Source organism: Lipophrys pholis (genome assembly GCF_963383615.2).
Source record: "Lipophrys pholis genome assembly, chromosome: 19".
NCBI lineage: Eukaryota > Metazoa > Chordata > Actinopteri > Blenniiformes > Blenniidae > Lipophrys > Lipophrys pholis.
The window spans coordinates 13,510,789-13,582,877 of NC_137647.1; the positions used below are offsets into that span (position 1 = coordinate 13,510,789).

Genomic DNA, 72,089 nt, shown 5'->3' on the forward strand with positions numbered 1-72,089 from the left:
GTTTCTCGCTTTTCATCATGCTATAGGACCGGGGATTACATTATGGTGCCTCACACAAATAGTAGATCTGGTGAAGATGCATGTGCTGGTGGGGTGAAGCTCCTGAATCAGAAGCGTGTGTTGGTACCGAGGGCCTCTCTGGCTGTGTAAACAGAAGCTCACTGCCCTCTGAGCTGATGGCTATCGACCGGGCCAGACACCGGAGTGACAGGTCTTATCTGGCACAGCGATTGGCAGTTTGAGATACACGTCTTTACCTCCAGTGTGTCCTGGCAACGCTTAGTTCAGAGAAACAGATTCATGCCCAACACAGAGAAGCACATGAGAATCACTGCTGCTACTACATGAGTGACACCCCGCCACCATTTTGCCGTGCCATCGTTGTGATAGATGGCCGTGCGAGTTCTTGTTGTTCGTCACCGAGCTGCCAGCTTTACACATCAGCAAACGAAATTCAAGCGCTGCATGTAAAAAGGAACTTTGGTGTTTGTGTGTGTCAAGGGGTCACTCTTTTCCCTGAGCAAAGGGTTCCCGCAGCATGGGAGGCAGCAAACTGTCCTTCCAGCTATTGTACGGCGCCGCAGGTGAGATTTCTTGGAATACGCACAATGAGTTTGAACTACAGTTTTAATGTTAGGCAATGTGCATCACCTGGTAGAGTGAGATTTAAAATTCAGGCTGGGTTTTTCTTCATGATGTGGTAACTAACATGAGTAAGAGAGTGAGCTTTGTGACGCATAAACAAGGCTTAGACACAGACGTGAAATTTAGACACTTTTGGTTTTTCCCTCAAGACAGTACTTCAGTGTTTTTCTAAATGTCTTAAAAATAACTAGTTAAGTTTTTAGATTTGACCTTATATCTAGAAATGCAAATGCAATAAAGATTCTCACCCTAATTCATTCACCTTGGTAAGGCTCTATGTAATCGTAAATAAGATCTATTTATCACATGTTAAACTGACAATATTCACTGATCAACTCAATACAGCAACTTAATCATAGGTTTTGCCAGCTAATTTATTTGCTGTGTCAGGGTTTAAAAACTGAACTATTGTCAAATATATAATTTGGCTAAGTGAGAATGAAGACATATCTTTCAGAGTGCTTCACATTAAGACATCATTTATCTTTGCGGGTGACGGTTTGACACTTTCTGCCTCAATCCAGCCGAGGCGTAATGAGACATCTCTATCTCAGTGTTTCCCTAGGTAAACTCCACAATGTCCTCAGACTTTTTTAGCGAAGAGGACAAGTGTTGACACGACCTTTGACTTGACCTTTCCTTCACAGAGAACTGAAATGAGACACACTTTCAGGGAAAATGCACCTCTACACATTTCAGAGTGTCCCATTTGAGTTCGACTCTTCCTCTCAACTAAACAGTAAAAGGTCAGACTGTTAAAGTTGCAGCAGTGAATCTACTGCTGGGATTTTTGATTTTTTTTTTTTTTAAGTTTTAACTGAAAGAGAGAGAGAGAAAAAAAAAATATTTTGTCATAATTTCCCCTTTTGGACAGATTTGACTCAGTCGGTTGGCAAAGGTTCAAACGCAGCATTTAGTGGGCCCGGGAATGACGTTCTCACCAAGCGAGGGCAACCCGGAGCGTTTGAGGTGGTCACTCAGGCTGAACTCTGTATCCAGGAGTGAACCGGACTGTCAGAGTGATGTATGATGTCGGGGGACAGAGGGTTGACATCCTGGACTCAAGCGTTTACAAGCTCCTTTCATTTCACACAAGCACTTACTTTCTCATATTTCTAAAAAGAATAATAATATTAATGATGAAACAACTGTATCCTTTCATGTGTATATAACCTGTCTCAAGGACTCTTACAAATACTTGGACACTTGGAGTGTTACTGACAGATATTAATAAAAACTTTTAAGAATCAAGCATTATCATATGCTACATGTTCAATCTATACACATTTGTTGGAAAGTGCAAAACTGAGAAAAATCTTATATGTTCATAACCTGAAAATGGTTTATATGTAATTTACTGAGTGGTATTGATCCAAAATATTGCGGCTTATTAGAACCAGAAATATGAGTTATGAAACACACTGCCTGTCTGTTTAACGCAGGGCTAAGAAGTTAAACATTGAAGCTGTCAATTCTTTTTTTAATTCTCAAGTACATAAAAAAAGAAAAAAATCAACACGAATTGACAAAAAAGCAATGAAAAATTTACTTTAATTGGTGAGATTATAAGAATAACAATGATTTATGATTTAATGACAAAATCATTAAATCATAAATGTTCATCATCACTGTTTCCACAATTAATCATGCATCTTATTATTTGTCAATCTATAAATAATTATTTTCTTGGAACCACTTCTCCCGAGACCAGACATGAAGTAAAAGGGAAGTGATGCTCTGAATCAAAATGTGCTTGTTCATAAGGTCAAGCTCACATAATAATTGAAAGTGAACCCGTGTTTCTCTCCGCATCAGCGGCTCGCTCCCTCTCCCTCTCACTACAACCCCTTTTGGTTGTTCTGGGATGCCATTATTTCCATCTTGGACCCCCCCCCCCCCCCCCCCCACTCCACCCCCCACTCCACCACACACACACCCTCCCCATTCATTCTACCCAACCGCACCCCCAAAACGCTCCCACACCCCCTTGCCCCCACCCCTCGCCTTGCCACTGCCTCTCTGCATTGATGCTGATAATTACCACTGAATGGATCTGCAGATTCCCATGGATGTCAGTGAAGCCTTTGGCCTGTTTTGTTGCTCCCCCCCTCCCTCACCCTCTCCTGCTTCCCGAGTCTCCCCGTCTCCCTCTCAATGAGGATTAGAAGAGAGGCGAGGGATGGAGAGGGTGAGAGAGGGTGCTTGCCCAGACTAGGAGATGGTTTGCCATGCAATTGCCCCCTCAATGTCACCTAGGGCTATGACCATGAATAAACCGAAAATACTGATGTGTGCTTTATGTTTCTGGAAACACATAATCCTAATGTCACTATCAATATGAAGCTGAGGCATTGATTGTGTTCCCCTGTAGGAAAATAAAGGCAAAATACACTGACACAAGGTAGATTCCATGACACATTAGTAGGTTTATGAAAAGAAAAAAAAAAAAAAACCTGTTGGAAAAAGGTTGAACAATGGTGGAAAATACGGAGCGCAGGCAAAGCAGTGGATTCCCACCATTTCTACTGTGCAAGCGGAGTGGATCGACGTCATGGTCATTGGGAGCCCACGCAACCTAAGCATGCCAGAGGTAACCAATACCCAGTCAGCGCTCATCCAAACTCAGAAACCCACTATAGCCATGCTTTCTTCCAAGTAAGTCCAAGGAGGGGCCTACCAAATACACCACAGTTAATCACATCACACCACAGGCAAAGAAAGGGAAAGCATGAAAACGGAGGAAAGGGGGCACTCTAAAAGTGGGTAACAGACTTGGCATGAGAAATGAGATAAAGACAGAAAGAAGTTCAAGATAGTGAGTTACAGCACAACTGCTGCCACACACCACACATGACTCTTTAATGCAGTATGCAACGTTCAACATGAATCATGGGCTTTCTCCAAGACCAAGTGGTAATTGTGTCATTTTTCCTTAGGATACAGCTCCAATTTGAGGAAATGGTTTGGAGTCTGCTCAAAGGCATCTATGCAACGAGTGTTTGGAACCAACAAGGTTTGGCTCTGAGCTACATGTCAACCCCACTTCAAATTATCCTCATTAATGACAATTCAAGAGGGAAATGGCCATTTGTAACCGTGCGATACTTGGTCTGTAATCATCCTGGACACACATCAGCATGAAAAGTGACATTTCGTAGCCAGGGCCACAGGTTGTATTGCGCAGCTCTTCTGGCTCTGATGCTGCAGGAGGATGTGCTGCTTGATGTCATAGACCAATGCAATTAAAATTACCCTTCTGCTCTTTTATTCAAATTGTAATGCACAGAAAAGGGTTTTTTTTCTGCACGCATAGTCTTTTTTTTGTCATACTCTAACATGAAACGTTTCATTTAAAAACCTCTTTAAAATTGTACGTTCAACTTTGAAATCGAAACAGCCTCCTGGTTTGAAGCATAAGCTCTAAATCAGCTTTTCTCAACTGCGACAATGTCTTTATTTAATATATTGGAGCATTTTAAAATATTTTAACTTTGTTAAAATGGCTCATCTGTCATCCAAATTTCAATCGGATGATAGATGATTCTCGTCACAGTAATGTTTGTATGTATATAACTGAGAGCCTCTTGCACGAGTTTGCACTAAACATTAAAGATTTTAGACTCGACACCTCGAGCTGGAATAACTTTTCTTCTGAATAAAACCAGTCCATGTGAAGTAGATGTGGAATGAAAAGGGAACCCATCATTATATCCAAGACTGCGTGTAATATCCCCTCTTCTCAGCATCTGCCCGTATCATTTCCCAAGACTGTTTACCACAAACACAAGAGCAACGTTGCCCGAGCTCATTATGGACCGCCAAGCTACAGAATCCTGCCAAGTCCTGCCCCACTGCCTGGGACTCGTCCCGTTGTCTTGGCAACCCAGCATCCAAGAAGTAGGAGGAGAGGGGGGGGTTGTGACGGTGCTGGTAGTGGTAATGTGTCGTGGTGGAGGTGGTGGGGGTGGATGCATGATGTCATCTTGTGGCATGGAGGGGGCCAATCAAACCCTGAGAAAATTATGTCACCCTTTGTTGAGCCGGTCCATTCAGTGCTATAGAAGTGCAGTGAATTGAGAGCCGCGGAGAGGTCATTTTTCCCCCCGGAGTCGTGTATATGTGTATGCGTGTGAGAAAAAGGTGGGGAGGAGGAGAAAAAGGGGGGCACACAAGCAGAGAAGTGTATTGTGGACATGCTAATGTTGTTGACCATAAGCAGAGCCATAAAGATGTCATGAAACTCAACTTCCAAAACATCAGCGCAGCGGCCTTCACACACCCCCTTTTTTTTTTCTTCTTTTTTTTTTTTCCAGATGGCATTGACCTCGTCCTCCTCAAATCTGATTCTTAATATAATCCCCATGATGCTTTAAACAACTTGTCAGAACATTGTCAAGCACCAGAATAAAAGCCTGAACAAACTGCAATGGAACTGAGCCCGGTCGGCTTTGTTTTATCACCCGGAGAAAGACAACAATAAGCAACCCCTTGAGGAATAATTACACCCTTAGCAACTTCACTGCTCCGCACTCTTACACCCCCCACACAAGGCCAATAGCGCCCACCCACCCCTCGCCAAACCTTATTGAAACACAGCTGAAATTGACAATGAAAGACAGTTGAATGGGAAGTCACTGCTGAAATGCTAAAATCACTCCGACTAATTGAAAGCAATATGCACGGTCGCAGTGTACGCTGGAATGTCTTTCTCTAGAAGAGGCGGGAGCGCGAAGGGAGTTTTGTCATGCTCAAAATTGTTGAAAACTTCCTGCAGTTTGTCATATGTTGACCTAGACTGTGACATTAGGCACTTCCCTTTTCCATAGAAAGTTTACAGAAACTAAACTCAAGTAAATCCAATTTCCATCACTTTTTCCACCATTCTTCCTTTTAGTTAGGAAAGGCATACAATTTATTTGAGAAATGTTTGAGCAATTTATTATTATTTCAACTAAAAACTGACCTGTCATTTATTTACAGTGATAAAACAGGTAAGAATTAACTCATTCTTTACTTTTACTCATGCTCATCAACAAGTAGAAAGACAAGAGCAGTAGCATTCCAGCATGTAGTCGATCCAAACCAGGAACATAACCAACAAGAAAAACAAAACACACACATATAAACAGAAGTAAAACATGAGCATGAAAGCCTCTTATCATTATTGATCTGACAAGTTCCGCTGCTGCAATAAATAGACAAACATGTAGCGGCTTTGGAGACACAGTTTTTATTCCTGCCAACACAGTTATGCAGATACAACCAAAATCATAGTACCGACAATAAATAGGCTGACCTGACTAATAACCGGTACAAGGCTGCCGATGCGTTACAATGAGGTGCATTTCTTTGTGGGAGGATCTTGAGCGTATCTTCATCTGCACCGTGATGACAGACAAACAGCGGGCATATTTTTATTCTGTTTACTCCATGACAGCTTAATATGTTAGTGGAGATGTGGAAGCAATAGCTCTGTTAAACTGACATAAAAACCAGAATAAAATGTGATCAACAACACCCCAATCTGAGCTTCTCTGCTATTTCTAATAATATCAATAATGTTTAAAGCTTGCCGGGGCCGAGCTCCCACTGATAAGTGGCCCCATAAACTTAGATCCTCAGACATGAGTCTTTCTGGCTGTCCAAAAGTCGAGCTTGATAAAACAACAGTAACATGCTTTTTCCATCACAGTCCTCTGACTTAAGACTGGCAGAACCTGAATCTTAGGCTACTGAAATCCCAGATGGACTTGTTTTTACATGATGGCATCTCTTAAGTACATACTTTAAAATTCCGTCCAGACCATTCTGATAATACCAAGATAAATGTAATTGCCTTTCTGTTAAAGCACTTTCTTTTTAAAGGTTTTCTGAATGAATAAAAGTTGATTTTCTAGTTAAAGAAGCTAAAAATACATATTCACAAAGACAAATACTTACATAATAAGAACAATTTAAAACAATTTGCAGGTCAGCTGAGGTAACTGCAGTAAACGTACACGTTAGCATTTCTACTGACTGTCCAGACTGGGTCGACTGGGCTGGTCCATAATATCTGAGAGATTATTTTACTCCACTGTCCTGCTGAGCTTGTGTCGCAGTCTCTCCGAGTTCAGGCTGCTGAGTGGATCCCGAGGCCTTTGATTGTCACAGACGGAGCTCGCGCTGTCAGTAGCCGTGCCAGGAGCAAACATCTGCTGCAGGCGGACGCTGGTTCACAGGCCAAACTGGGATTTCATATGATCCTAGAAACATAATACAGAAAGTAATGACTGACTGGAGCCAAAAAAAAAAAAAAAACCCTCTCGGTTGAGTGGAAATACATTTCTGATACACATACCAAAGACAAATGCAGCTTTTATGACACTATTGTTCTTTAAAAAAACAAAAATAAACAGGTGTATATGATTCTACATAACTGGACATAGATGAAAAGTAATAATACTACATTAAATGACAGAAATTTCGAATATTTTTGGCAGGATTTTTAATTTCTTTCACCGATTTCCAGAGGCATAAAGAAGCTAAGAAACAACCAAAAAACACTAAGACTGGATCACATTTAATTGATGGAAAACTCCAGATTTGAAAGTATCCCATTTATCATAAATATACTGTAACTACATTTGATTAAATTGTGTTATATCCACATGAACTGCTTGGTGTCTTGCAAGTCTAATAAGTTTACATCTGCTTGTAAAGGTTCAAACATCCCCAGATGAGGTAATGCAAGTGGGTGGCTTCTTGACAACCGTGTTGTCGCGTTACCTGCGCTTACTCACACAGCCAAATGACAATAGTTGGTCCACCCCCACAAAAAAACATCCACTTAACCCTGCAGTCGGGATGGCAGCAAAAGTTGTTGTTCTTGTTCTTGGCCCGGGGACGGAGCAACATGTCAGAGGATAAGTAGTCATCCATCAGTGTTTCACATCTACTTTCTGCCTGTCTGCACCTATGAGCTGGTTTACCTGTGAGAAGTCACGTTCCACCGGCTTAAAGGATGTGGCCTCACTCTTACACTCCTTCTTCATATCTCCTCCTCTGTCTCTCCTCGAGGCTTCAGACATGTCCTTCCAGCTTTGCGAACTCCAACATAATTTACCATCACTCATTTGCTTTTCGTTAGCACATGCCATCAGACATATTTTCTGGCCCCTTCATGGCGTTACCTCTGAACAATCTTCATTTGCCAAAATTTTCTTTACCTCTCTTTGTGGCCTCCATTCTGGTTTTTCCCTTCCCACGTTTCTCTCCTATGCCTCACCTTGGAGCGGAGCCAGTGGGGCAGCATCAGCATAGAGAACCAGGTTCCAACCTGCCTCTGAGTCTCAGCCTGCCTGTGTATGTCTTTCTGTGCCTGGGGCTGCAACCGAGGCCAGCCCCCATCGTCCTCCTTCATCAGCACATCTACTGTACCTGTCTGCTGGCACCCTGCCATTCATACACAAGTTCCCCTTCATTTAGAGAGAGAACCGAGTAAAAGGGAGGAGGAAAAAAGAAAGAAAGAAGATAACGCTAGCCTAGAATTTATAGAAAATGACTACTCATGTCGGGGTCAAGCATGTTTGACCTCCTCTGAGAACACCCACGACTGCTATGAGAGGTGCGCTGATACAGTACCACTCATTCAGCCCGCTGGCCGCCCCGCACGATCCCATCAACGGGTTTCTTTGAAGGCCTCTGACTCTGTGGTGGGCCATCAAAGCATATCTTCATTCAGCCCTACTGAAAGGATCTGAGAGAAGTTGTTTGAAGTGATATCTCTGTGCCACTGCATTCTTTACTGTGCTGTCATGACTTAGGTTACACGAAAAAAAGGTATGGGCATAAATCCAGTGCCACCACCCTGATCATATTGTCTATATGTGAACTAGTGATCTACCTGCACTACCTGTTAGATCTGTGATTGTGCTCAGTTGTTTATAGCGACTGTCAGCATTCGTAATGCGACTGCACCGTGTGTGATCACGTATTCCACTGAATGGAGATCAAACGAAAACCAGAGCCATCCCTACCTGTTAAAAATCTCTTGAGATCGGGTTTCCATTACTCAGCCGCTTCTCGGTGTTCACCAAAGATCATCTGAAAAAGATAAAGGACGGGGAAATAAAATGATTCAGAGAGAGGTTCATTTAAGGATGAACATTAAAGACAACCAAAACCCGGGAATCAAATTTAATCCAGTCCAGCGCTGCCCAAACTTGCTAAAACACACACTTTCTTTCAAATGAAGGAGCACATACTTTCTTGCTTGCAGGGGTATGATAAGGTTAACAGGTTGTGGTTTTGAGTTTCTGAGTTTGGGTGGATCTTCAAGTATTAAAAGAGAATCATTCATTCTTAATCAACCCATCACCTTTTTCTGCTTTATTCTGCTTCGGGTCACATGGGGGTAAAGCTGGAGCTGACTATGGGTGAAGGCTGTATACACTCTGGGCCGGTAAACGTTTATGTCCAAAGCATGATTTTGGAATGTAGGAGAAAACCAGCAGTAAACTCATGCACAAGGAGAACATGCAAAATATACACAGCAATGTTTGTAGGCCTGGACTCATGGGACCGTCTGACTGTGATGCGTCAATGCTAACCAGCCAACCTCTGTTTGGCCCTGCTTCATTCATTATACTGCATGTTAAAGACATTAAACTTAGACACTTGTTGGCTCTCATTCTGCCTTTCACACACTTTGCTCAGATTTCATTTAGCCTAGTCTCGTTGCACTGAAGTGGAAAGCTGTATTGCTCAAATCTCAAAGGCCTTCTCAGCTAAGAAATGGGCTCAAACATACATACGAGAGACTTCCACCCTTTTTTGCACAAATGTTAATAAATACTAAAAATATTATGATTAAAAACACAATGGGCACACATTTCTTTTTTATTCTGTTGTTACAGTGGATCAGAGTAGAGTCATGTGGACGATGTGACTGATCAGAGCGTATCCAAACACAACGCAGTAAACCATTAGTTTACAGGTGCACATGCCTCAAAGAGCTGTAATTAAAGGACCTTTTCCTCAGTCTTATGCTAATACTTTTATAGCGAAATAACCAACAGTGGGTGTCTTTTCATCTGATTCCTTATTTTTACAGTGGTCGCAATAGCGAGTTATTACAACCTGTGTTGGCTAGATTTGACACGAGATGCCTTTACCACAACCCTGATGGGAACATACTGTGGGTCCCCAACTTTGAGGGTCAAGATTAATCAGTAGTAATTATCTTAAATAAGGACACAAGAATGTATAGTTAAAATAAACAATGGTGTGCACTGTATGCAGATCATAGTATCTTCAAGGTTGAAATGTAGTTTCAGACTTTTTTGACTGTTTTCCTAGAACTTCAAAAAAGTCAAACCTGGATTGGGAACTCACCTCAACCAACTCCATTTTTAATTTTTTTTATTTTACATAAATCTAAGGTTTCAGGGGAGCTCTGTAAAATCTGGCAGTTCAGGAGAATGGGGGTAGTTAAAATGGCCTTTTCGTTGTACCGCTTAAAATTTATTTGGTGTGCTCGTTTTACTTGTTAAGGTTAATAGGTTCACGAGGTTTTGGATGAAAAACTTGCAAGTCTTTTGAAATGCAAACACGTTGCGGACTAGAGCAACACTGTCCAGAGCAGCAGCAGGTCAGATATCTCTTCAGAGGTGCTCTCCACTGCTGAGTTTCACTGTTCCGGACCTGTTACCTTGACAACAAATGCACTGTTTCCGAGTGACACAAAGCCCAAACTAAAAACCTCCTTTCAGGTTGAAGGCTCCAAGAGTTGAGGGGAAAACAGCAATAACAGGACGGTGGGGAGAGAAACTGAATACTGGCAAATTGCTTCCCAGAGTTCCTGGAGGACATGGTAAAATGATTCTTTCTTTCCTCTCCCTTTTAAAATACCTTTCCCTGGCACCAGGCACCATAGGTAGTTTTGTGCTGGTCTCATTTCTTTTATGTCCTTTCTTATATTACTGTTTTTTCTAGCTATCATACTGTGCTAAGTGAGTTATCATGTACACCAGCAGGCTGGAGTTGCATGTGGCTAGGCTAAGCCTCCAGATGAGGTAATGTTTAGAAAGTTGGCGAGCCAGGAGAAGGGTTGGTCAGGTCTTGATTAGCTCAGGGGTAGGGGCTCTCTCTAATATTGGACACCCCTTTGTGTGGTGAGATTACTACCTTATGAAAAACTGCCCCCGCTGACATGCCTGTTGGGATCAGAGCTTCCTGCTCACCGCATCAACTGCTTTTGAGCTCTCCACACAGAGGAGAGAAAACATGCAAACACCAAACACACACTCTTCAACTTCTCAGAGACGACAAGCATGAACTGAGATAAGCCATCATGGGTCACTCACAAGGTTTCTTCGTGCCTACATAAACAAGCTTGTACGCTGACACCCAATAGCACACACCGTGGCTACAAACATCACCTCATGAAACGTACCATCATCCGCTTGTGCTTGCCATGACCACAACTGATGACCCCAAAATGGAAGAAAGAAACCTGCTTTTTTTTTTTTTTTTTTTTTACCAATACCAGATGACACACACACACACACTTGTGGATGCTCAGTTGCTTTAACTGAGGTCGTCTCCTCCAGCCAGTCTCCAATAAAAATCACATGATGGATCAGATCCAGCTCTAAATGGGGAAAAAAACAACCGAGCATCTCAACCACAAAAAACATCAACAAACAATGTTTAAAAGGACAAAAAAAAAAGGAAAAAGAAGAGGGGCTTCAGCGGCATGGCTTTAAGGGGATTTGAATCCAGCAGTCCCGTAAAGAGAGCAAGGCTATAGGATGATTTCAATTATTTGACATAATTTCTGATGGTCCATTAGTTCAAAATAAAGCTCTGATTATAGGTAATGTGTAAACACAAAGTTGCAAACAAAAACCTGCATCAGAGTGTGTAGCAAAGCTTGACCTTTTCCAGATGTGTAATAGACTGTTAATTAGCAGGGGCCTTACTTCATGTAACCTTTCCCAAATAAATGGCATTGAAAAGCAAGGACAGCTAAGTAAGAACAGACGGCTGGTTTGCTCTTCAACACCTCTCTCTTTCTACTGTATAAGAGTCTGCGCAAACAAACACTCATATTTCTGCAGTGTGAAAACAGAAACTTGTAGGTGTATACAGTATATGCAGCCGTTCAAGCACACATGCATATATCCACACACATGCCCAGACCAGTCAGGGACACTGGCACAACCTTGCGCCAGCAGTCCTTTAAACCAGTCATGTGAAACGACCCGCTTCTTTCTGCAAATCAGATTACTTCTCCGAGCTGAGCTGAGGTCTGCAAGTACACACACACACACACACACACACACACACACACACACACACACACACACACACACACACACACACACACACACACACACACACACACACACACACACACACACACACACACACACACACACACACACACACACACACACACACACACACACACACACACACACACACACACACACACACACACACACACACACACACACACACACACACACACGTCTTTGTGAGCGTGTGCTAACTGCTACATATTAACTTTACTTCCGGAAGTATAATGCATATATTGACAATATCTTATGCATCGAGTATTTCTATAAGGCCATGGATTTCTTAAAATACAAAAAAAACTAAACAATTTATCTGTCAAGTCAAATCATAGACTTTCATGATAAGCCTCCTTTCAGCAGTGCTCAACTGCTGTTTGGCAGCTCAGCCTTGGAATGAGCGCATGTGGAAACATGTTTATAGTGAGTTTGGCAGGAATGCAAATGATAGATGATTCACAAATGATTCAAATCCTATTCAGGTTACCAAGCGCCAGTGTATTAAAAACAGGAAAGTCACAGTAGTTACATCTGTTTAAATTACAGTCAAATATCCAAGGGTCAATGATTTTATTAAAAACAACCCTAATTATTCAATTGAGTGATTGAGTTAAATGTGAATGCGAGAGTAAGTAGCACAGCAATTAAACACATTGAGGAATAAAAATACTTGCGGACTACTGCAGTGTGAAGCACTTTGGATTCATGCACACATTTTTAACTTCAATGAGCAGACTTGCAGAGAACTGTTTGCCACAAAGCTTTTTGCTCCAGCTCTTTCAAGTCACAGTGTGAAAGAAGTTAGCTGGCTGGCTGCTGCAGGACTGTTTGGCCTAATGAAACCCAGACAGCTGGAGGAAGTACAATCTGCCCCGAAAGGATCTATGTTAAGTCGCCACTCTGCTAATCAAAACCCCCTCAAACTACATCAGCAGGTCTCACTGGCCTAACTCGACAACCAAATCTCATTGTCGTTACAAAATTTAACGAGCTACAGGAATTACTTCACTATCGAGTCTGGAAAAACAATCAATGTGTTCATTGCAATAACAAGAATCCTTAATAGATGGGCTCTGAGACTCATTGTTAGTGGTCGCTCTGCCCTTGCAGCCATAGAGGTCAGAGGGTGGGAAGTTGTGGGTGGCAGGAAGCTGAGACGGTTGTGCCTACAATGGGGTGTCAGGACTCTGTCAGTCTGTCCAACTCAAGTTCAGCTCAAACGGGTCATTCTCTCTTCACAGTGACATCTGAGAAGAGCGGCAATGGAAGCAGGCAGCATAGAGAATGGAGGAGCAGAGGTACCGCGCCCTGGGTTAGATTGCACCGCGTGCTCAGATAAGACGACAGGAAAGGGCAGATTGGGGCAGGGGGAACTTGGGAAGCTGGCTGGGGCTACTGTTACTCCAGGAAGACCTCACTCATCCCCGAGATCACCTGCCACACCTGCAGAGAGGCCAACATCTGATTCATTCACAGTGTCACCAGCCGGGCTGGGAAATGGCCACTACTTTTACTTTTTACTCAACATAAAGTTGTGTAGTAAGATGTTGCTGCCAATCGATGTCAATAAGGGACGGCGAATCAAATGGCAACTTTTGAAAACAATATATCTGCTTTACTTGTCCCAGAGAACACATTTACCCACGTTGAAGGGCAGAGTTCTTCATTAAAATGTTGGCTCATATAAAAAGCAGAATGAATGGTGTTGACAAGACGTAGATCTCTAACCGTCCATGTACTGAATTCAAAACAGATGTGTGCCCAGTTGGCAAACCGGTAGTTTCAAGGATTACAATTGGAATTGCCATTACCAGACCAAACATGCACGAGTGTTGATGCTGAGCATGTGACATATTGCTTTTAATGAGTTTGTGCTGATGCCAATACCAGGGTACTGGGTCCGATGCTGCTTGCAGGAACTTGTAAAAGTATTCGATTTATCACAGTCACGACCCAAAGCTCGACATCGACCAACATCGAGCTCTCCGCAGAGCAGCTAATCAGCCAAGCTCCTGGCGGTTCTCGCTAATGTGGACAGTTTGTAAGATAAACGGCAGTGACACAAGGAAAGTGGAGGGTGGAATTGTACATAAGGATTGTGCTGGTGCTGATTGGACACTAAGTTCAAGCGAAGTGGTATATATATATATATATATATGCCAAGGCAAAAGTTGTACCAAATGTGCAGCTGATCCTTAAGTCACACCAGGAACAGCTGCACTGCTGCACTCGATGCGATTCTACACGATACTCATATTTCCACAAGAAGCAGCTCGGTGCAGATATCAAACTATCAAGTTCCCACAGAAAAAGAATAGCACTTTTTAAAATTTTAATTGTCATGTGGACAGATCATACGTCACTTTGTTCATTAAACATCACATCATATGTGGTGGGAATAGACCCAAAGCAAAAGGCACAATAACAGTTTGACAGGGTAGAAATTAGTGGAGCATGTGGTGATGTTTGAGGAAAACAATGTAAATGTTTGTCAGCCCACAAACATTTATTAGAGTCAGTAAATTAAAAGAATCTAATGGACATAAAATATTTTTAAAGTAATGCAAAGTAGAGGGATTTTATCACTTGGTCTTGCAGAGAATCACCAGACAACTCAAGAATTTATTATTCAGTTTTATTTTTCTTTGAACTTTTAATAGCAGAGCTGGATATGTACTGCTGGTGTCTGGTTATCTTAACTGGCAATACACACATTTGTCATCCACATGATTAAGACTGCAAATTGCATATATTTGCAATGTCATCATGCCTAGTTGTAATTCTAGTTCAACATTTGATTTTATGAGTCCTCGCTGTCATCAGATCACTCTCGAATCTGACATACTTTGACTCTTCCTAGTGAATAATTTTAATTACAGGTCTCCTTAATTAGACGTGACGAGGTGAAATAAATACTAACCCAGTACACAGGAAGGTCATCCACTCCAGACAGTCTCCTGTCACTGCACAATGCAAATTCTCTCAATTTGCCCTTTTTCTACTCTTGCAACAGGCAGAAAAAAGAGCAAGCATATAAGAAAGCAATGAAGTCTAAAATTCTTGCATGTTAGTTTTTTAGGCAAACCCCATTAGAGGGAGTTCTCTGTTGTATCTTCTTTGTGTTGCTATGTGGGGTCTGGTGACTTAGTAATCTGCCTCGTGACATTTACTGTATATGAGCTAAATATTTGGTCAAGTCATGGAAATCCAAACAACATTTGGCAAATCAAAGTGCTGCAAACTACCTTAAAAGGCCTAGAACACACACACACACACACACACACACACACACACACACACACACACGCACACGCACACGCACACGCACACGCACACGCACACGCACACAGCAGTAAAATTAAACCACAATGTACTATCTTCATCTGCAGTACACTTCCTGCCCTAAAGGTTGACATATGGCTACTCGTTCTTCTTTTAGAGACACAAGTTTAGTGGTAAGAGGCAGACTTTGATTTGAGGTGTTGCAAATCGGCAGAAATATATTACATATACTCTGGAAATGTCCCACATGGTAGCTTGTGTTAGATTTTGTCATTCATTTTATCTTACCAATCCTCTAAATGTGTAATTGATGGTGACACATGCTGTGCCACTTTTGCAATTTTCACATTTTAGAACAACATGCTAAGCTCAATCAAATTGCTCTTTAAAATTAGATGACCCAGCTTCCTCCTCCAGGGGACCTACTGTGAGAGAAAAAAAAAAAAGCTACTTTCGGTGTCAGCTTTTACAACGTGTGAAGTGAGGACAGGATTTTATCCAGAAGTAACAATGGTGATGAATTGTCTTAAGTCAAATTAAAATGTCACCAAATGATCTTCTGTCACCTCTTTTGTGTTGTGGATGTAGAGACCAGGATTGGTCACAGGAGCTGTGAAATGTTGGTTTTAGAGTGAAAGTAAACAGCCTCTTCCATGGTGGGCCTGTGCCTTACACAGAGTAAGCACATGTTTCCCATTGTGGTTAAAAGGGAAGGGGATTAAAGTGTTGTGCGGCCGGAGCCACAGCTATACACCCCATGGTGGGATCACAGTGCTCTCAGGTCTTTGAGTACTGCTGATGCAGCCCGGCTGGAAGCGGCTGGTGTGTGGAGAGAAGCTCTGGACTGGTCAGGGTTCTCTAGAGCCCAAATTTGAGGCGACCATGTTGAAAGACCTGCCTGGAGGAGGCAGCCGGACGCTCGCACAAACACACACTAGGTACAGATTATTCAAAGGTGTTGAAATGGAGCGGATTTTGCTTTCAGAGGCCCAATCCAGTTCCAATGACAAAGAGATCACCTTTAAAACTCACAAAAACAGAAACAGGAGCGCAGAAAAGAAAATGACGGAGGTTAAGTAGAAAAAGATGGTCTTGGCTGGAAGCTGTGATATGCAAGGATTTCACCCCTGGGCTTCAGGGTCAAATAGGCCACATTCAGGTACCACAGGGGAGAGTTAAAGCAGGAGACTGTGACTGTGCAGCCAATTAAAGGACACTTTAAAAGGCCAACAGTGCAAGGGACATTAAAGAAGATATGCATAGTGGAGCATATCTGCACTTACCAAAAACTGCCAATTAACCAACGCCCCATGAAGCTCAGCTGTGACTGTTTCAGCTGAAGGGCTCACGTGTGCACCAGGCAAAACCGACTTTCTGTGCTCAGTTAGAAAAGGAATGGAAGGGGAGGGTTGGACGTTCATTTGTCAGTCCCACTAAACATCCGTTTCTTTACTCAGTGGTTTGACGGAAGTAATGTTGAAGGTTTACTGAACTTTAATTGAGACAATTTTGAAAGGATTAAACTTAAGACTTGAGACTTTTGACTTAATAGAATATATCTTTCAAGCCTTCCTTATTCATAACGGACGAGAATAACTACATGTTTGAATGCTAAATCAAGACTTGCATGTATTGTTTCGACTTGATTCGGGTGTTTTAAATACCATGAAACGTGACCTGGCTTTGACAAAAATGCTGGTTCACTTTTTCCATCCAGCAAAATGGGACAAGTTCAAGTTGTGAATTCCAGAAAATTATGAACCATCATCCTTAACCTTTTGGCCTCCGAATCCACACACATAAACATAGATAATTGCATGCTACACATCTGTCAGTCTTTCAGTGCTGGTGTATCTGCTCCTGTGTATGTTTATGGGAGAAGCCGGGGTGGGGGGGGGGGGGGGGGGGGGGGGGGGGATCGTATGCGGGGTCTTTGTGCAGATTTGGAGAACTTTCTCTGCCGCAAAAACATAGTGCGGGTGAAAGGGTTCGGCATGTTAATGAGCATGAGAATGGTCGTGTTTTGAAACTGGAAACAGATTTATGTAGTGTTCGGGATCAGCTTTATAAAGGTCACACCGAACAAGTCAGCTCCACTCAGAAAACCTTGCTCCGTCCATGGTCCAGGTGACTCCGGGCCAATAGTTTCACGACACCGAGTCGACACTTAACCGCTGACCACTTTCCCTTCTTTCATGACATCAGTAATTTCCGATTCCAGTGACGCCATAGTGACATTCAGTTACTTTGATTAATCGGTTCCTACAGGGCTTTTGGAGCATTTCCTAAAAAACAAAATGACAAAAAAACAACCTGTTTCGGGAGCCTTGAACGACGGGATCCAAACCGTACTTCAGATTCCTCATGGCCACAAAGCAAGATGACTTGGTGTGGGATAAAATATCCGCCACAGTAAAGTTTTCCTGTTGACCCTGATCACAGCATTAAATGGGATTGAGTTGGAGGGGATAAATCTCCGTTGATTACAAATATCCTTCAGCAACACACGGGAAACACTTAAACACATACTCAGGAACTGGTGCGCAGGCTGAAAAATACTGCCCAGCATACACATGTGTTCCCATATTGTCCATGCACTCCTTAATCAATCATGCTGAACTCCTCATGTAAATGTCAGGGACTTCAACGATGGAAAAAGGTAGGATGAGGAACACATGTAATCCATCTAATCCGGCCAAGGATTAGGAGCAGGCAAATATCACCAATAATAAACAAATGACTAACATTCTCGGTCTGTGTGGTTACAAGCTGCAGGGTTCCAGCCTGAACCCAGCAGGGTCTGGATCCAATCCCTACTGTTTATCAGTGCAAGTAAAAGTGGCCACTTGTCAAACCTCCATGGTAAACACTTGGGGGACAAACTGAGAATGGCTAACAGAGCAGCCCAACAAAGTCACTCCTCCCACTGTGACTTGCATCGTCGACCTCAAAGACCATAGTCGGATTATCTGGCCTGGTTGTTACCACTCCATTATCCACCACGTCTTTACTTTCATTTCAGCTACAATATGTGTGTGGTCTCAATTTGAGTTCATCTGAACCATTGAAAGACATATGCATCATAGCTTCCCAGACGACACTGAGACAGGCACAGGAAATACAAGAAAACAGTAAAATGAACTAATATAGGCCGTGTGGCTATTTCCTCTGTGTGGCCGTTTTCCTCTCATAGTCCCCCCCCCCCCCCCGCAAAACAACATGCATATGAGGGTAATTGGTGACCCCAAATTGCCTCTAGGTGTGAATGTGAGTGTGTGTGGTGGCCTGTCTGTGAGTGTTTGTCCTGTGATGGACTGGTGACCTGTCCAGGTTGTTCAGCTTGGGCACCCGGTGAACCTGCACTGGATTAAGTGGTATAGAAGATGGGCGGATGGCAGTGTGAATATTGCTTAAAACAACCATCAAAAAAGTATTGGTCAGTTTGTTCAGTGAGTTCATTAAAAAAAGAAAGCAGCTGTGGCTGCAAGTAGAGTTTTATGACCGAAGTAAATGGGAGAGAAGCAGCAAAGCAGCACACCTGCTGAGCTTTATTGACAAAATATTGATTTCTTGTCTTGGCGTCACCATGGAGGTTAGTGCAAAGGAATGTTTGACAGATAATGTAATGGACCATAAATTCCTTTAAGTAATAACAGGGTTGGTTGATAGTACCGTGTGATGAAACTGAGATCAAAGGTAAAGCAGTGACAGCAGGTTGTAATACAGTCGGGTCACTTTAAAACAATACAAGCGAGAAGAGAGGGAAAAATCACCTGCTGGAAATGTGGCTCAAGAAACTCATCTCTTGTTTTACCAGTTCTTTACTTGGGTGAACATTCAGAAGCCCTAATCTCCCTCTAAGGGTGTGTATCTTTGCGATTGTGCAAAGACGTTTTTTCCTTCACTCTAATCCACCTATTTTGTTTCGGTCCACTGTTCAAATTTGAGGCGGAAAAGTGCAGAAAAGGCGACGATTTGTCTTCTCAGCCCGTTTCGACCACAGTGCTTTAACCTGCTGAGCTCAGAGACTCACCAGACGTGAGGGACTCTGTTGCTTTAACCCTGTCCCCAAAGCATGTCCCTGGCCAGTACAAAAGCCATCTGGGGTGCAGTTGAGGGCTTAAGCAACAAAATAACTCTTTCAAGCTGCACTCTGCATGGTTCTGACTGCAGGGCGTTGAGGTCGCCAAAACCCAGGGTCTGACTGGACCTCCTCCTCCTCCACCCATCTAATCCTGGCCTACATGACTGACTCCGACTGAAAGCCCCACACGCCAGAGGTGGGAGCTGAAGCACTGTCACATTCAAAAAAGACCACCTGCTCATCAAACTAAATTGCAACTACTGAAAGCAATGGGAAATGGAGAGAATGAAAAAGAGGGAAGTGAGTGAAAAACAGGGATAAAATAAAAGGAGAAAACAAGTCACTAGGCTCCCTCTGTGATCTGGCAGACAAAAGAACAAATTGCATTTCTGAGTCATGCCACCGAGGGTCAAAATTGGCATAGGGTCCCACTCAACACTGTTTGTATGTGAGCATGCTGATATAGGTTCCATCAGTTCCCACAAGAGAGCCGGAGAGGTGCACGGACCTGCCTTTCAGCCTTTCATCTTGGTCCCTTTTGTATTCCGCTGTGTCTGTTGTCTCTCTCCTCTATTGGGTAGAATTGACTGTTATTATTCCAAACAGCATTATCTTTATTAATGCCACAGGTCTTTGGACTGTGCACTCCCCTGGAGCCGAGTCTGGACATAGCTGCAACCAATCTCCCTAGATAAAAGCTCAGTGGAGAGCTGTATGTAAGCCAGACAGCTCGGACAGGCCTTCATCCTCATTCACAGAGAGAGGAACAATCCCGGCAAAGATGAAGATATGACTTTAATCTTCGCACTCTGAGTCAGATGGAAACATTTGAACTGAGAGCAGGTCTCGAGAAGGCTACAAGAGTCACTTTGGGCTCGCAGCTAGTCAGAACAAACAAATTGTTTTTTGGAATACATTTTTATTTTATTTTTTAAAACACAGGAACCAAAATGCAAAATGAAAAAAAAAAGGGTTTGGACTTACATTCAGAATTAACTATCTGTAGAACACAGTTTTGTAACGTTAGTGGCTCATATGTGTTTGGAGCTGAGGCCATTTCCCAAGGGCAGCCATGCATGACGAGTTATTTTAAAGGTGGTGTGGAGAGCTGACGTGTGGCCAGGGCAGGGCAGCGGCTGGGGTCTCGGCTTAGTGCCTCAAGCCCCTCGCTCCACTGAGGCACACAGCATCAGCTCCCGGCCAGAGCCCGGACACTGATTTATGGGATAGGGGGATTACCATCAAACCAGCCATGAGGACCACCCAGATGGTGGCACAGGACGACAGCCGCAAAAACACACACACACACAAACAGGGCAGAAATGCACAAAAATGCAAATACATAGCACTAATATGCACATTTTAACAATGATTCAATCAAAAATCCACCAATTGATAATTAATGAAACCCGCAAATGCTAATGCCTTAATGTAATACGATAGAGTACAATTATGTAAAAATAAACAAACATGAAAATTGGCTCATGTAACAGCTTTGATAAGCACTCAAGTGCAGTAGGATGCATTACTGTAGTTTGCTTAGTGCACGAGCTGGCTTTGCTCATCAGTGTTTATTTCCATGTGCAGGATGTCCATTTCCAAAAGTGATTCTGCTCCAACGTACCATTCATCACAGTTTTTTTTCTTCTTCTCACAAAGTTTAAGAAAGTAAGTATAATCTTATCTCAGCTCACTCCAAAACAAAACATATAGTTACAAATGAAACGCAGAAGTGTCATTTCTCTCAAATGGGTGACGTTCAACTGGATCAGATCTCATATGTGATTCCGATAATGCTTTCGCACTCAGTGTTTCCTCTGAGCCTGATGATTGACAGTCCAGAGTAAAACAAAAAAGACAGAAAAAAATGGAGAAAAGCACATATTTCTCACTTGCCAAGGCAAAACACAACTCAAGCTCAAGGCACCAGCTGAACAATAAGAGTCAATGACAAATCGGACATGGTGCATTCCTTGGGCAAACACTGATCTCATAAAGGCAGACAGGTAGGCAAACACTCACCTGCCCTAAGCTAATAACACATGTGGAGGCAAACAGGCAAACATACACACACGAGCAAACACATGCGCTTGTCCGTTGATTTGCTGCGACTATGTTAAGAATTTGACTGAAGAAAATGATGTCAGTGTAACAGTTGCTTTAGATTGCTGCAGGAATCAGACCAATTAATTTAAGCTAAAATGGTATCATTCCAAACATGAATGTAAAATGCAAAAAAAAATTGTCTGCCCTGCAGTATTGCAGAGCTGTGTGATGGGTGAAATTGTATACAGTATGTATACAGACCTGCTTTGTTTAGTATTTCTCCATGCTATGATTAAAACAATCTGTAAACAGAAAAGATGCCAACCCCAACCATAACAATGGCTCCAGGAAAAGGATTTAAGTGGCTCACAGGGGATATATATCATAATATATTGCACATTTCAAATGGCGTTTCTAATCTGATATCATAAAATATTTAGCCTTGTCAAAAAATTTCTCTTATATGTGTAAAATGTCTGCATGAATATGTACGAATTCCTACCAAACAAATGAGATACATTTTGATCTGGACCGAAAATCAGAACTCCAAAGACAGTACCAGTACTCCACTCAGTGGGACGCACTCTCAAAACTTCCTGACCATGTGACTCCCCCCAGCTGCTTTGTGATTGGACGCTCACAAGTGGAGAGGATGAAGAGGAGAGGAAGCGGAGGAGCTGACTGGCAGCGGACACATGAGGAAAAAAAAAAAAATTCCTGCCCGATCACCATGGAGATGAGTCAACAGCAGGTCGAGGGAGAGCGGGGGGGGGGATTCGGGGCAATGGTTGACCTTCTGTAGTTAACAATTCATCCCCGTATCCGGCTCCCAAATGATTGGGAAAACATGGAGTGCTGCGGAGGCAAAAGGGCCCAGAGGGACTGAGAGAGGGGCATCACCCCGGGGTGACACAGTGACAGGCTGGTAGAGGGTAGAATAGTTAAAGGAGGGCGCTACGGGCTCCCTGTGAGGGAGGGGGTCCGATGGGACGTGACAGTGGCTCAGCAAAGAGCGCCGCTGGCTACATTACAGTGGCAAAACAGTATTGATGGCTGTGCCCTTGCGGAGCAGTGTAATTAGATGATTTGTGTTAGAAAAAACATTTTGGGGATGATAATGTTTCGCGTACGCCACAACAAAGATCGCCAAGTAAATTATGTTCAAATTCTTCATGTTAAGCTAAACAGTTAACAACATTTGGCTACCCGTTGTGCCACCAGTAAAAGTAGGAGTTGCATCAGTTTTACAAGCCTCAACCACAGTAACACTATAAGTCTCTGGCACACATCCACTTTGTTACAGAATGCCTTGCACATCTGGCTGAGCCACAGAAGCTGAACAACTAAAACACTGCTCAACACAGAAGCTGGGGAAAAGACATAATTTGACCTTAAGGCAATTAAGCTGGCCTAATAGGGATACGTGGTTCGAAATATGTTCTATAAAGCAAAGATTAACAGCTGAGTTTTAACACAGAAACACAATAAACACACTCAGATGATTTGAGTATCTTTAGTGGAAGTACACACTCACCACAGGATCCCTGAGAAGCGGTTAAATGTTGGCATCTCATCCCAAGAATTTGGTTCACTGTGGAAAAAAAACAAACAAAAAAAAACAACAGACAACGTCACTTCACATGTATACACTCCGTATTAATAAAACACCACCTAATCCTTCACTCCCCACTATTTTGTTTATTCAAGTGAAGTGTTAACAATATAGAAGAAACGAAGATTTCAGCACCAGGTAGCGAAGCACGTGCCTCTGTTAGGAGGAGCAGGGTGCGATCCGAAATGAATCAGAGACGAAAATAATAAATGAGCTAAGGGTGGGACTCATCACTGTCACATCGTACAGAGGCACCACAAAGCTTCAACACTGTACTTATATTAGGGCAGACTTTACGCAGCCTTCAGTCAGCAGAAGTGCTCATATGTAACTTTATGCACCGTCACGGCTCGGTTTCCTCTCCCCAGAATCCCAAACCAAATCCAATTATCCAATTGGCCATCCAACTTTGAAGGGGGTTGAAAATGCCACCATTACAACGGACCTTTCACTGGGCAGTAGCGTGAGGTGGGTGTGTAAGCAGAGAGGACCTTTCACTGGTTCTTCTTACTCACGTCAGAGCAAAGTGTTTTCATAAATATTCCTGAAGCATGCCCATTCTTCAGAGGGAATTAAGATCCTCGCAATAATAATCCACCCAACAAATCTTATAAATGAAAAACAGAGCTTTTACAGTGTGTCTGTCCGGGGAAAAAAGAAACAAGAGAAAGGAACAAAAACAAGGGGAAAAAGTATGATTATAATAAAAATAGCAGATGTTAAGAGTCACTTCTCGAAAGGTGTGTCATTCAGGGAGTTTGGGACAAACTTTTGGCAGCGGCAGAGGTCTAAATTTAGCATATTTACTAAAATAAAAAGTGAGTTCAGCCTCTGGCACAGAAAGTCTCTCCTCCCCATTCATGACCTCAGTGGTGCAGCCGGCGTCACTCGTGACGAAACACTAACCATATAAAACAACAAAAAAAGACCTCCTCAAATACTGAGTACATAAGGAAACAGCCACAGTTTAAGGTTTCCAGTAAATGATCTTGTTAAGGAAATCCAGCTCCAAAACAACGGATAAAAATAGTTTTTTGCCTTCTAAAATTAGAAAAGCCAGTTTGAAGGATCTTTTACAAAACATGACAGAAAGCACAGTTTCTAGTTCGATACTCAGAATTCACCGACAACAAGTTAAAGGCCCTTTTCTCTTTCACGTCGCACATAATTAACTGAGTAGAAGATGAACATGGAAATGCATGACATTACCAAGTGAGAAAGAAGAAGTGATAAATACTACAATAACTTAATTGCTCAGTATATAATGGTCTTTTATTTCCAAGCATTTAACTAATACTTCAGTGCAATACTAAACTATGTGCTACATTATTTAATAAATAATTAGACAAAGAGGACCTACACAATTCAAATCAATACTCAGTTTAAAAACTTTGCAAGTCTGAAAAATGTGCTTTTAAACATATAACTTCTATACAGCTAAAATTAATTGAATGCCAACTATTGACAAAGCAATAACAAAAGCCAAGGGGCAAAACGTGACTATGATTAAATTAAATGCTGATAGCATGTGTCGCTCCCTTTGCATCTTCTCCTTCTCGTCAGTTCAGCATGGAAAAAAACAACCCAAAAACAAATGGAAAAACTGTACCGCACAGATAAAACAGGTTTTCAAACGTTTAGTATGTCATATTATGGTTATTTAATTTTTGCAAATGATACTTTACATTATAAAACACAGGAGATGAATAGCTAGTCAATCTTTCATAGAAACTGTTGAGAAATTCATCCATTTTAGAGAATTTGTAACTGAAAATTGTGAACAATGTGTGATTCCAAGCTTTTTAGCCTACTTTATCATGTGAAAATGGCACATAAGTGGCTTTTACACTGTCTGTAAACCACTGAAATGTCCTTACATAACACTCTTCGGTGTGGCCTTTTTCATTAAAACTAAAGGGTCTTAAAATGTCAGGATCATTACTGTATCTATATATGCTGGTGATGAGCCTGTGTGCGGTAGACTGGGGAAGATGCCCCCCGGGCCAAGCTGAGGACTAAGTGAAGCCGAAGTCCCGTCTAAGCTCGAAAGCATGCGAGTGTCAGGCCTGTAACTAAAACACAGGCATAAACACAGGCGATGTTAGGGATTACACCCTGCAATAGCGCCGCAGGAAATGGCAGACAGCGCAGGTGTAACCATCGCCGCTGATGCATTCTTCCCCGTCTCCATTCAGCCAGCGGAGGTCTGACTGACTGACAACTCGTCATCCGCTCTCGCAGGCTGTGTGGAACTTGTGTAAACATATGTAGGCGTTAGTGTGTTTGTGCGCACACACACACACACACACACACACACACACACACACACACACACACACACACACACACACACACACACACACACACACACACACACACACACACACACACACACACACACACACACACACACACACACACACACACACACACACACACACACACACACACACGATTGCGATGGCCTAATGTGTCAAAAAGAAAAGCCTTGCAGCACAATACTGCACATTCCTTCAAACACTGTATAATCTTTCCTTCGAGAAAATCCCTGAGTTTTCACGTCCCATTTTTCCTTGAGAGTTAAATCTGACCTCACACCTACATTTTGGGACTCTTCCTCAAAGCACGCCTGCTCCGACTGTCGTTTTGCCAAATATTGTAAACTTAATATGTTGATTCCATCTGCAGGATAGTTTCAAAACTCTATGTGCAGTAAGGATAAAGAATAACTTGAAGTGAGAGCTGCAAATAGGAAAGAGCTGGAGAGTAGATTTCCTCAGTAAACAGCACCCTCTAGAGCAGCGCTCCACTTTTAGTTGTGGATTTGATTCTTCATCCAAACTACCTTCTATATGAATAAACAATCAGCTGTAACTTAGCTGAAATGCCAAGAAACGTGTTGAATTTTTAAATATAAAGTTAATTTCTCAGGTTTACAGTTGTTTCTTGTCCTGCAAAGATAGGCACACCGTCTTTGCACTCGTGCTTATCTTCTTCAGCAGCCATATTACAGGGTTGAGGTGAGCCATTCATTTTCCCAACACGAGTCGATAATGAGGCAGGGTGTTATTAGGATGTTTGCTTTAATCGTGTACAGGGTTATTAGCTGTGGTTTACGGTACACAGGAGAGATTAAGGTAGGCCATGCATGGGGGAGAAAGAGCTGAGCAGGCCAACGATAAGCCAGCCACTCGCGGGCGGGCAGAGAAATATGAGCGCACAGTAGGACATGCAACCCTGGCAAGACAAACCATTTCTCCCTCTCTTTTTTTTTTTTTCTATCTCCCCCAACTTACTTCTCCCCTCTGTTCAAATCGTGTTACACAACCGCTGAAGAATGCCTTGTATATCTGAGACAGATTTAAAACAAGCGGAAAAGAGGAATAAAGAGCGAGACCGTACAGGGATCTATAGAAGCAGGAGGTGTTGTTTGGTTCTTTTATGTTTGTAGAAAAGAAAAGGAAAGGGAAAAAAAAAACAAAAAAAAAACATGGCAGAGAGCTCTGCAGTATTGTGAAGGCATACTGCAGCGACACACAAGTCCAGACACATACACAGCTAACTACTTTGCGCAGGCTTATATAAACTAAATCAGTCCAAGACACGGCGCATTGTGAACCAACTGGGGATCGCTACATGTTTCCTTTAGATTTTTCCATGCCATTAATAAAAATAGACCTTGCACTGTTTCATTACATTTTGTTGGAATTAAGGGAGCACTTGAAAATCCATCATTTTATGAGCTCTCAAACTTTCCCACAGAATTTGCACTATTTTTCCGTACATTTGACCCGTGCACATTAAAGTAGCACTCAATTAGGTTGGCGCAAGAAGATAAAACCGGGCACCTCATGCGCTGCCTAAATATGAAATGCAGCAAAGAATAGAGTTGAAAACGGCTATACTTCACTGCATGAGGAAGATTAAACACCATTGATGCATGCCATTCATATTTAGACATGATAGTATAGCCAGCTGTGAAGCCACGCGATTTATATTACCTTCCACTCAAATGCTACTTGATATGAAGCAAAACCTGGATTTTTAGTTTGCATTAACATCATTTGTACCTTTGTTGCTTCATTTTTATTTATTTTTTTTTGAAGTTGCACATCAAACAAAAATGAAGCAAACATGTCACACATCCTTTTGCACGGCGTTGGCAAAAGGTGTGTTTGTGTGCGTGTGTTTGTGTGTGTGTGTATGTTTGCCTGTGTGTGCACCAAGTTAGCAGAAGGTCAGGGTGGTGAAGTATTAGAGCGGTGTTTGCTCTCTTCCATGTACTCTTGGGGACCAGCCTGTTTGAGAGTTTGAACAGTGACGTGTGAAACCCGTAAAAACAGGACGTAGTGTGACTTTGTTTGCTCAAGAACACCCAAAGAATGGACGGCCATTGCAAAACAAATCTCTCCGCCTGCATTCCTCCCGTCCATCAAATCCTACCTGTTGAACAAGAATACGACGCAGAGCGCAAAAGGTAGTTACAAGAAGAGCCACTTCGGGGCGAGATGACTTGCAATTTGTAAAGAGGCTGTCAGTTCTCTGACCTTCATGTCTGACCCATGGGAAGAGCCACAGCTCGCTCGTACACAGGCTCATACTGCAGCTTGCAAACAACTCCGGTTTCACCCCTCGACATCAGTTATAATATCTAAATCCGAGATGTGTTTTTGACAACCACAAGACATGTTTTTTTCATTTCAGGAAATATTTTTTGGGGATTCAGCTTGGAATTCAATACTGTAATTATAAAGTAATTACATCGGAAATTATGTTCAAATGTGGTTTAAATGATTTTCCTGTTTTCATATCCTGGGAAACCAACAGAGAATCCTTTTTTGGATATTGGTCATTGGGATATAAGAATATATGAATGTAACCCGCAGGTCATCAGTTGCCCATGACTGATCTATATGTGATATTTATACAGCTGAAACAATTAGAAAGAGCATGTAGAATTATGTTGTTGTTTTAGTCTTTTACTGACAAAAATACAACATAAAAATACAAACTAGTTTTTAAAATAAAGCAGTTTGTCAAATTTATAGTACTAGAAATTAGACAGTGTGGGGTTTTAATGTTGACAAAACAAATGAATATAAATTCAGGGATAACCTTGGGCTACAGGAAACTGATTCCACTTATTTAAGTGAAATGACACTCATATAAAAACAAATAATGGAGGAAAATTATGAATGCCATCAAGAGCTTTTATTTTATTTAGCCATCCACAGTTTCCATGAACGCTGTCATGACACCAACAACATTGTAACGACTCGTTATTCCAGTTAAACACTTTCTCATTTCATAAACACTAAGTGCAACAGACTACTTAATAATCTCAGGATCTTGTTTTGTCCAATTGTCGCTATAAAAGTGCTTAAATCGAGCAGATGGCCGACTTGCTCTTATGTAACATGATTGAAATCGGGAAAACAAACGAATAGTGAAGCTAGAGGTCGACACCGGGTGGAAATAAACTTGAAGAGAAAAAGAGGAGAGAGGCACCCTGCCCTCCCCATGCAGCCATCATCCTCGTATCAGAGGAGCCACTGGGAGAACTGGATGTGATTTGTATGTGTGTTTTTGAAGAGGGGTGCTCATAAACAGCCATGAAAGGGGCCCCTCTATTCAGCCCGCGAGCCGAGATGCGCTTCACTGGGCCAGCCTTTTGTTTCGCCCCGTTCACAAAACCTTAAGCAAAGAAAAAAAAAAAAAGGGGGTTGATTCTCTCGATCTGTGCATGCCCAAATGATGCCATTAGATTGGTGCCCGCTTTGGGCGAAGAAGGCTTCAGTAGCGCTTAAAGTGATTTAAAAGATGCTGCCCGCAAATCCCGTTTGAGAATATCAGCGGAGGAGAATGGGGAGGCAAAATGCCAAGCCAGTGATCATTCTATAGTATGCAAAATTGCTCTCCACTCCATGAGTGCTGTGGATGTTAAAACAAAAGATGAGGAGCATTCCTTTATCACGTGATGAGGGTCAATGTGCTGCGGTGGTGCGTGGGGTCAGGAAGTTCACCAAACTTCCCACGCTGCCGCACACCAGAAGACCACGGCTACTGCTTGTAACACTTCATTATTGGCAGGCGGATTCTAGTTCTGAAAGGGCGGCGCTTCAGAGCCCGAACAGGGATGAGCCATCAGAAAAAAAAAAAAAGAAATAAAACCGAACTTCCTGATCAGCATGACTAGGCTAACACATCAATTACACACCCATCATTTGAATGGATAACCAACAGGGAAAAACACATTCTCACACAAGAGATGGTTTTATCTTGGATCCTGTGCAAAAAATTAATCATGTGGCTTTCAAAATATTTACACACCGTAGTGACGCCATCCAATCAATCTCTAATACATGGCCGCGAAAGCAGGAAGAGAAATCTCCATCCAACTCGAAGCCAAACTATTAAAGCAATGCAAGCAGGTGGTAAACGGTGCCAGACAATGGCGGCTTGCGAGAGGGCATTGGCTTAGTGCCCGTTTGACGATGGCAAACTCAGTGAGCATGAGAACTTGACGTCGTCAACAAAGGGACAGTGCCAACAAAACCACTTCTGATCAGGCCAGCTCCGGTTCCACTGTTCTCCACTCGGATCTCATTTCCAGTTACATTTCAGCATGTTTCCTTTAAGATTCCTGCCATCAGGAAGAACATGACATGCTTACTCTTCCTTGAAAATCATGTGCTAATTTTAGCTGCACCCACATGTGACTTTCAGATAACTATCATGTTCAGGTGTATCGCAAACTATTTGAATCCAGAAAATTTTCATTTTTCCTGCCAAACACTGCTTTATATTTTAAATATATTACACACAAACTGAAAGGTTGCTTATTTTTGTTCCATTCTTCATGATTAAGGTCACAAGTCAAGTTAAACATAAAGTAAATGAATATTTCACGAGATCAGGTGATTTGGATGGCTTAATGATTCCAATTATAAACAATTGTATTTACAATGATTGTGAAATTCTGTGCACAGTAACATTGCACACCGACTGGAAAAAGCGTTTCTTTTCAGACGGGATGCTTGGCTAATTCCCCCACACTATTACGAATCATTACTTTCAAGATAATAATCACCTTGGTAAATAGGCGGCATCTATTCACTCTAATTTCATTGTGGTGTAATTGCTCATAGAATTAGTTGACATCAGTAAAATCGGTCCTCATTTGCTGTTAACAGTCCCGTAGAACTCTTTTTGGTTTTCTGTTTTTTCTAAACACTCGCGCGCACACACACACACACAGGTGAGGTAGAAGGGAGTCGGATGGAAAGCGTGACTCACATGGGCTCCGTCCTGATGGGTTTTTCCCCACCTGGCGGACTTGTCAGCTGTCTAGTCACCAAGCAATGCAGCAGCTAAACGGACAACAGCTGGGAAGTCAATTGCCCTAAATACCACACTTATCAATGTACGCCGGGTGCACAGTGCGAGATAAAGCCCCTGCTGTCGACTGCCGGCACCTCTGGAACGTATAGACAGTAACTTTTTTATGGATACAAGTGTCTTCTTCTGGACTGAACGGTAGTATCTATCTGCGTATTGTCAAGGTTTGTCCTCCACTCGGAACATTAGAAGTTACCCGACTGAACTTTCAGTTCCAGTAATTAACAGCTGCCGAGGCCTTTGATAGTTAACAAAAGAACGAAATAACTGAACACGATGCTACCGCGGCCAGATTTCTGAAAATATTCTCACACTCTTCATCGGATAACGAGTGACATAGAAAGATGAAATCAAGGTGTAATTACTCATTAAATCTAAATAAAAATGTGTGTTTGTCTTTTAACAATCAAACATAACTAAGAAAATCTTAATTATGAAAATATATATGACACCTAACCATTATTTTGATAGCCAGTAAATGATCTCGTTTATTTGTGAACCCAAATAGCAGATTCCCAAGCATCAGAATATAGAGGGGACTCTGAAGGCCATGATGTCAGTGGAAGACTTTTCCAGGATGCTTGATACGGGTCCTGTGGGCTCCTGCTGATAAGATTGAGGAGCAGGTCATTTCGAGACCCTCAGCAAACTACTTGTTAGTTAACAATGCTGCCTCAGTTCCAGTTATCGGGCCATCTCACCACAGGCCACATGTGGGCCGGCCGGACACAGGTAATCAGGGCTGTCAGAATGGGACCAGCTCCTCTTGCAGAAACTATTAGCCATCATCTGCACCCTGTCATACTGTTCCCACTGCACCAACAGATTAGAAATTCATGAGTACGTTTTTTATAACGCTTTGTATTCATTTTGTCATTTGCAAGTAAACCTTCACGTTAAAAAGCAGAAGTAGGAATACAACTAATGAATGGGGGAATTATCAATTTATCTTATATACTTTGTTATCCAGTTCAGGGTTGTGGAGGCATTAGTTGTTCTAGCTTTGAGGGAAGGCAGGGAGACCACCTGGAATCCACCGCAGGACAAACACGGAGCCACCAATAAGCTTCAAATGCATGTTTCTAACTGCGGGAGTAAATAGGGTGAATTGATCATATCCATGCACACAAATAGAGAAAATGCAAACTCAACAAAAAAACTCTCCCAGGCCCCATCATGAGTAAGGCGCTGTTTATATGACAATGTTTTCAAGTGAAAATGAAAACTTTGACTGCGTTGAGGCTGTCCATTTATGCGACAGTGCTTGGAGCCACTGAAAACGCAACTTTTTTCCAAGGCGGAACTTTTAGCAAACGCTCCAACCTTGTCTCAGTGGAAAGTGTGGAACGCAGAATTATTTGAAAACGCTACTGCACAGCCACACCACACCATGGCCATAGTAAATAGTTCTTCTGCTCATGCTCGTGAAGATGAGCAACAATGACAATGGCATCTTCCAGAATGTCACGATTCCCGGGACATTTTCTCCTGGGACTTGGGAGTTTAATAGGTGAGAATCACCCATAACTGCAATCCAGCTTCATCATCTGACCATACAAATGAACATGTACTCGCCATTGCTGATGTTCATAGTTTAGTGTTCTCCATGCACATCGTGTGGTTTCATCGCCTAACATGCTTACTGCATCGTTTTTGAAATTTCTGCCATTCGTTTCAAAATATTGCTATCTAAATGCAAAACTTTTATCCATTTTCACTTGAAAGGTCGTCCTGTAAACGGGTCCCGGAACTGCTATGAGGTGAGAATGCTTACAACTAGTAGTACAATTCCAGTCTCAGTGCATCCCCTCTTCTCACACTACATCTCCTTTTCACGGAGGTTAAAGCAAATTTACCAGCGAACCAGACAAAACCTAAAAAAAAATGCAAAACCAAAGAGGAGTTACATTTTATTGTGAACAGCAGTTGGGGTCCAGCAACAATAATGAGCATTATCGGAGGGCATGCTATTTTGAAGTTTGGTAGGCAAGTCCTTCTGGGATATCGGCCTGGTGCATTTGTCTTTATGATGTTTACATTACATACAGTTTGAAAACTGTGTCTTAGGCTTTCCTCCTCTTATTCTCTTCTGTTCACAATTCCTTGAAAAGAAAATGGCAGGAAGTCAGCCGTGCCAGAAAAAGAAACATGCTTTTCAACATACAGTTTCTGCAGGACTGACTCTGCTCCAAACAGCAACGTCAGGCTGATATTTCTCCGCTTGAAAGTGTCCCTCCTTGTAAAGGGGCTGTCACCGACTCCCTGTCGAACCGGTTGGTGGCGAAATCATTGTGATGCCTGTCGTCATGGAGACACCCAGGTGTTGCTCACGAGCCCGAGTTGAAGAATCAGAAAGCTAAGGCACTCGCTAATCCTTCTCCATACCACAGTGTGTCAATAATCAGGAATGCGCTGCCTAAACTGAAGCATTGTTCCTCTGCCAACAAAATCACAACTATAAGCACTGATACTGCCGCCGGGCATGGCTGTCTCTGGGACGTGAAAAGAAATGGGCTGCAGAGGAACAACAAGAGTCAAAGATGGAGGAAAGGCGCTTTGATATCTCTCCAGACAGCTTAATACTGTCAAAAGCATAAAGCTTTCTACTGCAGTGCATGAGGGGATGTAAACTATTGTACTGCAGGGGGATTGACGAAAGCAGGAGCGTCTTTATACAGTAGGACAAAGTCGGAGCTCCTGAGAAGACCAGCTGCTGTCAACAGTTGGATTTCTTTGAAGTAGCTCTAAGCCGTTAGACAGCAGGAAATATCCTCTTGACGTCTTTGAACTTGGGACAATTACAGCCCGATTCGGTATATAGAATCTAATTGAAAAATAATCTTCCCTGTACCTGACAATCGCGTCTGATCTTGGTGCACAAAAGCTCCCAAAACAAAAAGAGAAGATTCCCGCTGTTTTTCTGTCAGAGAGCATTCTTTTTTTTATTACTTTTACCCCTGAGCGCGGTATGCGGCAAGTTGCCACTTTGAGGAAGGCTGGGGCCCGTCTCAAAATCATTGTCACCCGAGTCATTATCTTTCTACGTCTTCCTTTTAGAGAGTTAAATGGTATTTCGACCATCTTTAACCACATTTCATGGTTTAGATGAGACATGCAGACATGAGCACTTCTGAGCTTGTCCTCTGTGAGACAAGACAATAGCGTGCCTGTTGTCTCTCCTCCTCCTCATCTCTCTTCTTTCTGTGTTCATGTGTATGAGTTTTCCCATATTGCGGTGTTGCAAAACAGACATGGGCAGAATGGGGTGAACGGATGCGGCTGCAGCGGTAAGACCGTTGTGGTACTGAAGAGGTCCTCCTAAGAGCTTTATTGTGTGGGGCGGCCAGCCGCAGCCAGCTCTGCTTCCCCCAGATGCAAGGCCTCGCTGCAAGCCACAACAATGAGCATCTTTGTCAGACACGACTATTATCTTTACACATTACTGTAAATGACAGGAGAGTAGTGCGGAGAATATCCCATTTAATGAGCTCCAGGTATGTGCCAGTCACCAAACCAGAAGCTGATTCAAACATCGGCAGATCTCGACTCATGAGACTTTAATGTGCGAGAGTGTGTGCACGCTGATCCGGAAGCAGGGTTTGCCGGGACTTATTGCACAAAGTTAATCTATATTGAACCATGACATCTTCAGAACACCTGAGAGTGTCTGACACTCAAGTCAGTGGCAAATATTTCTCATCTGAAAAAACATTTATGCGACACATTGAAGAGTGAAAATTGAAGTGACACATGGAAGATGAACACAAATACAGTGACTTCTTACTTATATATTTTTTATTTTCTGGTAGAAAATAATGAATGACTTCCAAAAGTGCATCGTTTACCAGCAAATCCTCTGCGACACTGAGAATGACCAGCTTTACTGCCAGTAAATGAAAACATAACCCTCCTGTTGATTGACTGTTGAGTGTTTCATTAATAATTAATTTAAAGCGTGGGTGGGGATGAGAAACCCAAAATATCCATGGCACCCATGTTCTCTCGACTCTTCCCATAGCCTCAGCACCTTCACAAAAACATGTGCCACAATCACATTTGTAGATTAATAAATGAAGAAGTGAAGAATGACAGTTGTTTTCACTTGGCATATATGTTTCCTACGAGCTGTTGAAGTCTACAGATCGGGAAGCCAGACGTGAGGTGCTCGACTGTCTGCTAAGTTACAGCTTTAACCTGAACTTGACCCCTGTTTCACCTGACGGAAGCGCCTGCACAGCAGACAGAACTGGTTGGTTGAGGACTATCTGACCCCGGCGTGTAGAACTTGGCCCTCCCCACTTGGCATGTGCTCACCCGCCCTGATGTCACGCGTCTAATTGCTCGCACTGCGTGGGATGTGAAGTCTGATATAAGGTACATTGTTGACTGTGTGCAGGGGCGTGTGTGTGTGTGTGTGTGTGTGTGTGTGTGTGTGTGTGTGTGTGTGTGTGTGTGTGTGTGTGTGTGTGTGTGTGTGTGTGTCATCAGGAGCCAAGTTAACTCTTGCCTGCAGCCACACACACATCCACTCATGTCTTCACCAGCCACAACCTATCATTACCACTGTCACGTAGCCACCTCCGCAGCGGGCCTCACAAGTCCCGACAACCACAGGCACACACACCTGGAGGGCCAAACACTCAGTTCCCAGCCCCGTGTTTCATGAACGGAGCCTTTTAACACATACACACATATACCCAAAAAAACACAGACAAACACACCTATTCATTTCCTGCACTCTCAGCATCTCTCCTGAACCTCCCTTCACCTGTAAAATGTCTCACTTTTCTATCTCTCCTGACCGCAAATACTTTAGCACCATTTAATTTATTGCCTTTGTTATCGTTTCTTCACTATCTGAGTGAAACTACACTGCCTGCAAAGTCAGGTTGCCAGCCACTTCCACACTGCTCCCGTGGTTACACAAACAACAGGCCACAGTGGTCAGTGAGCAAACACAACAAAGAGGCACATAAGCTGAACATTGCACCTCAACAGAAGGAAATAAACTTTCTCAGTTTCAGGCAGCAGATTATGATTCATCAGGTCGGATGTTTAACTCGCATGTCGTCCTCAAGCTCGTTTCTTCTCGCATGTTTGCATGAGTGGAGGCTACTTGAGAGCGCACACAATAGAAAGAACACGTAAAACCACTGAACAAACATGGCTGACACTGCGCACCTCAGCCCCGCTCACCTGCCACGTAAACATGGCTTTTTTTTTCCGTTCCTTTTTTTAAAAGGTGTCACTGTGACTAATCAGGCACCAGGACAACTTCTTCAGATCCCAGTCTGCTGGTTAAAGCGTGCTCAGTGCAAACACATCCTTTAGCCATCGTTACTCAAAGGAACAATGAAGTACCTCTACAACGTGCTGCCGCCCCCCCCGCCCCCCCGACAGAAGCTTTTGAAAAGACAAGAATCACAGCAGTATTTGCCCTCTTTTGTCCCTCGTCATGTTACAAGGCTTGTCTCCGGCCTGTGCTCGCTCCTCACCACATTCCATTCAAAGATGGCTTAGAGTGTAGCAGGTTCCTCTGATAGGTGTGTGAAACGTGAAACTCGCAGGTATCGGCAGATGGAGGCTCGCGAGAGACAGCATGTCACACCTTATAGTCGCAAATCCCAAAAGAAACAAGCAGATTAGCAACAGTAGCAATGCAATATCTTGCAGTGACCTTGAAATTGACTATTCTTATATAAACATGAACAGTCTGTTACCAAGCTTGCAGACACGGATATGTGAAAATGAATGAGTGAAGGAAAGAATCTGCTGAGTACTCAAAATTGTTTGGCAAAGTCATACAAATCATTCACCTTGTTTAAAAACAAAAACTAAAAAAACAACTTCATTAATAACTTGGGTAATTTGGGAAAAATTTAAGATAATAAACATGAAAACATTTTTGTGCTTCAGAAAATTGATTAAAACCCACTGGAGTTAAAAGACAATTACTCCCCAACAGATCTAAAACCAAACTACTCTGTATGCAGCAATATGCAAGACACGCCAAGCCTGACGGCTTCCTCATTGTATTACTGCAGCGTATGTTAGCCTTGCTTGACGTGTGTTTACATTGTGTGTTATAGATGATCTCGTCAATTTCTCCGATACACAGCAAAGGAGTCTGGCGAACGTCACCCCCCCCCCCCACACACACACACACACACACACGAGACTCCCTGCTTCATTTACATACAACAATATACAACTCGATGGCTCGCTCTGAATAACGTATACACAAACAATTCACGGCATGCTAAACTCAACTAAACTCAATCTTAGGGGAGGCTCTGTGTAAACCGAAGTGAGGTTTGGTGTTCAAACTCTGCTCTTACATTCTCTGCTTTTCCTTTATTTTTTTAATGGACAGATTCTTAATGGGTTACACGTCTCTGATGGTGGAGCCACAGTTTGTGACTGCTGTGAGAAATATGCGGAGCTGTCTCCTGTTAAAAAAAGAAAAAAAAGAAAAAAAAAACTGGGAAAAGATCCAGCCCCAGGATATATGTGTGTGTGTGTTGTGTGTACATGCAGAGGGCTCAGGCATGATCAAACAAAGCACACCCAGGTACAGTATGCCATCTGTACCCCCCCCCCCCTCTCCCCCATGCCCCCTTAAAAAAAAAAATCTACTCTCCCCCACTTCCCCTACCCGCTCCATCTCCACACAGAGTCTTTGCACTATATGGAGTATCAGAATGAAAGAGGCCTTGTCTAAGAGCCTAATCCTTGGGCGATTAGTCAACGCGTCTCGATTAAAAGCTCGCAACGCGGCCACGCCCCCATCGCTCAATCCCCCTCAATGAAATGGCAGCCCACAGGTGTCCCTACAATGCATGTCTCATTAGGTAAAAAAAATAGATGGAAGGTGGGTCAGGGCTGACTTTTCACATGCGAAAGACAAAAGGAATGGGGGGGGGTTTCCCAAACATTTTTGGAGAAGAGGGTTTACCATTAACACAAACGTAGCAGCATTTTTAAATTAAATTTTTGCTTGAACAGACAGTTGCGTGTATAAATAAATGTGTGTATTTGAAGATTTCTGCTCGAGAAAAAGTAAGAGCAGCAGAAGCCAGTAAGAAAGAGTGGGACAAAAGAATCAGAGCTACATACTGTATATTTTTAACAGATTATCCCTTCATCAGCCGGTGTTTTCTGTAAACAGAAGTTTTGAATTGGAAGGATTGAGAGAAGAGGCAGGTATTTTATCTAATCAGCCTCATACACCCTCACTTTCCATCCACATAAATACCTCATCTTAGGGGTATTCCCATGCCTGAACATGTCACCACTGACTAAATATTGACTGATGACACTGTTAATGCTTCAAAAAAAAAATAAAAAAAAGCGAATGCCTTTTCAACAGCAGAAATACATTTACTTTGCATTCGACCAGATTTGCCGTCAAGAGGCTGAAGTTTTCAAATTGCATTTGTTGATAGAGGTATGAATTGCTTATTGCTTGAAATGGCTATGCAAAGATGAAGCATAACATGCAGGTGAATGCATTTTTCAAACATTTATCGCACCTGTTTTATACGACTTAAAAAATGAAATCAAACTACACTTAATTATCACTGCTTAATGTCATAGTGTGTTAAAGCCATTTTTCTTAATCTGCTCCTAGTTAACCCATGGCAGCAGGAAATGACCTTTGGGCCTGGGGACAGACTACTGTACTTCCCCAATCACATCCATCCTTGAATGAAGGCTTCAAAAAGGAGGGGGTGTATCTTATGGAGTCCGGACACAGAGAGGAATCACTTACCACTCTCCCCAAGAGACCCCAGTGAAGTTAGACAGAAGGGGGATTCAAATAACAATGGCAAGGGAGGAGGAGCTGTGTGTTTCCTGCGATCGCATGTTGTTAGAACGACCACATCAGTTGCCAACCAGCCATCCGGGAAGCCAGGCTGGCTGTATGCAGAGGTCCACGGGGTGAGAACAACACATGGTTTCAGTTTGGCTCCATGTACAACTCGGGAGGAAAGAAGGGGCCTGGTAGCAGGAACCCTCCAATTCTCACTTCCTGCTTCTGCAAGAAATGTGATCTGCGCGCCTGCCGTCGCCATCAACACAGAGCGCAGTGTTTGCCCGCCAGCCGAGGGGATGGCATGTCCATGCACGGGGCAACCCATCACACCGAATCAGCCTGTCAGCACCCTGAAATCCAGGCTGGTGTGTGTGTGTGTGTGTGTGGGGTTACGGCGAAGACAATCCCATTCAATCACGCTGTCAGTCCCACTGCGCCACAGCAGCAGGTTAGGTGACATTTCCACAGTATTGCAGGAAGTTTTTTTCTTTTTTCTTTTAAACAGAAAGAGCTTCAAACCTAAATAACATCAGGCTGAGTAGAATGGGCAAGAGGTGATGCTTTGTTCTTATTTAGTCAGCTACAGACTATATGTAGAAATTTACGACGGGATACACGTGGGCGACGCATGAGCAGAAGCTATAATTATGTGATTGTGAAACCGTCTTAATTACTGTTGCTCCTTGAGAGACGAATCAGTGTCACTTAAACTGCTCCTGAACGAGAGACCTCCAGCTGACCTCTCCGCCTCTCCTCAACAGCGGAAGATGACTCACCGCAGAAAACCACAGGTTACATTTGACCAAGTAAACACGGCGCACTAATAAAACCACTGGAGAGGGCCCACATGTGTGCATCACTGACCCGAGTTTGGACAGATTATTACGAAAAAAAAGAGTTCTAAAAGAGACAACTGCAGCGAAACGGTGCAGGATTTATGAGAAATAAACAGTTTCTTTGGCGCTGATAAAAGACTTGTGGGTCGGTGTGTGTTTTGTTGCGTGTCCATGTGTTCCAGAGGCTTTTCCCTCCATTGTTTATGCTCTACTGTGTCTGGGTCAGCGGGGCCTTTGACTGAATTCTTGCCCCAGCATGCAGAAAGTTTTAACAGTGTTGTTGCAGGAGGAGGAATGATTACATTATAAAAATACTACACACCACATGTCCAAGCGAGAGCCCAAACCGCACGGTGACAAAGAGCAAAACCCAGCAGGCCTTTAACCCCAGCTTCTGCACCTCACACGCTGACAGGGCCTCACCGCAGCTCTGAGGAATCCACTCACCTGAGGGTATTTTCAGGGAAAATAACAGAATGAAGTGCCTTCTTTTGTTTATTAAGGAAGTCTCTCGCCAAGGAAAAATTGGACCTGAAAGTCATCACAAGGGTTGTCTTCTCGCAAACTTTCAATCATCCCGTCTGACCTCAGAATGCCAAAAAACATCAGCTGCTGATTTTATCAATGCCCACAACTTGTCCACTTCTGACTTCAGACGTTTCTTCAAAATGTGCCAGAAAAGGGCTGCTACTAGGAGTAGTATGTTTAAAAAGGCTCCACACACACACCACACACACACCCCTAGACCTTAATGATACTATTCACTGACAGAGCGAAGTACTGTGGGAACAGTATGGGAGAAAGGAGTAAATGTAAAACTGGCTTCTCAAGTAAAGGTAATTAAAGGTACTTCACACACATAAAACCACATCATTTTGTATTTTTTATTTTCTTTTTTGCATGTAAGAGTTAGCCCTTTCTGTGTGAACCTTCCCACAAAAGTTCACCCTGGTTGGGAGCCAGTCGATTACCTCGATCAGGACCTCACCCTCCTCCTTGCCCGTCTCCATTTCACTCTCTGTACTCTCCTTGTGTCTCATAACAAGACGGAGCATGCTCACCGTAAAACCTCTTGGGGGGTGAAAGGGATTGGGAGATTAAATTTATTTTGAATTCCTTCCCCTTAATGTGGCAATTACCTCCACCCTTCCCTCTCCGTCACCACTTCTCTCCTCCCGGAGCAGCACAGCACGGCGTCTGTTCCGAGGCACATTTCGTTTATGTTTTGTACACAGAAGGCATTTCTTTCACCTCCACCCCGGCTTCATCTCAAACTTCACAGGAGAACAAGCCCGCCACTCAAATGACTTAAGGTAGATTACATGTACATGCGCTGATGAAAAATGGATGCTGCGTGTGCATTTATCAACATGAGGAGAAAGGTGAATAATTCAGCTTTGTATGCATGTAGGATAGTGAAGCCCAAAACACAGGAAACTAGTATTTACGAATGAGACAATCTAGTTCATTAGTGAAAAAATATATTTGAACCGACACTCTTATTCCTCCTACTCAAATGAAGCAAATATAACCGCTTAATTTCACAAGTAACCACTTTATATGTTTACAAAGATATTGTTTTTATGGAATTTTATAATAGCAATCAGCGTCTAATTAAAAACTGTGCCCTCCCCAATCAGCTGAGCCTTGTGAAATGTTTCAGTGAATGAGACAAAAATAGAAGTCATTAGGCTTGAAAACTGTAATTCTATGGCCATTAAAGCACAGCGTTTAGGAACGTCATAATCCTGCTCATTTGTGTCTAATCTGAGTAAGGAGATCAGAGATTGTGTTTTGCTGCGCAAGATGCTACTGTGCCCATTTTTCTGCATTCAAGGCAAAGGTCGGGAATGTTGAGGTCAACGCAATGCAAAGCTACAGTTACAAAAGTGTCTGATCGTGACGTCCGAAATCCCTCATCGAAAGCACTTGTGTAACAAAATGGGTTTGGGAAGTGCGATTTCTCATCTCAATTTCTGTTGCACTATTCAAAGTTCTGTTTCAAACCTCTCAGAGGCGACAAAGACAATCCTTTAGTAAATGAATTCCACCAAAAAGCTCAATTTCCTTCTTTTATTTGGTTGGAGGGCCAGTCACAACCCCCTTTTCAGGACATTTTCACACATTCCGTGCATCCAAAACGGTCTCATTTTCTATCGACTAAGCCTCTTAATTGAGCGTTCTATGCAAGGAGGGATTAGCCGATAAGAGGGGGTAAAGAAGAAGAGGGAAAGCAAAACAAAAAGAGGAAATAAACGGTCAGTTGGGGGGTGGCAAGACACCAAAGGATTACCCCCGTCATCTGTTCTGTGATAAAAATACATCTTCAGATGTGTGTGTGGGGGGGGTGGGAAGAGGAAAAACTTTGTGCGACATCCAAAGAAAACCTGTGCTATCAGGCACTTTGGAGGCAACGTCTCTCCAGGAGAGTACAGAGGAAGGCCCCCGCAGTGAGGATTCTGTATTTCCCCCCCACCAGTAGCCAAAGTTAAAGACACTCCGAGGAGCCCAGAACTCTTTTCATGAGCTCGTCTTCGATGATCTCTCACAATGCTTGGCCCACATTTCTCCTGCTCCGTTTCTTTATGTTGCTTTACGCGGCTGCACAGGGCCCAGTTGAGCACTAAAGAGTTTGTCGTCACATCATGTCATGTTCTACTCCGTTCTTTCCATTGTTTGCCGACTTTGCCAGAACAGTCTGAAGCTTTTAGTGCAAACAAGTAAAGCGGGCTTGTAAAAGAAGGTTTTGCGCCGTTGTGAGATCGACAAACTCTTCAGAGCAGAGCTATAGAATGACTAAGTACAAGTGGGACCGATGTACTCCGTCACCTGAGAGCGCGCACACATATACACACAGCAGAGTGCCAGCCATGCCACTGACGTGGGTGGAGTCCACACATCAAGACAACACAGGCCTTTATAATCGTACTAGATTTATAGGTGTGGTGCCTTGCGTTGCATATTTAATTACAGATTTTTACAGTGGTAGCAAGTGAAGTGAAATGTAATACAAGTGTGTTTGAGCTATTGCTTTGACCCAGAAATCGCAGCAGATAAAAGCCCTACCTTTTAATTTCAATTTTATCAACTTTAAGCATTTCATCAAAAAAAAAAAAAGGCTATAAGCTACCACCCATTCTCTCTTACTCTATGCTGACCTTTAACCTTTGTCCTTGCCATGGAACGCATTTCTTTTATCTCAGATTTGACAAAGGAACCATTAAGTGGCATGCCGTCTAACATCCTTTCATGCGGTTGAAACATTTCGAAATAGCCAAATCACTCTCGAGGGAAACTCCACCTGAAGACGGGGACTGCAAGGTCTGGTGGGAGGGGTTGTGTGAGGGCGATGCCTGGAAGGAGGGGAATGAAAGCTGAGAGCCCACTCCTTTTGACAGATTGGTACAGACACGGGAAACTTTACACTGTGTTTATTTGACCATGCGTTCCATATGCAGGTATCATATTAAAAACCACAAGTGTCGGGAGAGGGGGCAGAAGAAGAAAAAAAAAAAGAAAAAACCTCTTTCCTTACCTCAACATTACTGTTCAGACTGATTTATGCTGTATAGAAGGTCACAGCGAGGAGAGAGAGAAAAAACAAAACACTTTTGTGCATCACTCTCTCTACAGGTGATTTGCTGTTACATACTGAAGTGTACAAAAACACAGCTCTTATACACAGATGCTTTATGAAGGCACTACCATGCATCTGTCAGTTGTCGCCATAATCTTCAATCTGACACCTGGCGATCAGCAAACAGTTATAAAACCATCAAGCAAGCAAATCCTGGTGGTGTTGACACCATGAGAAAGCAGCCATGTGGTGAAGGTGATTTTTGTGCCGTGAATTATAAACAGATTATATCTGAATGACTATAGTGATTGACGAGGCGGCTTAATTTAAATTGTTCAATAGGGAATTTCTCAAAAATGAAAACATCTTCAGCGACACTGTCTGAATTTGGCCATTTAAAAAATGTGATTCAAACAAGACTTGAGTATCAAGGTTTAAGATGACACGAGTTCTTTCATCTTCAGAATTCAACCCATAGGTCATCCGAATGTTCTGCTTGTGCATTTTAAAATACTAGTCAGAGATGATTAGTCATGTAAAATGAAGCCCACCCATGTTTGTTCATATAAAATTTTTTATTTTTTTTTAAAAACCTGCCTGTCCAATCCCATAATATGGATCTGACTCTATTAAGAGACTACCTGTAAAGACCAGAGGCAAGGGCTCAGCCACATGTTTTACGGCTCTGTTTGAATAATCAGGTACAAGTAAAACAAACAGCCACAGAAGGGATGTTTAGCAAGGAGCTCAGGATCCAACTCTGGGTAATAAGTGTTCATTAGTTTTAATAGCTTGGCTCCCGGACCAAATGAAAATTAAGACCAGGAGACCACATCCAGCTAATGTAAATAAACCAAAAATCTCTTCTACTGTCTGTTTTGAAAAATCTCCCTCACTTTCTTAAACAGCTTGCAGAGGAGTGCAGCAGGAATTTAAAGGTCATGATGGCCCGAGAGAAAAGTGAGCTTTGCGTTTTTCTGGGAATACTTATTTTAAGGGAACATATTTGGATTCCGTGCACATTTTGAGAAAGAGAGAACGAAACATTGAATTTCTAAAGGATAGACATAAAACATTTGATACAAACTTCACATCTGCATCTGGAGCTTTTATTTTCAACTCTGAAAACAAACAAAATAAATAAAACATACATGACTGCATCCACAAAAAGTTGTCTGGCCGTGCCCTGAGAATGTGTTAGTCCATTAGTCATATCGTGGAACATCTTGACTCCACCTGAGCTCAGGGAAAGATGGTGAAGCAGGCCCAGCGGTCCAGGTTCCCCCCCTCCGAACTTAGGCCAGAACGTAAACATGGCTTGGGTCTGGTTGAGGAGAGAGAGCCCCCGTTTATTTATGGACATGTCTGAGTCTGGGACACAATTACAGAAAGATAGAAGCGATGAGGGACAAAGGAAAAGTGCAGAGGAGCAGCGAAGCCAAAGTTGCGGTCAGCTTCCAGTATGGTCAGACAAGGTTGATGTGGCCCACCTACAAAGGAGCCGCGTGTGTGTGTGTGTGCGTGTGCGTGTACGTGTGCATGGCTGGAAAGTGCGTATTCCCACATAGTTTTTTTTCTTATCTACCAATTCAGTCCAATGTACCAACTATAAAGTAAAAACATGTTTAGGAACTGAAGGCCGGTGGCGGGGTGGGGGGGGGGTGGGGGGACATGCTCATTTGTAAAAGCAATAGAACTCTCCTGTGATGTCAAACGTGCCACAAACAAGCCCGTGTAGCCAGCCAGAAGCACTGGCTGCCAGGCGGCAAAAGTAGAGTGAGGGTGTGAGGCCGGGGAATTCAAAGAATTTCCCCGTGTGCTTACCGGTCAAAACCAAGCCCACTGTAGGTTTATTAAAGTATGGCAGAATGAGGCTCTTTTCATCTTTGCTGCACTCTCCTCGAGTATATCGGTTCAATCTTGATTTTTACAACGGGGCTTTACAGCTTAATAGCCTGGCTACAGAGACCCAGACATCGGAAGGTGTTTTTATGGTTCTTGGAGCTCCTTTATGACCCGGCCAAATGTCATAGCTGTACTGTACAGCAAAGGGGAGTAAGCAGTCCTGCAGAAAAGCAGCAAGACCGGTATATTGGTTTCATAATCATAGGAGGAGGCTTCATAAAGACATAGGACACAGGTTAAGATGAGGAAGTGTTGATAAGCATGGACCTGGGCAAACTGAAAAGCAGATTATAACAGACCACAGCAATTACTACACCTGCACATTTATTGTGTTATGTTGCCATCAACAGGAATATTTCTTTTGTTATGTGTGATATAATATATCTCATAGAGAGATTAGTGCTATTTTGCCCCAGCTTGCTTAGAATTGCAGAACATGTTCTGCAGGTGGAGGAATAAAAAAATGTAAGGAGGTCTCCGTTCTTAACTTTTGTACGTAATGAGCACCATTTACTGACTGAACCACAGCAGCTCTCAACCAAAGTGAACCGACAAAGAGACAACACTGTGAAAGCCAGGCAGAGAACAGAGCGACATTAACACTTGTACCCAATGTAGAATAAACTAATATCTTAGTTACCTGTTGAAATTACAATTAGGTCACACAGGTTTTATTTTAACCTTGGTTATATTATCGGCGTGATAACTGTAACGGACGTCTGCTGCGTCTCTGACTCAGTGTGAACGCTGTCTGCGCGTCTCACCCCGAGCATCGTTACAACATTGCACGGGGCAATAAAACGAAGGTTAGGCGATTAGAAGAGTGGCCTGATAAAGCGTGCACCAACTCTCTCTCGCTCGCACCGGAATATAAACGTGACGCATTCGTGAAGGAACACACAGGCAGCGCCAGCTAATTGAGACCATGCTGATTTTTCAATGCGCGTTTATATCCGTCTCTGAAATGAAGGCTGCCCCTCAAGCTGCATGAAAAGTGACGCTCACCCAAACGGCAGAGGACGAGAGGCGATTGGAAAAGTTAAACCCTCAAAAATCAGATTGTGTTGACGACAGTTCTCCACAGAAGTAATTACTATGAACGAGAATGTCAAACTAGCTCTTCCCATTTCTTTGATCTGCGTGATTCATTGAACGAGTGAAAGAGAACTTCAGTGCCTCTCAAACAGTACCATGTGGGGCTTTATTGGTGTGCTGCTGCCATTCTTGTTGCCTTGGCGGGCATGAAGGACACGGGGACCCACGGGGTGGAGGCACTGGCCATCACTCACTCACGTCGTTAAAGTCGATAAGCTGGCAGCTGGCAGGGGGAAAGCTTGCCATCTGCAAGCACCAGGTCCCCCGACCGCCTCGCTCACATTTTCCAAAAGTGTTTTCACAATCTGCCTCTCCTGCCTGGTGCGACCGGACCCGGCCCCGCGCAGCTCTGGCCAGTCGGTCTGTTGCGCGGCGCCACAATTCTGGGAGGGCTGGAAAAGTCCGATCTCACCTTAATGGCCTCTGTCCTGTCGTCCAGGCCACCGGGCTCTCTGTCAAGCCTCTGAGTAGCACTAAATGTTACGACAGCAGTACCACCACAAACCTCCCTCGCTTTACTGGACACACCGAGCACATTAGGAATATCACTGCAGCAATGCTCGCCGTTTTCATGTGCTCGTACTGTTGAGCAGAGTTGAAATTTGAAGTTGCAGCGTGCATAGATTTGGGAATCTACTGACAAACTGTATTGGTTGTGCTTGTCCATGTTTTACTCTCTTTAACGGATCCAATACCTTCGAGCAGTCTATACTTAAAGGGTGCAAAGATTAGTTATTGGTTAAAGTTATGGTCAAAGGGTCACACTCATGTAGATGAGTCTAACAATTCATACTGTCCAAATGTGCATGTGTGTACATCAGAGAGGTTCAGAGCTGCCTGTGTCACACATTTTAATTGACATTGCTGACTTTTTGCAATATACTCAACTTCTAGTGGCACGACCCTTGGTGCTATTATTTTACATGGCCGTCGATGGAAAAAAAAAAAAAAAAAAAAAAGAAGGTTTGGACAGCCCTGGCGTATGGGCACATATGTGTGTATGTCTGTGTGAGGCACAGTGGGAAAGACAGATGTCTAGGAGAGGCTGGTAGAGTTTACAGTGGAGGGGTGCAGGCTTTTATAAACGACTGGAGGAACACACACAAACATGTGTACCCACCTCACACAAACGCCTCTCCTCGCACAACGCTGAAAACCAAACTCGCGCCGGTCATGCGCCGCCGCTGACGTGCTCCTTGTGTATATGACTCTGTTTCTGTGTATGCATACGCGCCTGCTCCAACCGCTCCAGCCTCTGTCACTACAGCTGTTCGCACCCCAACACACATGCACCACATTTAGGCTGCTGTTGACTGAGGGCTGCAGCACCCATTAGGGGCAGCAGCCGAAGGGCAAGACAGTTTTTCACTGTGCCAGGATTTCCCTTGGTTTTTAATTGGGGTTTTGCCCATGTTGCCTTGAGTTTCTATGGAAGTGACCCAGTGGAAAGATGAAAAAATAAGCTACGCACAACGAGAAAAGCCAATAAAGGAGCTGCCGCTGCTAACAACACCCCATTAACATCAGCTACAGGGAGCAAAGACACACGGCAATAATACATGCAGCAGCGAAAGCCTCTATAGGTGAGGCTTTATTGCACAGCTGCAAAACGCAGTTGCTGTACAAGGTTGTAGTTTCAGGTATAAAATGCAAAAAATGCAACTAATGAAGAAATGTTTTCCGACAGCCTGTCTGCCTCCAGAGGACAGAAAGGCTGAACTCTGGCACATCAATGATTAACTGGAACAGTAGATGGTGGTTTACCTGATCCACTGACTCAACACTACACACTTCCTTCTACATATTTCTGTGAAAGCTCCGCCTTAACATGCTGCTCGCTATGGCGGCCCGGCCATGATTCACCGCGGCGTCGGCAATGAGCAGCTTTGAGCGCGGATCTCTACTGTGAAAACAAGTGAGCTCCTACAGTACCCGCTTGCTCAATTTAACACGTCTGGTCAGGTTTTCCATTCAGCAAACCGGTGGTTGCTGTTATCACAAGCTGCTGAAGGATTTCATCGATCAGTTATTGTGAGAAGATGAGTAACTTCGGAGGACTTGGAAGAGATGGCATAGATAAGCAGCTGAGAACCGCGCTGTAACCGTCATGCTAGGGATTAGTTATTGTCATTGTGAAAATATACGAGTTAGGGCGCAGGTGCGAACGCCAACGGGATCTTCACAGAGGCCTGAAAGTAAAGTCTGCAGTACCTGCAAAGGCCTGGAAACTTGCATTTCGCCGAGAATTTATCAGAAACAGTTTAATACAATAGCTGAAGGAATTAATGGAGGCTGAGAAGCCTAAGCAGATTGGAATTATATGTTTGTTAGAAGGTAAATAGGAGACAAGAAATTAGAGGAAATTACAGTGCATGTTACCAAGATATGCAGAAGGTCGTGTTTTGTGTGTGCATAGCTTAATAGTCAAATACAAAATCATTTTATAAGGAACATTTGATGAGCTGCAGACTGTTGAAGTGCATTTGTCCCATTTGCACCAGGCATGGCTGTGTGTGCAACCTATACATGCACAGCACCTATGAGAGTAATGAAAGCAAAATACCAAATAAAAAAGCTTTGCATTGCATTACATGTACATGCATGAATTACAGAGCAAATAACTGAATGTGCGTTTGGATTTTAACACTTTGCATGTGCAACAAGTTGCACAAGAGTTCGTTGTGATTACAATGTCCCGTGACACTCTCTCCTATAATCCCATGGCACAATCCTGAATAACTGCATACTCTCAAATCTGATTTGCTGAAAGCAAACTGGTCAACAGACAGACGGCAATGTAGCAGTGAAAATAAAACATGAGGCCTTACGAACTGAATTGAAAAAAGTGAAAATTACAGAATGATTTCCAACACCGGACAGGATGAAACAAAACTGGAAAGGATTTAGTACAATTTTAGTCTGAAAAAATCACCATTGATGATCATGAACTATCATTTTTTACTTGCTGGATGTACAACTGCGACAGCACCGACACATGCAGAAATACATGTCACCTGTAGGAAATCAAATCTAACACGTAAACTGGTTTTGCAGTGATGGCTGTCACCCAGTTACAAGTTGCTCCACCCGTTCCCCAACCCTGTCACCTGCATGCGTCTTTCATCCGTGTTGCCTTCAGTAAGGTCTGAACGTCACAGACCTGCAGTGAAGCCCACAAACACCAAAAGCACTTTCAGTTGGACTGGCTGTTGATGGCCCCTGTGCCGTTTTTGCCTTGCTTAGTTTTTTTGTTTTTGTTGTTGTTCTTGTTTCTAAACTCAAAATCAGTGTTTTGAAATTACATCTCCAACTTTGCTGAAAATCTGCACCTACACAGTTGTTTGACAGCACAACAACTTTTAATGCTGGAGAAGGGTCGAGCGAGAGAGAGAGAGAGACAGATGTACAAAGTGAACAGTTGACTTTATTGAAGTTCACTCTGGTTTTTATCAGTGTCGGTACACACAGAGGCACACAAACACTTTGATCTTCAAAGGGAGATGAGCTGCAATGAGGGGCAATAAGAAGATAATAATGCCAATCTACATCCATTACTCCAGAGATCACAGGGTTACTGCAACAGGAACATATGCGGCTTTAACTTTCAAGACCTGCATGCCTACTTTCGTGCAACCACATTGCCATCTAGTGGTCAACATTAGAACTAAACTTTTGGCCTGAACGCACCTTGCTTCTTTCTACAATAACAAGTAAATCTTCAAAACTACAAAGTAAGTTGATGTGGCCTGTTTTCCATCAGGGTAGTATGTACACAGTGACAACTTTCAGACATATATAACTCATATGATCACATTTTAAACAGCAAAAACAAAACACTTTTCCTGAAAACTGAACCTGAATCATATGCAATGAAAATATAAGTTCAGCTGGACCATATAGTTGAGGGGAAAGAAAATAAGCAGGTAAAGTGAAAGCACAACCTTATGGCTTCACTTCTGCACACCACAAGATAGCTCAGACTTGATCCACAGAGACCAGTAATTGGAAAGACTTAACTTTGCAGAAACCTTGGTCGTGACTAAGTCCCTCCAGCAGTAACAGAGGCCTGCCTATAGGCCTAGACCAAAAGACAAATGATCCAACTGCGACCTCTAGTGGTAGACGGCAGGAAATGATACAAGAAAAAAAATTAGACCCTGATATATTCTCGTATATAAAAAGACTTTGAGGTTCATCAAGGCACAATGAAGGTAAGAATCCATGATGAGATAAGAAGTTTTAGAGTGGTAAAAATCAGGGTTTCCTTAGATGTCCCTTAGATGAAATTTGCATTTTATTTCCTCATCTTGCTTAAGTTTTTCTTTCAAAAGAGGGCACTTACTACTTTGTCAACAATATCATCACTCTGAACATATCCTCTTGATAACATAGTCCCCTGAATATCTGCTTCTTTGGAACAATCAGCAGGCTATTCAACCGAATCCTGAGGAAAACAACAGCACTAATTTAGAACTGTAAATGATCACAATGTTGGCGCTCTCGCCTTCACAGTGAGAATGTCATTGGTTGAAATCCTGGCCGGGCCTTTCTGCATGAAGTTTGAATGTTCTTCCTGTGTGTGTTTCCTCCAGGTACTCCAGGTTTCGGTTGCATGTGAGGTTAATTGGTAACCCTAATTTGCCCCCAGATGTGTCTGTGATTGTCGGTCTCTGTGTGTTTGCCCTGTGATAGACTGCCGACGTGTCCAGGATGTATTCGGCCCTCGCCCACAGAGAGCTGGGGTCGGCTCTAGCACAACACTATCCTGAACACGACAGATGGAAATGATCAAAGTGTAAATGTCATCACATTTGTTACAATAAAAATCAAGAGACAGAAATTCAGTCCCACGTCTTGTTCAAATTACTTTCAGAATTGAGTTGAATTCGCTTTTTAGGATACAATGAAGGGTTCCTCTGTTGTGTATTGAGCTTAAGGAATAATTAAAGATAGGAACAATTGATTCAAACTGATAGAACTTAGTTCAAAATGTCTCACAGATGAGGTGCGATTGGATTAGACCCGTTGACGGCGTCTGCTCCTTGAGCATTATGGAATATATATAATGTCACATTGGTGTGAATGTTTGGACCAATTTTTTTTTTTTTTTTTTGAAGTTAAGAATTTGTCTCCAAAACATTTCTTGATATTAAAAGATCATATTTAATCAATTATCAAATAAATACACGAGTAATAGAAGTAATAGGAGTTTGAAAATGTGAAACAAAAATGAAAGTTGCACTTTAGAATTCAAGGCTGGGCGATTGAATGTTTTTTATGGACATTTACAAAGTTATCTTGAATGTGACCTAATTATTTAACTGACTGTAGGTAAATAGTTACTGAATTACTCTATGACTATTCATTCATTTTAAACTGATAGTCAGTGTTAGTGTATTCAAGGAAAACACTGCCTTTTTTTAAATTTAGGGATAACTCTTTTAACATGTAGTTTGTGGTGTAGTGGTTAGCCTTCTCGGCTCAAAGCAAGAATGTCCTGAGTTTGAGTCCAGGTTGGGCTTGGTGGCCTTTACTTTGTGGCGTTTGCGTGTTCTCCCAGTGCATGTTTTTTTTTTTTTCCCTTGATACTCCGGTTGCCTCACACAGTCCAAAAACCAGCATTTGACTGTAATTGGCAACTTTAGAATTGCCCATAGATGTGAATGTGAGCGTGTGTGTCTCTGTGATGGACTAAAACTGCAAAGTTCTTTCTTTTTAAAAAAAAAAACGTAATTATTAATTTAAAAAATCCACTACCAGTTATGAAATAGAAACATGACTGACATTGATTTGTCACACAACTCAAAAACTCCTGCATGTCCAAACTAACGCCTGAAAACAGCGCCACAAACAGTAAGTGGACACAAAATGAGTTGCAGACAATAGGTTCCATGTCGTTACACAAGTTATCCGCAAGAGGTCAGCAGAGTCTAAGCAATGCTTTACCTGCAGCTTGATGACGAACTACGTCACAGTCTTATCCTCATCATTTACTACCTCATGCCTCTTTTTCATCTCTTTCGGCTTGCTTTATATATATATATATATATATATATATATATATATATATATATATATATATATATATATATAGGGACCACTCTGGTAGATAAACGGCATATAAACAGAGAACAAGCCAGCATCTGCCACATAATGAGCCAACCTGCACCTATGATATGGCATAATTAGTGAGCGTCTTGAAAATGTTTGGGGTGCGCAAAGCTCTCCAACAGTTAAACATAATTGCAGTTTTTATGTGGCTATGCTTGCACCTCTGCTTCATTCATCCTCCATTAAGCAAACCAGATTAAAAACAGAAAAGCTGTCAGAATCGTGCACACCTCCGACACAAGCGCTGGATTGAACGCACAGAAACAGTTGTGTGAGGAGCCCGGTGGTCTGCTGTGTCCCAGGGAGGTCACACAGGAAATTTCACGCTCCTCTTCACACTGAAAATGTCTCCTTTATGCTCCCCACCGAGAGCCAAATAAAAGGGGTGGATGAATGAAAGAGTGGACTGAATGCTAGGAAAAAAAAAAGAAAAAAAAAGGAAAGCGACTCCTGAATGAGGATGGCTTACTCCTGAAGGTGTGACTCGCTGGGACACGGCGAGGCCACCATGGAGACCCACACCCAGCCGAGGGAAGGAGGAACATGGTCACAGGTTCAGTGGAATGTGACAATTGTGAGAATCGGGAACACAAAGGGAGGAATTTTCCCTCCAAAACAGGAGCGATAAAAGAACAAGTGAGGTCAGTTTGAGAGAAAACAGAGGGAGAAATGTGTGGAATTTAAAGCACGGCAAAATATAGATTAGTCTGATTCCTTCTATTGCATGCAGGAAAGGTTACGATTTCACCTGCGAGCCAGTTGTATTCACATTCCCCTCAATTGTAATCTACTTTGTTCCTGTAAGACCACAAGCCACAATTGAATATGCTCACACGTAACTCACCCCCAAAAAACTACAGATATTTTGTAGATGCACGCCTGAAAACTTTCAATTACGTTGTAAAACCATCATAGACGACTTTTGCCGCAGCTATTTCTGAGCATCCCTTCGCTCCTCTGCAGACCCACAGAGTCCATGCGGGCATTGAATTGCGCATGCAGCCTTCCTGCAGCAGTGAATGGACTGCTTTCTGTCTGTCGGTCTCAGCTGACAGAGATGCCCCTGTGCTGCACTGGGGTTGTTTTTTTTCACAGTTTGCTCCCTGGTGTGTACACTTGCACTGGGCGCGGGTCAAGTGCATGTTAGGAGACAGGGGAGAAAAAAAAAACCCTATCCTCCACACATCCTTTCATCTTTCACTGCTTTTTGTATCATCTTCTGTTTCCCTGCAGAGCGAGGGTCGGCTGTGCTTACGCAGGAGGTAAAGGACAGAGAGGATACTGGGGTCAAGAAGTGCAGTTGATTTTCTCGTCGGGTGGGGCCGACTGCATCATGATAATGAAAGTTGAGGAGGTTCACACACCTGGTGCAGTGAGGAGTTTTATCAAAAGGGCAGGTTCGTAAAGTGTGAGACCCAGAGGTGGTACTGCGAAGAAGCCCAACTCATGTTCACCACTTCCCCAGAAGGCCCCCCTGCCACCCTTTCACTGAAGCATGGTCGCCTGTCTCACTCTCAGGCTCCCTGCTTCCTGATAACCCCCCCCCCATCCCAATGCAAGCGTACATACACACGCCATGCTTAAGTTGTGGTTTCCCCTGGAGGAAATCAGCAATCTGCTGCCATTACCCGCCAGCAATCAGCCCTCCTCTCTCCTCCCTCCCGTTTCTTTACACTGACGTTTGAACAAAGCCTCTCTCTCCCATGAGCATCATTAGAGGGAAAAGTGATTGTTTGTAGGCCTGTAGGAAGAGAGCAACACGCAGGCTGTGGCAACCGGCCAGAGGGACACACAAAATAGCTAATTAGTCTAAAGCTGCAGTCTGGTGTCATAGCGATGCAGAGGACTGAAGTGGTGTGTGGCGTCACGGATACAGTAATCACTTTATTGATAAGGAGAAAAACACACTGGTTCAGTTTTTTTGACGTCTTTAAAGTATGTCTTACGGGAGAAATATGAAAGCATGGAAACCAAGCTTCAATGCGTTTCATCCGTTAAATGTCAAATGCAAAGCTGATGCAAGAAGATGACCGTAGCTTTGGTCGCTCCGCTCGGCCCCAATTCAAAACAAAAGCTGACTAATGTGAGACTCTATCACAAACGTTAGGAAAAGCCATGAAGTGACGGGAAATCGCCCCATATTGAGACAAATAAACACTGTAGCACAGTGCGCCCAGCTTCTCTAAACCTCTCTGCTTCTCTCTTTCACACACATATAAACACATAGGCACAAACACATACACCTTGAAACAAAGCTGCCATTTTACTCAGGAAGGGTCAGCAGTTCCCTCCATCAGACAGGGGCTTGTTCTTGGTCAGAGGCTGCTGCCCAATCTCAGGCCACCCTCCCCTGGCTCCACCGGCCCCCTCTGGCTCCCCACTGGCCCCCACCACCCCAGAGACAAGCTCCCCATTGTTCCCGCACTACTAATAAATGACAGTTCTCCTGTTTAGACAAACTTTAGGGTCTACTCTAGACAAACACACATGCACACTGAGCGTGTATGCTTCTCTATAGGAAATGATATATATCAGCTTGCTTTTTCGCGGCCTAACGTTTCTCGCGGCACTCATTAAAACGTTATCTGACACTAATGATGTGCAGGTATTTTTTACCGCTACTGGAGTTTGCTACCTGCAAGACCCGGTGAGGTAACGCCGAGTGCATCCATGGTGTAATGGACGCCTAATATATTTCTGCCACCTTCCCATTTGCATTTAGTGATTTTAAATGGTCATGACATTGGCACATGGTTCACCAGGAGGTCACTCTGCTAAGTGCGGTAACCCTGTGAGCTCGACCAGGGCCCGGGCCCTGAGGTAGGCCTTGGGTTCAGGCACGATAAATCACCACTCAAGGTGAGCTCATAAACACACTATTAACACGCTCAACCGCAGCCACTCTGGCTGTTTACCTTAACCATTATGTTGGGGACTATCTCACTCTGAGCAGGCATGTATTAGCACGTCTGGGGGTCTGATGTACACGTCTGTCCCTGGGGCCAGCCGGGGATGTACCACTAAACCATGTCAGTAGCTCAGAAAGTGTCATGTCACTACAGTACAAGGTCTTTATTACAGCTCTTTTGCTGGAAAAGTGTTCTTAGTGCATGACCTGAACTAAGGTCATGCAAACTGATATTACAGAGACGTCAATTGCATAAACGAATAAACTCAAGGGTGCAAGTTCAGCACAATTCCAAACAAAGCAATATGGAGGACGATTTAACCCGAACTGGGGAGTCCTAAAGAACTGCCAGGGATGAGAATGTTCTTCGGAAATGTTGAGTTGAGTAAATACAGGCTTGTTAAGTCTTTCCCTGGTGTGTACATGGTTCTCTGCTGCGGTTCACCACAAGCATATCATATGACGGCACAGCCAGTACATTCAGTCACGTGAGAAAGCAGTTTTCTCTGCTACGGATCCATTTGACAAACGCAGGGATTGAAATGTCACGTCTGCTCAGTCGTTTATCGGACAGCTGTGACCGCATGGACTATATCCTGGATGGACGAGCGCTACAGCGGAGTGATGCTGACCGTGTGCAGGACAGATGCTGGGCTGGCGGGGTCACGTCAACAGACATGCTCCCGCTTCCCCATTTGAACGACAAAAGGAGGAAGAGGAGGAAGAAGAGGCACAAGTTGTGAGAAGAGGAGTTAAAAAAAAGCCCCAGTGTTTAGTCAAGGCCTGCTCACTGACACAAAGTCTGTCTTTGTCTGCCTCCCAGGGTGCCAGATAAAGGAATTCTTGTGTGTCGGGGGCTCTGACCGAGTTTATTTGACACTTCAGCCCCTTTTGTCAAGCAAGTGTCCCACCGTCAATGCTGGCCATGAGAGTCACTTGGCATTAGACAGAGGGTCCCTCTTCAGTGGAGAAAGGGGGTCTTGTTTGGAGAAGATTTTTAATAGAGGGGGTGTGGGGGGGGAGGGGGGGTTACTCAGCCTGTGCTGTATACTGACATATAGTGGGGCTCTGTGCCCTGCCCTAACAATAGAAAGAATTCTTTATTACTAAGGAAGTAGATAATAAATTAAGAAAAATAGTTGAGGACGATGGGGGGGGGGGGCACACACACATTTGATGTAATGTCCATCAAACGACATTACATAAACACACAGCTACTGGATGCAACATCACTATTTTACAGTATTCCTGACAAAGAAGGACATGCCAGCTTGCAGAAATGGTCCAAGACTTATACTGATTGAAAGGTCACATGCTTCTGTCAGTTACTCAAGCACAATCCAGGTCCCACTGAATATGAATTATAACACAGATTTATGGATGGTAGGAATATTGTGTCAGGTAGAAGCAGTCAGCATTGGGAAAGTTTCACTATGACCGAGTTACTTTCCCCTGAATGGAGTCAGTGTAGGAGAGGAGCACAACATGCTTATTATGGGCAGTGTGTGCACACTGTGCGTTTACTTTGCTTCATAACTTCTGACAGGTCTGGGCTCTGTGGGCTGCGGACACCTGGCACTGCAGGTGCATGCTGATGGTGGAGGAGGACAAATTTACACATCGGATGAAAAGCAGGGACAGTGTATACAAGTCAATCAATCTGTAGTCCTACGTGATGGACTACAGAGAATAACGGAGCAGAAGAGCTCTCCCTCCGTGAACAGGTGAATCTAACAGAGGGGCACTTCAGGACTTTGACTTCTTATGTAAAACATGCAACTCTGAACTAAACCGGGACAGAGACAGAACGTTTCGCGATTCTATTGAGTCCCAAACAAAAGGAATTTGATTATAAACTGTGATTTGAGGAGTGAAGATATGATATGGGGCAAATGGGTGTGTTGGAGAGATAAGGACGGGACCTTTGCCCAAAACAGACATTGGAGGACGTTTTAACATTTCTTTTGCGCAATGACATGATCTGAAATATTACAAGACCCTTGGGGAACAATCTCAACTTGAGAATGTTCTAAACGAACAGAATCATTAATACTGTAAATAGCCAAAAAGGCAAACGTTTGAAGGGAATCCTCAGTGATCACATACCTGTTGGTCCAGGTGGTGCGTATTATCCAAATCACTGGACACCTCTCGATACATTCCAAGTGATCATTTTGGCTTTCAAAATCCAGAGCAGTATCCGTTTCAATAAACATATGGCAGCGCATGACACAGACCATCGCTGACAATTGCCAAACTTGAGCGCGCGTGTATCCCAATTATCCCAAGAGACTGGACCGTCCGTCAGCCGACTTGTCCAGCACGGTGGCAGCAGGACGCACATCCAGGTCACATTACATTCCTCAGAACGCACAAGATCCATGGCCGGGATTTGGAATCCATCAGCAGTGGTCATTGTGATAAATCAAAAATAAACAATAATAATAACTTCTCCGCGCGTGTCAGGGTTGAAATTAGAGCAGTTAATCCTCTTGATGCGTCCAAAGAATCCTTGAATTAAATCATTTGTGGCAAATCAGTGTAATTATTCCCATGAAGTGCCAGCAGATGCCGGGTCCTCCTGGATGGTCCAGTGCGGTGATGGAAAATGCCGCAGCTGCTAAAAGCGTTTCTCCCGACGAGACATACCCCTCTGTAGAGCCTCAGCCGCACTGAGCCATAGTTTGAGCGCAGCGGCGCAGCACATGCTCCTCTCAGCAAACGTAGCCGCGCACGGCATGATGGGAAGTGTAGTTCACAAGAGGCACTCAAAAATATGAGGATAATCACAATCACTTCAAAACTAAACCATTAAAACAAGAATTTGCGCAAATAATAGTTTTTTTAAGGGTTGATTTAATTAAACAACAGATTTTACTTTTTTATTTTTACCTTAATGTTTTTACTATATTTTCCTTTTATGCTGTAAATTAAATTCTTATATATAAAGCATTGTGAATTGCCTTGACGCTATATTAATACATTTGAGTTGTCCTAATGGTTTACAACAAAACATTTATACTTTATTTATAAAATAAATACTACGACTGATGTTAACTTCACTTATTAAAGAGTCACACACACAGCAGTGAGTCTGGTAGTTTAAATGACTTGCTTCTCTTCCCAGTACTTTATTGCTTTCTTGGACAAGTTGGTGTGCTTTTTCTTTGCAATACATCTAAAATCTATGTATGGTTGGATGAATTGTATACCCAGACATATTTTTGGCTGATAATGTGCGTGCAAAAAATGTATGAAAGTGTATGAGTGGTTTATATATATATACACACATATATATATATATATATATATATATATATATATATATATATATATATATATACCACTGCATATTTTTGGGAGATTCTTTTAAAGCTTTTTTTATGCGTCACTGTTTTCTGAAACATACTGGTGTCTAATTATATAAGTCAGAAGCTCTTTGTAATTTGGCTGCAGTCACTCATCTGTCAGTGCGCTCCAGGTTGCGTGTGAGCCCTGCGTGAGCAGCGTGTGTGAGTAATAATGATCATCTGTCGCCGTGCAGAGATACAGAGATGTCGGTGCCTTGAATCACCTTCCCATGAATGAATCTCTTGTCTTACTTACCTCACTTTCATGTTCTAACCACCTCCAGGCTTGCTTGTATTTCTGGGATCATAGCTGCCCTGAAAACCCAAAACGAGGACTGGATTTTTTTGGGGAATGGCGCACAGAGCCAAGGATTGAAAAAAATCAAAAAACTAAGTGAAATATACTTTCAAGTGCATTTATCTATGTATTACTAATTTAGCTTCACAATGAAAACATGTGCAATATTTGAAGGGGTCTATTTAAAATCCCATTTTATTCTGACACACATATTTTCCCACACTTCAAACTGCAGCACACGTCTCCATCTGATCCATTACAAGCTGAAGCAGGTGAGGCTCCACGCCACTTTTTCCTTCACTCCTTTGGCTGCCGTCCAGCAGAGTCGAGGAGTACCTGAATTGCACGCGATTCTGTCAATTGCAGGTACTTGATGGCTTTCTTGTGTGCCTGGGTTGAAAAGTTGCTGGAGGTTTGCGCACACAGCATTGCGTGACTAGAGCCTGGGATGAAAACACAAAGACATTGTTTTCAGTGATCAAACCCCCTTTATAGTAACTCAACAGCATTCCTGTCTCGCATTCCTAAGCCACCGCTGCTGTGTGAAGGGTTTTCTTTTCCTTTTGAAAAAAAAAGAAAAAGAAAGGAAAGAGAGAAAAGAAGGGTTACACACTTTTATCTGGTTCAGCGTGTTGACCTCACTCCTTTCTTGAAAATTCTCCCCGAGCTCATTAATCATTAATCAGAAATGAATTAAAGTATCAGTAGAGGCTATTATCTTGTAAGAGTACTTAAGATTGTCTCTCATCCAAAACTATGCAGTGCATGCAAACAATGGCAGCAGCAGCCCCTTAAGTCCTGTCAGCTTCACAAAAGAGCCAAATCCAATGTATTATTCTCAGCATGTCTGCTGTATGTGTCCAACACATGTATTAAAGTGTGACCCATTGGTGTGCATCCTCCACCTATAATGTCTCCACTTATGTCAGTGTGTGCTAATGTCCACACACATGTTTTCCAGATTGGTGTGACAGGGCTAATCCTATCCAGAGAGCCCAGAACCCACTGCGAATGATGCTTTGCACAGATGGGAGGAAAAAGAGGAATGCATTAGTGAATCCAGGAGAAGAAAGGCAGAGAGCAGAGAAGCTTCAGATCATGTTAAGCAGCATAAACAACTCTTTTTTTTTTTTCATCTCTTCAAATTACACCGACAGTCGCACCAGTAAAACCCATGAAACATAGAAATCCTCGGCCGCTGACGGGCGAGGCGGAGCAGTTATCACCTGGTATTTACTGGAAGCTATGACCTCGATGACTTCTGCTTTCAACATACAAAACACAGAGACGAGGACAATTGAGTCAGTCATATCTGTAGTGTGTGCTCGGATAGTGATTAAGACCAGGGCACATTCATTACTGGTTCGGCTCAGACAGAGAGGGGCTTCAGAGCGGAGCTCTTGTGTTGGACTGTGTGGATGTCCGATCCCCTTGTATCTCTTTGACTACGTCCAACACAAGGCCCTATTCAACCAGACTGGGAACAAATGTTTCCTTATGTGGCTCTGAGTGGACAAACGTCTACGAAAGGCTAGAGAACGAGAGCCTATGAGACCAATAGGATGAAAATGTTGCATTACCATATCATCACAGAGTACAAGATGCGCTGAGATATGGGTGTGGGGTTGATGGGTGGTTGGTAAATACCTTTCAGAAGCAAAGTATTTCCCAACAGCTTGAAGCTATTTTACTGGCAGGGCTCGCATCAAAGGCTTTATAATCTGCCGCACTTGCTTGCCCTCCTTATTTCCGGCACTTGCCTAATTTTAATAAGTGTTGTTACATCCACTTGGGAATACGTTTGGTAAATATCAGGCAGGAAACTCTGATGTTAGATACGGTGTTGGCAGCGTCTACATTTCCACATACAACCAGCATGCAGACTTTTCTTTTTTTCCTTTGGGCGTCTCTCTGGGAATGGGTGAAATGAAGTTGAGCAGGGGTCGAGGCAAGGCTTCAGAGTGACGTGGATGAAGATTTATCATGTGAAAGCTGCTGAAAAAAAAATCCTTGTGCCTCCTTTACATAATAAGACATAATGTGGCATGCAGCACTGTTCTATAGAATCACCCAGGATAAAGAGCTAATCCTCTTGCACTGGGAGACTGATAGGGCTGGATTTCTTCCAGCACCTTGGGGAGTCAGATTTGTGCAAGTAAGGCCCCTTTAAAAGGAAACCATGTAATCAATGACACAACCCCTCCTCCAACACCCCATTTGATTGGTGCCGACCGTAAACATTTTGCTGAATTAACTACCTTTGTTCCTAAAATCTCTAATTACCTCTTGTTCTCCTCCAAGATTGTTCCCTTAAAGATGTGCATTAAGATGTCAGATTGTAAAAAGTGGTCTAATGTTTATTTAAGAATGTTTTCCTACTAAAAAAGAAATTAAAATTACTGTTGGCGTGGACTCACTGTACAGTATCACTGTTATGTGTATGACTCATTGGCTTTCCCTCCTTAACACGCAGTGCTACACCGGGCAAAGAGGTGATTTTATTTGGACAAACACACCCTTCCTGGAGATTACCATAGTGGGACCAAGAGCTTTCTCTTTACCCCGCAGGTGCCTTGAGTTTATCGAGTATCAGTGTCAAAGGGGCAAACGTTATAGAAATCTAAATTCAAGGCTTCAATTTTTCATCAGCTGTAAGTGTACATGTGGGCAATTTAATTTACATTGTTTGAAGATTGAATTTGTAAAAGGTTAACATTTAAGCGTTCCATAGAGGAATCTTCTATTGTGGGTAAAATGACTGGAGTCAGAGGGAAAGCATATGCCAGCTTTAGACAGTGGATGCTTCTTTGAGTGTGTGTTTGAGCGAGATCTCAGTGTGTAGGCAGCTGGGAGTGTGGCAGGGCTATGCGTGACTAGGAGAAATACACCTGTCTCTGTGCTCAGGTATGGAGGGGGAGCCGGCACGCATGGGCCTGCCAGCTGAACAATGCTCCCTATTGTACCTGCACTCTGACTGCAGACACTTACAAAAGAGGAAGCCCTGATCCCAGCGTGTGTGCAGCGCTCTCTCTCTCTCTCTCTCTCTCTCTCTCTCTCTCTCTCTCTCTCTCTCTCTCTCTCTCTCTCTCTCTCACACACACAATCGCACGACAGAGTCAAATTATTTATAGTACACATATTGGACTGACCGCAGGCGCCCCGGGCTGAATCCCAATACCTCTGCGTTTTACACGCAAGCTGCCAATCAGACCAGCCGCTGACAGATTTCAGTTGCATTCAAGACTTGCAAAAGCAGAAATGTTGCATTTGCTTAAATGCACTGACAATAGTTTTGGATGACATTTTTAGGAGGAAAACCGATAAACATGGTTTTTATTAATTAAATGTAATTATTATTTTTTTTTAATATTAGTGTTAAAAAAAAGGCAAAGTGTGAAGATCACCCTGCAGCTAAACACACCCTGAGTGAGATGATTCAGAGGTGTTACTGTAAAGATCTCTGGAGAACACAATAGTCTTAATATAAATCCATGACGTGACTGTCGTTAATAATCTATTAGCAGCTCTACACAAGCCCAGGATTTTCTAGGCTTTTTTATTCTCAGTACAGATAAGACCGCCTCGAGATGAAAAGCTATGATCTGTGTGAGATAGGCATGAAGGGAGAGAGAGAGGGAGAGGGAGCCTTAGAGAAAGAGCCTGCTGGTAAATTACTGGGGTTCTCTGAGGTTCTAACCACAGGAGCAGACACTCATTTTGTTTTGATTTGTAGGACAATTGTGATGAAATATGAAGAGGGCAACCACAGCGAGGGTCCAGGACGAGAGGGAATGTTTGAACATCTGCTTTCAGACGTTCCACTTCTGCGTCGAGCCTGGACGGACACAAGTACCCCTTCTGTCAAACAGCTGTTCCACACATGGGCTCGGCCATTTGGTCCCATTTAGATCACAACACGGAAACGTTACAAATGTGTCTGACTTTGATCGCATCATTTTAAAAGGACACAAAAGTTTTCCTAACTTATGTTTTTTTTATTTTTATTTTTTAAGTCCTGAATAGAGTTGCATCAGTCTTCTATTCCTGCGAAATTCCTTGATGTGTGTGTGCGTGCACACACCAACCCCAACGGTACAGTGTGTGTGAGTGTGTACTCACTGACTAATGCAATACAGTCTTCATAAAGGTAGTATTGTTAAGTTGCGTGCGAAGCTCATGCTTTAGGCTTTGGGTCCCCGCCCACCCCTGTAAACCACGGCCTTTTTTTTTCTTCTCCATTTTTTTTTTGCCTTCTACACCTTCCCTTTTCTTTTTGTTACAGGTAAACATTTGATGTCCGCACGCAATCCCGAGAGAGTCTCCTCCCCTTGTTCTCTGCTCAGCTCTCTGGCTTCTACTCAGCATTACTCACACTCTCTCTCTCTCTCTCTCACACACACACACACACACACACACACACACACACACACACACACACACACACACACACACACACACACACACACACACACACACACACACACACACACACACACACACACACTCACCACACACTCACACACCTCACACGCTACCTTTCCCCTCCCCAGTCTTCTGACATTCTACCTCTCACTGAGTCAGCACCTGATACTTCTTTTAGATCTCCTGAAGTTTTTTTTTTTCATTTACAACTGTTTAACTTGCATTTTTGGTGAATTTAATAATGCCTAAAAAAAAATATATATATATATTTTTTAAATCTCTTTAAATCTCTTGAACTTTTAATTATTTCCCTTTCAGATGCTTCCACATTTGTAAGGTATGCATCTGTGATTTGTGCGTGTCCATAAAAATGAACAATCCTCACTGTCAGTGCCAAACAGCCGCTCTCTGCTGGTGCGATTGACTGTTGTTATGAGCTTCTGGTGTCTAATTGGCTCCTGACATAAAGTTAGAATTCAGTGGCAGCCCCATTGCTCGAGGGAGTCCGGAGGCTGCCAGTAAATCCTGACTTCAACTCGAGTAAACCCTGGTGGGATTGTGTGCTCCAGTGACCAACGCCACGACATTGGCTCACTTGTGATAAATGTTTGTCGAAGAATTAGATGTGTGAGCAGAACACGACGAGGAGGAAGCTCCGGGCTATGTGGGGTTCTTGAACATGCTACCACGAAGCTTGTTTGTAAAATTAATAGATTGGAAACTATGACATTTTGGTTATTTACCAAACTTCAATCCGACAATCCACCAAATAAGAACTGACAGTTAAAAAAAAAAAAAAAAAAAAAAAGCTGTCGAGCATTCACTGAGAGGATTTAGCACATTTTTTTATGGACAAATCCACACACTTTTCTCTAATGCTCATCCCACTAATGCATTTTCTAAATGTGGCACTTTTCAAAAAGGAAATCAGGCTTATTGAATAAATGACTCACCAATAAAATAATAAACATAAAGGGCAACAAGTAAAAGATGAATTATGTTAAATTGAACTCAATAATAGTGTCTATAGATTAAATAAGACGTCTGTATTATGTCAAAAGAATCTTTTCACCGCGGCTGCATGCCATGAAAATATGAGCACATGTGTTTATCGCTGTAGTGATTAGTTTACTGTCTCGGGTGTTCCTACATGGTCTGGGTACTGCTGTAAACAACAATCTAAGCATGTGTCTAGCGTTCACCGATTGTTGCATGTGAACGATTGTGATCTAACAGATGTTGAACTCTGAGGGAAGGTAATAAAACAAGCCCAAATCTGGTTTGTGGCGCTCCGGCTCTTTTACCGCTGCCAGCCTCAGTCACGCACTTCCTCCTACGAGCTGCGTTCAAGCACAAACTTTGAGACCGAGGACAGATCTGACACGTTCCGACACACTCGTGGGTGACCATCACATCCAAAGCAGTGCAAAAACAACCGTCTCTGCCACTGATTTGACCCGTGCAAACGACGATGAACGCACGAGTGGAGTAAAATCTTGTTAAACATAGTAGCAAAATCAAATACACTCAACACATATTCATGTTTATGCTTATTAACAAACCTAAACGTTGGGGTTATATTAAAATAGGTGCAGGTGCAGATGATCTCTTTCTGCAAGGTTATCGAACATAAAAACAAAAAAACAAACCTTTAAATACTTTTTGAGAGCATCACATTCAGGATTACACCGATTTAGATCCGTTTTCTGAACTTTAAGTTCAGCTGTATCCTGCGTGTTCATTTTAATTATAAACGACTGACTGTCACAGATGGAGGAGACAGTCAAATGCAGCTATAAAAGAAATTATTTCAATCCCCACATTGTTGTCTCCTATGATAATTGTGCCTGCTGATCTTTCATTTGGGGCTTTTGGCTCGCTCAAAGGAGCCCAATTAGCAGCCCTACTGAGGTGAAGTGTATTATGCAAATACAAACAGTTACTGTACCAGCGTGAGCAGCCCCCACTGGTAGCCTACAACAAGGCTATGTTAAATTAATATTAGATTTGTTGTGCCTACAACAAGTTACCTATTGTTGTGCTGGCCTTTCTGCTGCTCTGGAAAAGCCATTCAAACAAGATAATCTGTCTGCGTCTCGTCAATGCAGAGTACTGTTTCGCCTTGCTTGGACAAAACACCGAGACAAAGAGGCTGTTTGATCGGGAATATGAAGCAATTGGTGGGGGAGAATAAAGGGATAGTTCACAGGGTCTCCACTGTTCGTCACTGGATCACTGTTTGCAGCCATAAATGTTCTGATCCAAGTAAAGAAAGAAAAAAAAAGAAAAAAGAAAAAAAAAGATCCATTTTCACAAACACTTTGCAGTCACTTCAGCTTGGTCATATTTCTGGCCATCTGTCGATTGTTTCATGCTGCGCTCATCTCTGTCTCACTGCCCACACTGGTAACAATTGTCTTTGTCCGTGAAGGCAGTGGATGTGCCGTAGTAAAGGTGTGACCGTCGGGTCAGAGTTTCGAAAGAGCTGTATTGTCCTTCCGTCCTTACACCCCCAGGTGTGCTTGGAGACAGACCAAGAACGCGGTAACATTACGGCGAAAACACGTTTTCCCCCGTAAGTCTGTGCCACATGGCTGCTAAAGGAAGCACTGTGTCTTCCCTTTTACCTTATGTCGAGTGGGCGATGAAATGAGAAGTTATTAAAAAATGATGGAATTAGTTTTTTGTTTTTTTTTATCATATTGGCGGCTACATTTGAAGGGGAAGAGCTCACACACTCATACTGGCTTTGCTTTGACTCTTTAACCGTGATGTTTTATCAGGAGCAAAGTACCACCCAGTCATGTCAAGCAGAGGCAGACGGGTCGGGGTGTGTTTCAGCTCACGGCATCTGTGTCACTTTCTCCTTTTTTCTTGGTCATGTCAGGCAGCTGTTTGTAAACAGCACTTCCCACACCCAGGCGGCTAATGATAGGGTTGAACACAATGGCCTCTTCCTGGCACGCTCAAGCAAGAAAAAGAACAGCACCGATGAAATGAAATGAATACAGAAGTTTTCCAAAGAAATACACGGGGAAAACTGTAACCATTTTTTATTTTTTTTTTGTATGAATGCGATAACACGGAACTGCAAAGCGTGCCACGTAGTTCGGGTGAGCAAGTCGAACATTATGCAGCTCTTTTATATGACTTCAGTGTTTTTGCATTTAAAGTCAAGGATTAGAGTTAGTCCCTCTTTTGATGTACTACTAAATATGCTTTCCAGTATAAACTCATTCACCTTTCTGGAGAAGCGAGTACCTCTTTAGCAAGCACTCCTCGTGTAACCAAGTTTACATAATAAAAACAAACTATTTTCTTTCTCTCCTGAATGGATTTCGCACTCTGTCTAAATATGTTTGTGTGCGACATGCAGAATGGAATCCTCAACCCCTGAATAGATTTAAGTGTTAAAAACAATAGTCGCATGCTGTAAAGTTGAACCAAAAATGTTGCCATGAAGTGACACACCCCAGTAACATATCCGTTAACCACTTCAAAGGGAAATAAGCGGTTTCTCTGACGGGCAAATCCTAAATAATGAGCCTTAATACCTATGATATATTATCACTGATGCTCTTTTGGTTGCCTGGCAACACAGTGAGGCCACGCTCCACAATGTTTGATTACAAAAAAAAAGAAAAAAGAAACAAACAAAAAAAGAAATCGACGTGTGTAACATGTTTTTGGGGTTCAGCGTATGGATTCACTTTAGCCTCTCTTTGATGTGCAGGACCGGTATGCTGAGGTCCAAAACGCTCGTGCCGACGCTGACTCACTTAACTGTGAGCTAGCGTGACAGCCGTGGCAGTTTAATGTGTTCCCCCCTCCAGACATACACAATGAAATACGACTGACTGCTGTCTTCAGGCAGACGACATGAAGAGCAAAAGAGAGGGGGAAAAAAAAAAAAAAAGTTGGGTTGGAACATTTTTGAAGTTTTTCTTTTGCAAGTCGCTTTTTTTAAAAAATAATTACAAGAAGCTTGTCTTTGTATTTATGAAGCCAACTGACAGTGTAATCGTGTTATCGTATGCACCTTAACGCACACGTTAGTAAATGATCTCCATCAATATAAATTCATGCCGCCCTTGGGCAGATACAGTGCATTTGGAGCTTCATCTAGAATATTCCTGAGTCTTATATCTTGGCTGATACTTTTGGGCAGAATCTTCATCAGCGGTGGGAATTTATTTTCCCCAAGGAAAACCTTGGAGGCTGTGAGGAGCGAATCATAAATTGACTTCATCTTTGCTAAAATGTTGTTCAATACAGTATTGAATTTCTTGTCTGCAATACTCTTGAACTTGCCAGTGTGATGTGTCTGGAAATGCTAATTCAAGTGTTCCTTGAACACAGTGTGACAATTAAACATGTACATCTTGCCTTAATCGTCATATTTTTTTTCCATTTTTTTATTAATATTTTTGTACCATTATCCAACAAATCTGAGAGTTAACAATTATTAGCTGGTTTAGCCTCGGTGTCCACAACTTATTATGAATAAAAGCAAAGCAGTTGTATTACATGGATCATGTACACAATGTTTTAATTGAGTTGTGTCTCATTTACTTTACAAGGTCTGAACCCACTCCACAGTGAAGTGGTTGATATGGGGCTGGTCGTACCCTGATAAACTCACATCCACCTCTCAAAACGTCCTTCAACTCATTGGCTGTTTAAGCAATATGAAGATACAAATTTCCCTTCTGGCTTTTTTTATAAGTTGCAGTAAATTGACAGCGAGAACTACAAAATTATTCTCTCTATTTGATAAATCATTAAAATCGCATTCCCCCTGGTGCATTTTTTCCATCATTGTGTAGAAGCACATCTTCTAGAAACAGTCTGGAAACATCTGGGCTGTGAGGCGACCTGTTGAGTCTGCACTGGAAGAGTTTGTTTTATAGTCGTCGAATGCTTTCAGTTGGTGAAAGGTGTGGACGTCACACAGGTCAGTTCAGCACCTGGACTTTTCTGTTGTTGGAGCCATGCCGTGGTGATGTATGCAGTCTGCATATCTGAAAGAATGAAAAGTGCAGCCCTTTTTTTGAGGCAGACATTGTCTGAACATGTTCTAAAACCTCAATATACTCGTCAGATTTAGTTGTGCTTACCGTGAGGGAAGCCCATATATCTGGGGAGGTGCTACTTCTTTCTTTGGTGCACTGAGGTCAGAAATTACACCTTTAAGTGCTGTGAATCCATGCAGTGGATTCTAGTACGTTTTTATGCTATCAATGTGGATCATATCATAATCATGAGGACCAAGGACGGGCACATCTAAATTTGACATTTCTTTGTATTGTATATAATATTCCTTCAGACACTCTGTATAATTTGATGTGATGTGCTGTAGATTTCACTGATTTTGACTTCATAGACTGAACAACCTCTGCTCAAGCTTGCTTCTAATGGAATTTTTTTTTTTTACTTCGTCATGTCAGTGATCTGTGGCAAATGAAGCTAACAGGTTACAAAATGCTCCTCCAAACTTCCTTTTCAAGTCTCTTGTTGCCCGTCCCAAATATTTAGAGACTCTTTCACGCCTCGTGTTTTACAGGTATATGAGATTTTCAAGCAATGGAGCCAAAGCACATAAATCAAACTATTGTTTCTATATCTTGTAAAAAAGAAACAATATGGCAAAAACTATGAGCCTTGGCTGAGTCATTACATAAATAGCAGCTGTCCTCATTACACTTTCGACATCTGCTGTGGATGTGCAACTGCAGCCTCTTAATGCATGCATAAGAGGGTGTGTTTTTAACCTCTCAACAGATCACTTAAATTCTGTCTTTCAGATTGTTATCTAAACAACGGAAAGGAACATACCACAAGAGAAAAACAAAATGGCCCAAGGATGTTGTACTTCCAGCTCATAAATAAAGTGATTCTAATTCTTTACAGCCAAGTGGACAACAAAAACAGGCAACATTTGCAACATTTTAGACACCGCTTGTAATGTGCTTGTGTATGCGCTTGTGTATGCGCACACATGGCGACACAAAGTGGATTTCAGCAAACGCAAAACACAGAAAGATTAGACCACTTATCATAACCAAATCAACTTCATAATCACTGTCAGTATATGTTTAGTCATAAGTTGAACTGTGCGTACTTCCTGTTTCTTGTATCACGTGAAGATCGGGAGAGTTTCAGAGGGAAGCATGGTGGTCTATGGAGGTTCTGAGGGCGGAGGGAAGTGGGCGAGTTAAGTGGTATACGGTGGTGGTGTGTTGGGGTTGGATGACTTGTTTTTTTCAAGGGGGTGAAGTATTTATGTTGATGAGGGCTGAAAGGAGCACTTGTTGTTAAAGACGAGATTTGACAATATACCCACTGCTGGTGGCCTCCCATTTCATGTCATTGAGCAGATCAGAGGAAGAGACCGGACTGGGGGGTAACTTTACAAAAATGGAACAAACATCCACAGATCCCATTTAGAGACACGTGTACCTAGATAAAGACAACACACTAACAAAGGAGGACAAACAGAAACTGTTCCACTCTCCTGCTGCCTCCGTATCATCTCTTTCCACTGACTGACATTTATGGAGCCAACAATAGACTATAAACCTAACAGTAGCTCTTTATGATGGCGAAGTATCAGAATTTTTATTAGGGTCGAATGTTGAAATACGACTATTCTTCTCCTCACCAGCGTGCGGTGTGACTCCTGCCTGCCTGAGACACAAAGTCCAGAGTCTGCTGCCAACACACTTAGGATGACGCACACGACTGGTTCACCTACTGAACCCCAGTGTGCCAGGTGAACTCTGGCTCACCTGACCGGCTGGTCATTCAGATGACTGAGAAACGCCGAATAACAAGCTGACGTGCTTTCTCCAAGACAAAATGGAAATGAGCACAGTGGCACAAAAAACAAATTTTTAAGAGGAAATGAAAGCACAGATTTATTTGACTTTGTGTGTTTCCGTGTATGTTTTGAAGTACTGTGTGCAAATGGGTGTACATGTACTTTGTCAAATGGAATGAGAGACATACTGAACCACATTTAACTGCCTGAAATGTACTTTACAAGTATTGCTTGTGTTGTATATTGATTAATATGGTAAAAAACAACAAAAAAAACACAAAAAAACACACAATGTGCAGCCTGAGATAGAAGTTGAATCATTTTGATTGAAGGATTGGCATCTTGTTAATGTATTATTATGCTAAACAAATAGATAGATTCATAGTTTCATAATGTCACACCTGAACGAAACAGTCACCGACTGACTCATGTGAAAGAACTTCAGACATTTTTTTTTTCCGTCTTTGGAGCGAAGGCAAGTGAAATAAATATTACTGGTGCTGACATTTGGATCAAAGTTTCCATAAATATACAGAACAAAGCAAATAGAGAACAGATCAACATGGCCTCCTCCATTATGAGGTGTACATTTCTGAAAAAACGACTTCATGTGATGAGGGGTTGATTAGGAGTGACAGGGTGAAAAAAGATATGGCTGACATATATGGAGGAGTCGGCCCGCCTGTGTGAACCTCTATATGCACGGACGTGAACCAAGGTGTGATGTACGAGGGCGCATTCAGAGTCGCTCCTTTGTTGTGCGGCGCAGCGTTTTCCCCCCCGAGGGCTGCAGCAGCGTGAGTGTAGAGCTACGTGGTGCTCTGGAAACAAGAAAAAGCGGCTCCGTTTTTTGGATGGCTGTCTTGGCTTTGTATGAAGCGCTCGTTGGCACGCAGTCAAGATCCTGCCCCTGGAGAGGGAAGATTAATGACAGCTAGTCACGGAAAGGCTTTACAGCAGCGGAGAGCAAAGGAGAGGAATCGAGTGGGAGAGAGGAGATGGAAAGGAGGGAGGGAGGCAGCAAAGAGCAGTGAGGGACTGCTGCAGTAGGTGTGAGTAAAAGATGTGCGAGTCTGTGTTTGTGTCTGGGTGTACATCAAAAAGACTACAACTCAAAGATCAGGAAGATTAGCGCAATCCTCATAAACGCTCGTAATAGTTGTAAAAACAGAGAGAATATAATGACTGGACAAAAGCCCAAGCACTCCTCTTTCAATTTCATCACACTGAATCCAGCTATCGTCCGTGTCTTCTGCGGTTTCTGCTTGACACACAAAAACCTGCCCCTACTCCTCCTGCTATGAACCAACCAGTATATATGTTTAACTCTCTCGTCGAATCTTGGGGAGGGTGCGAGATAGATAATTACACAGGCTTTGTCTAGTTAATGTCTAGACATTACAACTGTTCTGTGAATCCTCATCGCTTGTATTGTTCTCCCACGACACTCCAAATGTAAAGCAAACTGTTGCAGTGTTTCGTCTCTCTTCTTTCGAGGGAAAGCAGTGACTTTCAGATGAGGCGAGGAGGGAAAAAACAAAGGGATCCACCAACATTACCGTCAAAGTATCAAGGGTCATGACGAGTGTGCAAAAGACAGAGCCAAGTAGCTGATGAGAGTGTGAAGCTGCCAGAGCTGACCTCTCCTCCTCCTCCTCCTCCTCCCGTCTTCCTGCCCAAAACCCCAAACCAGAGTAAGAGTGCCGGGCTGCGGGGCAGGCACGGGTCACGGTGAACTCACTCTCCTCGTTTCCTTTCCCTGACCGCACAGTTGATGACTTCACTTGTTTTGATGTCTGCAGCAAACTTGAGCCTTTGTGCGAGATGAAAACAAGACTCATCCTCTCGCCCAGTTTGAGAACTCTTCGGTCTTGTTTAGGTAAACTCAGAGGGATTTACTTCACTTTGGAGACATGTTACGTTCCCCTATTAGAATTTATGGTAAAATGTTTCCCAGCGCCAGGCGATCCTGACCACAAGAATGAAGGAAATGTTATTCTGTGAAAAACATTTTCATCCAAAGAACATCGTTCATCAGGTCGTGTGTTTTGTTGAAACTGAAAGTCCTGTTCAGGTCAAATTTTCTCCAAATAACATTTTTTTTTCTGGAACACATAATTCACTTTCATGAACTAAATCCAGTGGCAGAGAGAAGCATGAAGGAGTTGTTATGTGATGTGGTTGACTTCAATACAGACTGCATCATGTCTCAAAACTGAGATCCCAGACGCAACATAATTTGTGACTCGATGTCTTTGGAGAGTTTTCAGAATTTTCAGTGTTTGTTGAGCTACTCTATTTGCAGAGTTCAAAAACAAGGCAAATGATGCTATAACACTCACTCAATTTCTACTGAATGGACCATGGGGAAAATATTCAGCTAGAAAAAACAACTCAGCCATGACACCATTTTTAATACTATGATAACTCAACACAAATATAATCCTAACTTTCTTTCGGGGACTTTGCAGACCAGTTTAGACAAAGAAAAAAGAAAGTATTTTATTAGATTAAACATGTTATCCAATCAGTATGATTTCTAACA

General features: G+C 42.8%; 1 long non-coding RNA gene across 1 annotated transcript; it reads right to left on the reverse strand.

The window, feature by feature from the left end:
• Window positions 1-5,563: 5,563 nt before the first annotated feature.
• Window positions 5,564-57,333, reverse strand: LOC308124536. The gene is made up of 4 exons (XR_013936305.1): window positions 56,761-57,333; window positions 22,931-22,987; window positions 8,664-8,730; window positions 5,564-6,890 (listed from the first exon to the last, which is right to left on the reverse strand). It is a non-coding gene; the product is annotated as an uncharacterized lncRNA (long non-coding RNA).
• Between the last annotated feature and the right edge of the window lie 14,756 nt (window positions 57,334-72,089).